At 37.1% G+C, this 65,268-nt stretch overlaps 1 protein-coding gene across 4 annotated transcripts; it reads left to right on the top strand.

The window, feature by feature from the left end:
- Positions 1-13,113: 13,113 nt before the first annotated feature.
- Positions 13,114-54,995, top strand: rorc (RAR-related orphan receptor C). Of its 4 annotated transcripts, none has more exons than XM_051866427.1 (12): positions 13,114-13,642; positions 26,742-26,771; positions 47,090-47,175; positions 47,313-47,454; positions 47,605-47,940; positions 49,105-49,224; positions 49,368-49,489; positions 50,892-51,024; positions 51,252-51,359; positions 53,257-53,367; positions 53,448-53,560; positions 53,661-54,995. In XM_051866427.1, exons 1-12 carry the CDS (start codon positions 13,582-13,584, stop codon positions 53,823-53,825), a joined length of 1,527 nt encoding a protein of 508 aa, XP_051722387.1. In that variant the 5' UTR covers positions 13,114-13,581; the 3' UTR covers positions 53,826-54,995. The 4 variants fall into 4 exon arrangements, with proteins under 4 accessions (XP_051722387.1, XP_051722389.1, XP_051722388.1 ...); XM_051866428.1 differs by having other exon boundaries at positions 13,115-13,642; positions 53,451-53,560; XM_051866429.1 differs by lacking the exon at positions 26,742-26,771.
- Positions 54,996-65,268: the final 10,273 nt, after the last annotated feature.

Below are 65,268 nucleotides of genomic sequence, written 5' to 3'. Positions count from 1 at the left end.
AAAAATGAAGGGTTTTTTTACGGCCGGGAGATGACTGGTCAAAACAACCGAATGAGTCTCATTTCATGTTCACATAAAATATTTCTATCACAAGAGAAAATCATTTTGTACACATACTGGGATATTTAAAATATATCTTGCTGCACTCATGTAAACATGCTTACATCTTTGCAGAGATAAAATCTATTTATGCTGAATTTATCATTTCTTAATTACAACATTACCTTTTTAAACCATACGGCAAATGTGCATTTTTACATGTATACAAAATATTGCATAAGAGATACAATGTGTTTTCTTTCTTTTTTCTTTTTCTTTTTTTACTGAATTAGTCAGATTTTGGTAAATCTGTTACAGGAAACACTGCAGTACACATGCAGGTGAAGGTTAAAGCATTGCCATTTGTGATACAAAATAAGATAAAAAAAAAATCATGTATAAATATATTCAAACATATTGTAGTTACATACTACAATATGTAAAATGTAGCTCACCTGGATATGTTGGTGGTGTTTTATTGTACCAGTATTCAGCAGGCTCCATGTTCAAATTCTGAACATACAACAAATGTTCCATGATAAAGCAATAAGAGTACTGTAGCTGTTAGGTGTTTTATTCAAAGCCAGTTGTTCACATTCCAGTAGTGGCTGTGTTATGTGTGTTGTGTAATGTCGCCAGAATTCATTGTGAGGATGTTTGCATGTGACTTGGCAACTTAACCAGATTCCAGTTCATTGCTATTAACCACAATGTTTCTTTTCTTCTGTAGCTGCTTTATAAGATGAGTGTCACTGCTTGGTTAACAAGTATTACTGTTTTAAGTCATTGATGCATAAATTAAAATGGCAGGTGTAAACAATGAAATCAAGATGAATCATGTCACAGTTTCACTGTTTGTGATAAAGCAACCAGAAACAAAGAAACAAATTCTTGACTAATACTTAGTAGATGTGCTTTAAATGAGCACCCAGTTTTGAGTGAGCATCTATCAACTTCACATCTTGATTTGTCAATTTTATTTTACTCTTCTTTGCAAGAAAGGCTTATCTTTTACATCTCACAAACCTGCAATTTTAACAGGGGCTTGAAGACTTTTTATAGCAAATGTATGTATCGATTACATGCATTTTCTTAGGAAAAAAGCAGAAGTTATTTTTTATTGGTTGAGCATTCTTGTTCTACAACTCTGGTATGTGCACCTCTTGTGGTTGGATGCCCACAGTTTGCTAAGAAACACCAAGAAATGACTGTTTCTGATCCACACACCAAAACAACTTGTAAAGGTAAATGTGTGCTAAATGTAGGGTACCATATACAGTACACACAGTTTTAGATTTTTTTTGTTTGCCATTTATATATTTGTAAATAAATGTCTGGTACAGATAAATTCAGAACTTAAATCCGATTAAACTCAGCAGAACTGGCATAATTTCTCTTTCAAAAGAAAAACAGGATGTGGCACTTGTGATCTTATACAATTTGCTCAAAGAATCAACAGTGAGCCCCCAGCAGTGCAGCATTCATTCACAATCCCAGCCATCAGATATCCAATGATATATATGTGGAATTTCTGTTGTTGCCAAATATGATTATAATGTGAGATTTCAACTTTTGCAATACTGTTCAGGAAATCTTCTATTTGAGTCATATTCATCCATTCCACTTTTTAACATAAGTGACCTGATTTGGCTTTTACTCAGGGGTGGTGTAGGAACCAATATAATTGGGTGAACATGCACCCCTTGCTTTTAGAAATGGCTTAATTTGCCCTAATCTTCCTAAAAATGTATTTAACACTGCATGGTATTGTGATGAGAGGCTGATGAGATTTGAAATGTGCAGTCTTTGTACTTACCTGGCTGCTTGTGTTATGTGTTTCTGGTGTTTGCCCACAGTGAAGTATAAACACTGCTAGTTTGCATAGAACTTTTATTTGCACATTGGGACACGCATGTAAACTCAACAAAGCAACTGTTCATTCATCCATTCATTTTCCAAACCGCTTATCCTATATAGGGTTTCAGAGATGCTTGAGTGTAGCAACTATTTATATATATCATTTGTTTGTGTTTTTTTTTTTTTTCTTTAATTTCAATTACTTTTGCTAATCAAATACTTCAATGGCATGATTGTTTTAACGACATCATACAAAGCATCATACAACATTCCAATCAACCAATCAGATTTGAGGGACAAGTTTACAGTTTATGTCAAATTTAGGCTTACAACCAGGGTTAGGTGCTTCAACATCAGTGTTATTCATCTATCATTTCTCTCTGATTTTAGGGATAACTTATGGGTTGGGTTAGGTTTAGGGGTAGGGATATGGTTAGGATTCAATTTTTGGACAGGAATGTTGTTCCAGGACCAACCAAATATGTTAACACAGGAACACATCTAACTCTGCAAACTCAGGACGTGCAAACCTTCAGATAATCTGTTACTGCTTCTACATGTGTGCCCTCTAGAGGAATTTAAGTGTAGTGTCAGTGAAGTATTTAAAGGATTAGTTTACTTCAGAATGAAAATTTCCTGATAATTTACTCATCCCCATGTCATCCAAGATGTTCATGTCTTTCTTTCTTCAGTAGAAAAGAAATTGAGGTTTTTAAGGAAATCATTCCAGGATTTTTCTCCATATAGTGGACTTCAGTGGGGTACAACGGTTTGAAAGTCCAAATTGCAGTTTCAGTGCAGCTTCAAAGGGCTCTACATGATCCCAGATGAGGAATAAGGGTCTTGTCTAGCGAAACGAAAAAAAAAAAAGAAAAAAAAGTATACTTTTTAACCACAAATGCCCGCCACACATCTGAAGTTTCTGAAGTTGTTTTACCTTTTTTTTTTTTTTTTTTTTGTAAAGGCTGTTTAGCTTAATCTTTGCACGGTCACTTTCTAGACACTGCATCTGTACTTTCACCCACTTCACACGTGACCTTTCTAACGTGATTACATCGTGCGCGGTGGATCGCAGAGCAGTGCAAGATGAGCATTTGTGGTTAAAAAGTATATACATTTTTCACTGATTTTTTTTTTCCCGAAATTTTTTTTTTTTTTTTTTTAAGAAAATGACAGCTCTTTCGCTAGATAAGACCTTTATTCCTCGTCTGGGATCATGTAGAGCCCTTTGAAGCTGCACTGAAACTGCAATTTGGACCTTCCACCCAGTGAACCCCACTGAAGTCCACTATATGGAGAAAAATCCTGGAATGTTTTCCTTAAAAACCTTTATTTCTTTTCGACTGAAGAAAGAAAGACATGAACATCTTGGATGACATAGGGGTGAGTAAATTATCAGGAAATTTTAATTCAGAAGTGAAAAAATCCTTTAAGTCTCCAATGCCCCCAAACATATTGCCCCAAAACATCACACCACCATAGATGAGCCAGTCAGTGGTTATGCTTACATGCACTTACATGCACAAAACAAGGTTTTTGCAGGGTTTTATCTTCTCTGTTTATATTATCTTAATTACCTGTTTCTTCATCTTACCTGCTTCTGGGTGGGCTGCACTTTTCTCATGGGAGCGTGTGGATTCAAACAGATGGACGATAAAACATGCTTTCAGCAGATTATTAACAATACTATTTTTCAGTCAGTTCATGCATATTATTTGTGGTTATTGACCAGGGCAGGCCCAGGGAAACAAGGAGATATAGAACTAGGATGACCTCAGGCACCTGCTCGAAGATTGAGCTCCTTTAGCCACAGTGAAAGGAACATCTGTGGTAGGAGTAACAGCAGTCTTCTTTGCACCAGCTCTGGCTTGGTCCATGACACTAACCTTTTTTGGAACATTTGACATTCCAATCACAGTTGCCCAATGAATGTCTTGGAATCGGATGGACCACGAAGGGATCTCTGGGACCAGAGTGGCCTTGGCACTAGCTCTGGATTGAGGCAGCTTCGGGTGCCGGATTTGGTGAGAGCTTTGAAAGTTAACTTTGAGGTGGCAGTGATAAGACCACTGGGGTCCAAGCCATCTGTGACAGTGGCAGCCCTGTGTCATGACAGAAACATTTGAGGTAGCTGTAAACAGGAATGCCTTAGGGGAACATGTTATTCCAAAGTCATAATGAATCATAATGACACCGTGTTTGTTGGCCAGAGGAGAACTGGCCCCCCGACTGAGCCTGCTTTATCCCAAGTTTTTTTTTCTCCATTCTCTCACCTGATGGAGTTTGGCTTCCTTGTCACTGTCACCTCTGGCTTGCTTAGTTGGGGGCACTTAATATTTAACAATTTTATTGATCTGACTGTACTGATGCTATTGAATAAGAACTGAACTGAGCTGAGCTGGACGATAACATAATTTATTGCAGAACTGCTTTATAAATTAAATGAACTCATTTAATAATTGATGATCTTTACAACGAAACTGAATCAACACTGAACTGACTTCAGCTGAACAACAGCCGATTGATCATGTGTAGGTCATCTGTGTTGGGATAGTCTCTGCACACCACTGCAAACTAGTACTGGGACAATAAATCAATTAGTGATACAATGATTCTGGATCGATTCTTATATTTTCTGAATGTATCGCGATTTTTCTCTCGATTCTGAGCTTAGAGGGATGGTGGGGGCTCTGGAGGCGGATGAGGGGCTGGCGAAGGACAGGAAACAGGAGTAGATGACGGCGGGAGAGACCAGGGCAGTGATGATGGTGGGAAGGGCAGGGAGAAGATGAGAACAAAAGGAGCCAGGTTGAATGACCACGGCAGAGTCGAGGGAAGGAGAAGCCATGGTGGAGACTTGGCAGGCTGATCCATGTGGACAAAAGTCTAAGAAGCTGATGGAGGCCTGGAAGTCTGTGGCGCAGGCAGAACGATGTCTGACCAAGGCAGAGTTGGAGGGATGAGGTGGAGCAGCAAGGAAGATGGCCCCAGGTGGAGCCGAGGGAGGGAGGAGCCAGGGGATCCCTTTGCCAAGGTGGAACTGGAGACCGGAAGACCCAAGGCAGATCCACGTAGCAGAGTGGAGACAATAGAGGGCGAGCCAGGGGATTAAAGGGAACCAGCCGAGGCAGGTCCAGAGGACTGGCTTGCTTTGGTAGAGGAGGTGGGAGAGGGAGGCTGGGTGGGATCTTTGGCGACACAGGAGACTTGGAGCTAGGCAAGACCAGAGGAGATACACGAGACATGGAACTGGGCGGGACCAGCGGGACGGGAGACTACAGGGATTATCCTCTTCCAAATCCTCATACTATTTAACAGAGGCCAGCTGCAGCTCACCCTTAGCGGCAGGAGTGTGGGTGGGACTTCATTATATTCCCTTGTATTCCACGAGCGTACCCACTGGGACGGATTTTGCTGGCTCACACACCTGGTCAGACTTTCTTGGGCTCAGGCTCCTTTATGTCATTGAATTCATTCAATAGATTCGTTCAAAAATGCTGATTCATCCAGTAATGAAACAATTAAAGTCTTTTATGAGTGAATCACTGAATCATTCATTCAGACCTATTTTTTTAAATAATTAATTCAAATTAAGTTTTTTTTTTTTTTTAAATAGACTGCAGCAATCAACTTTTTGTCATAATCTATAGTAAATTACATTATTTTGTTTAGGTGTCTATTCAGAATCGTGGGAGAATAATGATCTCTATTTTAAACAAAAATATGCAGAATTGTGCAGCTGTAATATATATACATACTAAGATGGCTTCCAAGTGATGGGAAATGATGACGATAATCTGCTTAAATCTGCTAGCTAGACATTGTAAGTAAAAAAAAAAATGAAACGACTTCCCTCATAAACGCCTCCAAAGGCCCCTTCACCCAGCATGTCACCGATCACATAACGGCAGGAACTGATGTCTTTTAAAAGAAAAATAACGACATATACATGAATTTATATATATACTGTGGCAAGCAGGATGAGGGCGAGAGCCGTGAGAATGGGGCGAGGCCGGTGGCACAAGTGTTAATGAGCGTCACCTGCGCGCCACACCAGTCTTGAGCTTCGGGAGCATAAACGGAGGAGCGACTACAGTGAAGGATGAGAGAGGACCAGACCTGGACTATTTATGTTATGTTTATGTGTGTGTATGTACTTTCGTTTTGTTGTTTGTTTATTTTGGAATTAAAATTACGTTTATTGTTTGCCGGTTCCCGCCTCCTTCTTCCCTGAACACTAACATCACTACATTGGTGCCAAAAACTGGGAGGAAGGAGGAACACGCTGTCAAAGAGCCCTGGTCACTGTGGGGAATTCGTGGTGCCATCGAGCATGGCTGAGCAGAGTCTGCCGCCATGGACGCTCGAGGAGGTGGGCTGGAGTGAGTTGCTGGGGCGATGGACTAACTTGCTGCCGGCCGCCTATGTTTGTGGAGGGGCAGCTGCCATCCATGAGGGAGCAGAGGAGTAGCTGCCATTTGCCTGAGGTCGGAGCCTGCTGCCATCCGCCATGATGGGGAGGAGCAGGGAACGGGGACTCCTGCCGGCTCCCCGAACCCAGAGGAGCCGTCGCCGTCCACCAGACAGTGGAGGAGTGTCACGGGGGAGTTCACCCAGCTGGTTCTTTTGGAGCTTCAGGAACATAAAAGGAGGAACGACAACAGTGAAGGAACGAGAGAGGACCAGGCCTGGATTTACATTATGTTTTGTTTATGTGTGTGCTGCAGTCATCCATGAGGGGCTGCTGTTTTACTTTCGTTTTGTGTTTGTTTATTTTATCATGAAGATTGTTGAACGTTCACCGGTTCCCTGCCTCCTTCTTCCCTGAACTACTAACCTTGCCATATACATTGACAGTAGTGTCTTGCAGGATGGCATGCTTTACATAATCTACAATTATTTTTTAAACAACATGTTTTTCGTATGTTATTTTGTATATTATTAAGCTCATGTTAATTGATGTACATTAAATGTTTTTTGGATTATGGCAGTAAACTCACCCTCAGTTTTCATCTCTTTCCCATTATTCTCCAGCTACCTCTTCAGTGGTGACACAGAGTTCTCTTTGGGACTAACTGGAGTTTGGTAGACATTAGTGCTCCTGTCAGACACAAACCTGAAGTTTGGATGACATTGATGCTCCAATCCAACATGGTACGGACTGGAGAATGGCTGGCATTGATGTTTCAGTCGGAAGAGGTGCGATGGACTGGAGTCTGGGTGACATTGACACTCCGGTTGGATGCAGTGCAATGTATTGGAGTCAGGGTGACAGAAATCTGGGTGATGTCAGCACACCAGACAGATGTGGCATGGACTGGATTCTGGACATCAACATTGCTCCAGTTCGATGCAGTGTTGACTAAAGGCAGGCCAGCAATGACATTCTAGATGGTTCTAATAATGGCACCTCTGTGCAACATTAAACAGTCTTTAAATGCAGACTTTAAACAAAAAAAGTTACCATGGAGCCCTAGATGGTTGTACAACTCCAATAAAGAGGTACATAATCTCATATCACGGTCCTCTAATTTATCATTAGGTACTTTGGCTGCAGCAGTGCCCTGAGCCTCTTCCTCATCCTGAGGGGGTTTTCCTGCTGTATTTTGTACCAGCTCTCCAACAAGAGGTCCAATTCCATAACCTGAAACTCTTTTTCTTTTCCTCTACAACACCAACTGGATGTGGAATGGCTTCCACCAAATTGGTGTAAGATAAATAATGACCAGTGGCTCTCTAATGGCCAGTTCTCATGTGGGGTACAAAGCACCCATTGGTCCATTTCACTCTGTGGGTGGGGCTACTGCCTGAGCATTTATCTCAAAGTGCCTGTACTGCACTTTCAGAAAGAGCAGAGAAAGTGATTCCTGAAGTTTTATAAGAAAAAGACAAGGATGTATTCCCTCTGTGTTTGATGAATAAATACTTTTGTCATTTATCTGTTCCGTTTCAAGATCATTAAGAGACAATAACAGACGAACAATCTAATATTTACACCTTGCAAAGTGTAGTGTAAATGTAAGTGATGTAACCCACACAATTAACATGTATGCTGATTAAAAACACTAGACCTTCATTCAGTCTTTCAAGGGATCATGAAGAATCAAATAACATAAAAGCTCATTGTAGAAAATGCATTACGTTTCAGACCTCAAACAAATCCTTTCTGCAAAACTGCAAAAAGTGCATTTGATGAAACCAAGCTGACGACTGTATGTCACACTGTTGTAAATATTTGCATCTGACCGCCTCCATAAACTTGCAGCGTTTCTGATTTCTGAAAGAGGGTTCTTCAAATGCTTTTAAATGTTTTATTAACATTAACGTCGCTCTTTATCCAGAAGGTGTCGCTGTTTACGTTCTCAATTAAGCCTCGGGACTTTTCGTGGAGTTCAGCTATGCTACAGAATACAGTGCTGTAGGCATTTTTGTAGGCCAAAACCTGGAAGCGAGTTAGCATTTTAGTACTGCGTATTTGGTTAAATGCTTGCTGGTCTATGGTTAACACAAGCTCAAGATATTTTCATCTTTTATTATATGACATTAAATACATCAGTAATTCTCCACTGTGATTTTTTTTAAAGGTTTTACTTGTCTTAAAAAGGCGGTTGCTAACAACTGGCAAAAGGGTCTACAAAGGTTCTTGGGGACATCGTCACGCTGAACAGGTAAACTCATCTAAGCTCACTAGTCTGCTTTTTCAGCCTCGTTGTGTTTATAATTGCCCTCTTGCAAACTACTATAACTCGAACTTTCAGGGAAAATCTTTTTAAATAAAGACTGCAAAGCTGTCCTAAACTTTAAGGGTGGCTAAGTCATGCAACTGTAGTGTAGTTTGTTTATAGTCTACGTTTAGCTTTTTGCTTCTGGTGATTGTATTCTAGGCTTCAAAATTCATTCTTGTTTTTGTTTTTGTTAAGATTACCATGATGAACAAAACGTGTAGGCCTAATAATCATACACTTCTTGTTGGTCACAGAGCTTATTTTAGCTTTCTTCATTAATCCAAAAGTCAATAGAAAAATCCTATTGGATTTTGTTGAGGGAACCAGGGTGATAATGCTAATTTCCGGGGTGGCCTACAAAAATACATCATAACTGCAGCCCTCTGTATGACCACTATATGTACTGTCTGAGAGTGACACCGGAAAACAAGCGGGGCCACCTGTATATTTCAGGCAGGCAGCAAAAAAGCTTTAAACGCTTAATATTGGAATTAAAATAAAAGAAAAAATTATTGATTGTGTCAATCAAAATGTTTGAAATATTGGAGTCCAATCTTTTAAAGTCTTTCCCTCAAAGCTAGTGCTATGAATGCCACAGTTTAAAGGCACAGTGAACTCTATCAAATTTGTGAAGAAAGGGGGAGTCCCATGTAATGTCTTAGAACAGGAAGTGATGTCAGACTATTTTCCTGTGTGGCAACTATTTACATAGGCAGGCATTCTGCACTTAGGATTAAATAGAGGACAGAAAAACTTTAATTAACTGTAAAGTGACCAGCACTAATGAGTCCAAACTCTACAGTGAGGTAGCAGGTAAACATACTCAAATGTCTGTGAATATTATGTAAGAGAGAAAGAAAACAAGCTGATGTCATTGAAACAATCATTGTGAAAATATGCATAAATACGCAACCAAATCTGACTGAAACCACTTTATACACACACCCATGTAGATTCACCACACACCTGCTTGATGTATTATTCCTATGATAGGTTCCTGCCAAACACACACTAATCTATTTGTTCAGTGCTCATCAGTCTGAACACGTTTACACCATACACCCCATTAGCGGATGCATTACAAGTTTTACCTAGTAAACTGAACTTCTGTTTTATCTACATATCTCTCTTTTTTTTTCTCACACTCTTTACCCCTGTTTCGCTCCTGGCAGTTCTATTTGTGTCAATAAAACTGGGTTATTTATTTGGAGCACGAAGCTGAAAGCAGCCCAAAATCCACCACAGGGCCATGTGCATGTGTGCTCATCTCTATACACGTGAGTGAGATTGCAGGTGTGTGTCTGAGGTGGTGTCTCTCTCTCCGTGTGTGTGTGTGTGTGTGTGTGTGTGTGCGCGCACACATGCAGTGACCAACTGATCTTGCTGATATTTAAACTATGCACATGTAAGCACTACACACACACACACACACACACATTTTGTCATTTACAACCAAAACTCCGCCCTCCAAAATAAATAAATAAATATATATATATATATATATATATATATATAATGTATATGTGTCTGTGTGTAGTAGTAGAAGTGTAGAAGTGGATCAAAACCTTTCATCAAAGTTGTCCTAAAACCTTCTTCTTAGGACAACTTTGAATTTTTGATCCACTTCAAATGTTGACTACTATATATATATATATATATATATATATATAAAAAACACTAATTCATTTTAATTATGAGGTTTCTGAGATTAAAATTGGAAAATGGTTTCTGTGCTATTAACAGTATTTATTTTCACTCAGTTTTTTTCAATCTATCAATCAATATTAGCTTTAATATTTTAAAAGCATTTTCGATGAAAACAAGTGTTAACATTGACATTTAAAAATGAAGCAAATTAATCCTATGTTAAGGTTTGAATGGCACCAGTAATCTCAATATGCTGTGATGAATCTTGTATTTCCTGTAGCAGGAAAGGAGAGAGGACCTATCCACCATATCCATATTGCACTTGCATGAAATCCATTTGATCTGAGTTCCACATTGCTGCATATATTCCAGTAAAGAGAAGTGACTGACACCGCAGTGTTACGGTAATGAATGACACATTGTCCACATCAGAGGAGTGTACATTCATATGTAGAGACTTTAAACTCATCATCCCTGTGTATATACTGTCATGCGGTGCTGTGTGACATATGCCGTACCAACACTCGTAGGCATGTAAAGCTGGAGCTTTACACAAACAACTTCCTAGCCTTGTTAGCCTCATATGAATCTCATTTAAAGAGATAGAAAGAAACATCTAAACCTGCATCTCTGTGGTGGCCCCTGTAGTCTCCCACAGGCGCCTCGCATATGATGTATGTAGGACGCAGTCTGAGGTGGGTTTCTATCTATGGAGAGGTGTTGAGTGTCTGGTCAAGTGGGGTTTGCGTGATGGCTTCTGTGGGAACACTGCAGTGAAACTCTCGGGGAGATATTTTCCATGTGTGGTGTTAACGCTCAAACCTGGGTCTGACCAAAATGCCATTTCCATCATTTCACCATAGCCTTTGCTGAGATCCATTTTACAGGCAGTTCATAAATTTTAGTCAATACCTAACCTTTATATTGATTTTGTTGAGACATGTTGGCTTTTTATATTGTTAATAATTCTAAAAGCAATTAATAAATATAGCAGCAATTAATTAATTAAAGTGATTAATTAAATAAAAGTACAACTTATTTGGAGTTTCACATGAATAAGTGTGGAAGATTTCCCCATGCAGATTACGCATTGGGCTTAAGCTGGACACATAAATTCACTGTGTTGACCAACAGAAAGCTTTTAAAGGATTAGTTCACTTTAGAATTTAATTTTCCTGATAATTTACTCACCCCCATGTCATCCAAGATGTTTGTCTTTCTTTCTACAGTCGAAAGAAAAATTAAGGTTTTTGAGGAAAACATTCCATGATTTTCAGTGGGAACCAACAGTTTGAAGGTCCAAATTGCAGTTTCAGTGCAGCTTCAAAGGGCTCTACACGATCCCAGCTAAGGAATAAGGGTCTTATCTAGCGAAGCGATTGGTCATTTTCTAAAAAAAAACAAAAAAAAACACTAACCACTCATTTTAACCACTAATGCTCATTTTGCACTAGCTATGCGATGTGTGACGCATTACGTAATCACGTTGGAAAGGTTACTCGTGATGTAGGCGGAAGTACCGATCCAGTGTTTATGAAGCGAACGTGCAAAGACTAAGTCAAACGGCCTTTACAAAAAAAAAAGGTAAAACGGCGATGTCTGACAATTTTGAAGTTGGAGGAGAAAATGAGATGCTTTTCGCCCTACCGCAGTACTTCCGCCTCACACATGACCTTTCCAACGTGATTACGTAATGCGTAGCACATCGCAGAGCAGTGCTAGACAAGCATTTGTGGTTTAAAAAGTATATAATTTTTATATATATATATATATATATATATATTAGACAATGACTGATCGTTTCGCTAGATAAGACCCTTATTCCTCAGCTGGGATCGTGTAGAGCCCTTTGAAGCTGCACTGAAACTCCAATTTGGACCTTTATCCCGTTGGTCCCCATTGAAGTCCACTATATGGAGAAAAATCCTGGAATGTTTTCCTAAAAAAACTTAATTTCTTTTCAACTGAAAAAAGAAAGATATTAACATCTTAGATGACATGGGGGTGAGTAAATTATCAGATAATTTTGATTCTGAAGTGAACTCCATCCTTTTAAGTGATTGACAACAGAGCTTTTTTATTATTATTATTTCAAGGGGGCCCAATGCAATAGTTTGGACCCAGAAAACGTAGCGATGCCACTGACTGGGGGCCCTAGTGGTCAGCTGGCACTGTTTGTGCTGAGGATTCTTATGGTAATCTCAGTTTTGGAGAAGTCTGAGGTCCTGTACTCTGGCCCCACTTATAACATAGAATTTAGAGTAGACTTATGTTAATACCAGGAATGTGGGCTCTGGATTTCTCTAAGACCTAAGATAATAAGGATCGGGATGTATATGAAAGTCACCAATATTTATTTCCTGATTAACAGTTGAATAAATTACAGTGCATTAACACACTGACATAGTCGCCTCATGTTATCCAGTGACAGTTCAGTGCTGAATTCACATTACATAACACAGCACTGAAGGATTATTGGCCATGTGTCCAGAACAAATGAAACGCCTCTCTTTATAAAAGTACAAATATATTTGAAACATCTGAGATGTTTTGAAGAGTTATTAAAATATTTAAAGATTATTGTTTGATCCAGTTTATGTAGGCTAGTTTGGTACCTAGAATATAAACTAACCAGAACAGAATTTCTGTTAGCAAAAAAGTGTCTTGTCGTGTGGTGTGATTTTATTGTAGCTTTAAACGATGAACACAAAATTAAAGTGGACCGGACAAAAATGCTCATAAACTACTCTTCAGTCTCCCATTAAAAGCATTCCCCTCGCTCTTCCCGCGCCTATTACATAATGATTGATGACATAACACCGTACTGGCTCGGGACAGCTCGAGCGCTGCGCGAGCCTGGACAGACAGAGGGATCGCGCGCGCCAGCGGCCACTCGGTCGATTATTTATCCAACAAGTGCCCGTCAGTTTCTCTCTTTCTCTCTCTCAGCGGGACCGGTCAACTTTATTTTTGAAATGTCATTTATGCTTGTTAGTTATATTAACACAACAGCGAAGCGAAAGAGGAACGTTTTGACTTAAACCTCGTTTATTGACCAGACGCGCCAACTTTTAGGGAATTATTAAAAATGGCGATGTGCTTGTTAAAACGTTTGCGGCGTCCCGGTCGTTAAAGTGTCAGCAGTTTTTTTCTTTTCCTCTAGTTTTTATTACTTCAGGTGGATTTTTAGGTTTTTTTTTTTTTTTTTTTTTTAATGTAATTTAATAATAATAGGCCTAATAATAAACACTAATCACAACTAAACTATAAGGTAAAGAGGTGTGTTGGCACGGAGAGTTTTGACAGGAAGGTAATGGAAAATGATGAGCCCGAATCGCCGGACCCGAACCACGACAACACTCAGGGTAAAAGAGGTAAGCGTGTATTTCATTAACCCATAACATACCTCAATGCAGCATTGGTGGAGAATGATATCAGTTTGTACGCGCGCGCGCGTGTGTGTATGAGTGTCAAACACTTGTGAAACGTGGAACAAACGCGCGCACACATGCAGTGATAGATATGAGAGCAGTGGCATTCTAAAAATACACCCCTTATGTGACAGAAGTGGCTGTCTGTGTGCCAGCAGTCCTACACTAACCCACAGCGCTTGTGCCAAGCCTGTGCCACGCGAGCCAGCGAAACCACAACTTTCTGACTTCTGTCACTTCTCCCTCTGATCCAATGTGCGTTCAAAAGAGTGTTGTGCTGCCTTATCTATTCGTGTTAAACGTGCAGTGTCATTTTGACTGACTTTCAGTCACTCTCAGTAAGGGTGCAGTTTTCACTTTTGTTGTCATATTTCTTTTAACACTGGGTGTTAAACCATGGGTACGACAAATTAACTTTTGAAAGTATACAAAAATTCTATACATTCTTAAAAATAAAGGTTATTTATTATCATCAATGGTTCCATAAAGAACCTTTAACATCCATGGAAATTTTCCATTGCTCAAAAGGAAACCCAAAGTAGTTATTTCACTGCAAAACCCCCATTTGGAACCTTTAGTTTTAGCCTTTTTGATTGTGTAAACGAATAATAACATTAAAAATATTTTTAGATGGAATATAGCTGCTGTCTGTCACTATACTTGACATGTCACTCAGGTACAAATAACAGTGAAAGTGAGAAAATTTCACAATTGCAGAGAAAGCAATAGCCAATTGGTTGTAGATTTAATTTGTGGAGAACCTGAAATTCAAAGACATATAAACTGTAAAAAGGGTTTGAATAGTAAATAAAAGTGAGCAAATGTATGTAATCATGTTAGATGACAGATATTATCAGAGCAGGAATGTAGAGATTCACTTGTTTTCCCAGAGAGCTGAGTTAGAAACTAAAAGTCAGGGTAATAAAAGAGGAATAAAGGAAAGGAAAGCGATACCCATTGACCAAGTAGCACAGAGATAAGACTATACTTTAGTTACTGAAATGAAATTCCCTCAAGGGTGTCTTATTAGGAACTTGCAACCCAATAGGTCTCTTTAGGGCCGTATTCAACTGAAAGAGTATTGCTTTAATTGGTAACTGGTGTATTGGGTTATCTGAAGTTGAACTTCTGGCTATTTCACTCTTACGACATTATTTTGCTGAGATCAGTTTGTTCGGTGACCTCATTCTCTGTAAACTGGAAGTTAACGCATCAGTGTGGTGTGTTAACCATTAAACCCTTTCATGCAATATGAGTTCAGGCAAAACATTACGTGGGGAGTGGGTTATTTAATTTAAATTATTGAAATTATTATCAAATTTGGGACAGTTTCATTTGTTTGTTGGTATTATTCAGTCTAAACGGTTTGAAAGGTTTTCTGTTTAATATATTAGGCAAGACAGATTTGCTTAGCATTTTGTTATTTAATATTTTGTTTTATTTTTGAAATTTTAAATTGTTTGACAGTATTTCTAAAAATTTTTCATCACTGCCGATGACTTCTCGGACATTGCTTATACATAAATATAGGACTTGTTATAGGCTAACAAACACAAATATGTATATTCCATATTTTGAGAATAATTAAACTCTGTGTCTGTGTGCCTCTATTCTCGTCCTTTCAGTGTCCCTAAAACATATTGATCCACATGTTCTCACACTTCCCTTATCTGACACTCCTTTTCTGCTCCTCTCACTGTATCATCTGAGCACACTTTCCCTCAGTTTTGAACTCCTCCACATTCACTTTCTGTTCTGTTCTGTCTGCTTCACTTCTTTGATGCGCTCCCACTTGCACCGGTGTACTTGCACCTCATATCTCTTGCGTACATCATATAAGCCTAGCTTTCCTATTCTGAGTCAACATCTCATCCCTATGTTCACCTGTGCACATGCTAGTGCTTATCAGCATCTTTAAATTTTCAGTCACAAACCTTTTCACTCTTAGTGCCTCTTTATGCTTTTTTGAATATTACCTTTCATGCCGTTTGTAATTGCAGAACTTTTACATTCACAAACAGCTAAGTTTAAAAGATCAAAGTGCACAACAAATAAAGTTATTGTCTCTTAAAAGAAAGAATCGATTCTGAACTGCTGAAATTAGTTGTCAGTAATTCCAGGCTTCCGTAACATATGTTACATAGGTTTGTAACAAATTTGCATAATGCCAGCCTATGGTCTTCATTGGCTGCTCCCAAAAAACATTTACTTTGACCCGCCTTAACACTGTAGTTGTAGTTGAGAAACAGCATTGCTAAAGCCCCAGGTATACTTCACTTTCCGCGCCCGGACGCGTCTCGCATGCAGTCGCTTCCGCACATCTTTCAAAGTATACTAACCACGGATGCGCGCGGATGACCGAGTTCGAGACATGCACAGTATTGTATACTCTTTACCAGACGTCGTGTCATCAACGCGACATTCGCTGGGCAGGATCGGAGAAGAAAAATAGTGCATCCACCATTGCAACATAGTTCAGAAGATACACCAAGAGAACAGGAATCAAAAACGATAGAGAAGGCATGCTTCTGAGTTTACTCGTCTTGTTTTTGAATCGCTCTTTACACACACTTCTTCGACGACTGCACATTGTGCTCAGTACTGTGCGTATTACCACCTAGTGGACTCTTCTGTCCTGCTTGCGCATGCGCTGTTGCACGCGCACCATCCGCGCTGGCTCAAAATTTCGGCTGCTTGCGGACGGGGTGTGTAAAAATTGACGAAAATTACGTCATGCGGACGGTGCACGAACGCAGATGGCCGAAGTATACCCGGGGCTTAAGTCTGCCGTTTTCCTGTAGAACTGGGCTACTTTAACAACTGCCGCGGGTTGTTGACATGTTGAGAAGATGCTGTTTTCTGCGCTGCACTTCCAAAGGATGAAGACTTGCGCTGGAATTGATATGGTAAAACCGACGGCATCGTTACTGCTTGTATCACTGTGTATACAAGCACTGGGGATGCCTCCGGAGCTGAAATTGAGATATGGTAATAAGCGTTTCTTTTTACAACACGCGCTGTAAGCGATAGACCAATCACAACAGACTGGGCAATTTGACCAATCAGAGAAGAGGAAGCTCCTGGGAAGGAGGGGTTTAGAGAGACTGAATCCTTTATCGAGCTGTTTTAGACACTGTGAGAAAAGATCTGATGATTTTTGACCTTGGATGCATGTAAACTTATTGTAGGAGGCCTCCAAAACATAATTAGGTACATTAGGTACATAATTAGGTAGCATAATAGGGCACTTTAAAATCAAAGACTTCTTCCGACCAACAGATTGTATCGTGCATTAACGGAGAATAAGTTAAGATCTATTAATTGTGTCTGGTTAAGGCAATATTTTCAATTCTTTCCTCAGTTAGAATAACCCATGTAATGCCCTTACAATGGAATTATACGGGGGAAGTTTTTTGGATTAACATTAATATACACTGTTTCAAAAGTATGGTTACATTATGTTTTAACATTAGACTATTGTGATAGAATCACTTATCCACCTTTTCTGTGCTGAGTTATATCCAATTAAATCCAACTCCCGCAATTTAAGGCAGGTAAGCACAATAACTTTCCCACAATGTACTCTAAAATACATGAAGAATAATCAGGAACTCACCTTCAAACTAGTCCATATGCGTAGACAAACAAACTGACCGAAACATTTGCCCTTTTTTGAGTAAAGTATTGGTTTATCTCACACTTGATGACTTCTTCTTTAGAAGAGTGTGCAGACTCTCTTGAGGTGTTTCTCTAAAAGAAAAAATCCAACCACAGGAATTATATCTGTAATCCATAACCAAGAATTCATCTGTCTAGAACAGCTAGCCTCACTGCTAAATTCTAGATGATGTTACAGCCCAAATAACATTTTTGTTTAAAAAAATTATTGTTGAAATTATTGTATGTGGTAACAACATGTCACAGACATTCCTGTTAATGGATGATACATCATTCAATCATATAATCAATACAGTGGTCTGAAGAAGCTACAAAGTCAAGAACGTAACATAAGTGGCTTAAAAAGGGATAGTTCACACAAAAAGGAAAACTCTGTCATCTTTTACTCACTGTTATGTCATTTCAAACCTGTATGACTTTCTTTCTTCTGTAGAACATAAAAGAAGAAACTTTTGTTTTGGGATGACATGAGGTTGAGTAAATGAGGCAGAATTTTCTTTTTCTTTTTTCTTCTTCTTTTTTTGGGGGGTGAATTATTCCTTTAAGCACATTTCTGTTCCATAGACGTCCATTATAAATGCATTGCTGAATGGCTGATTTTTGATCAATTTAAAACCATCGGCATATGGTCAGGTTGAAATAACAAATTGGTGGTTTATTAGTTAACTGCGCAAAGGCACTGAGTTGTATAATGTCTGTTGCATTATCCAATGTTTTTCTCTGGGTAAAATAATTAAAGGCAGGGTAAGTGATTTGCTTCAAAAACAATTTTTGTTATGCTGTTTGTTAAGTCTCTTCACATCCTGATAGCAATCACTAAGCTAAATGTATATGTATTTTTATCATCTGTGGAAGGTGTAGGACCATAAAATGTTCGTCCAGTCATATCCCTCGATCCAAGGGATACGATAGGATGTCCTACCTGCCTGTCAACGTATGTTTTTACATGCCCTCATGCACCCCGACGCAGACATCACAGGTCATCAGTGCGCTTCATGCTATGCAGAGTTAAGACAGACGCCAGTCACGAGCACCGCAACCAAAACAACAGCCACGTTTTACAGTTCCTCCTGAACCAAAACAATGAGCTTATTCTGCGTTCACACCATAACTACTGTAATTTGGAAGAGATCCTTGACGTTATACTCAGAGCAGTTCGTGACTCGAATTAATGTGTTTCAATGGCAACACTATAAATGCTAATAAATGTGCTAAAACAATATGTAATCTGTACAAAATACAGCAGGGCTCAACCGCTCTGTGCCAGCGTGAACAACGCTTGGGACAATTGGCGGAACTGTCACTGTCCTGATCAGGCCAGTTCTGCATCTTCATGAAAGTTTATCCTTTGCATGTGCTTTTAGGCCTTGTGAATTTAAATATTCATGCGCAAGAAGACGTGAAAGAGAACTCAATTTTACTGATTGTGTGAGAAGTTTTGTGTGCCCACACCATCCAAAGTGTGCGCCCGGAAAGCCACGTTTTAGACAGCGCGCAAATACTCAGTTCTCTTTCACTTCTTCTAATTCACACAAAATTAAATTTTTCTAAAATTATTACAAAATTATATCAAAATGCCTATCTTGGCAAGTATCCTTGTAAAGTCGATTATGCCTTAAAACGCAAACAGTTAAGAAATAAAACTCTTGTATTGTCTAACACTATTTTGGATCCATGCAGCTCTTAAAGTGACAGCAGCCTAATGTTCCTGCTGTGCTACTGTCTGTGTAAATCAAACAACAAAAGATAAAAAAAATCGCTCACTATACTTTTGTAACTTTAATCAGGATTAACGTATATGAAGTGTATAGATGATGAAGATGAAAAATATATTTTACATTTGATTACTTTATTTATGCACCTGAAAACTAAACTGAAAACCTGTTAGACCTACCTGAAAAGCATTATTTATATGCATCTTTGTTCTGTTGTATTTATGTATTTATATTGGCCTGTTGAATGTTAAATAGATCCAATCCATGTTCAATAGAAATTATTTTATGATACAGCAATAAACTAGCTAGTATACCTTAATGCATGTGTTTTTAAACTTTGCTCATTTAAAACATGATCAAAATACTAATCTATTTTATTAACAGAAGTTCAAATAAGAGAGATAGGGCTAGATTTACTAACAGCTTGCGCCAGCGCAAACACTCTTCACTGTCTACTGTCAGGATTTACTAAAGACACGCAGTGCAAAATTAACGCTGAAAAGGTGTGGACTGAGTTGTTTTTGCTGCTGACCTTATTGCATTTGTAGGAGTTTCCCTTTCAGACGCAAAATTTATGGGAGGAGAGTATTAAAATGAATCACGCAACGCAATTTACTAATGTTTGTGCTCGTCACTTTACTGGTATTTGTGCCATTATTTAACGCCAAAAAAAAGCATGTCCCAACCCATTTTGCAACATGGCTGCAATTGTTGCTGCTAGGAGGAGACACCACAGAGAACAGAGAGTGTGTGGTAGAAGGGAGAAAATATTTTCTACTCGTATTCATTTCTTAAAATGCCAGAGGAAGACGTTATCCGTATAATATATCTGTATATTATTATCCGTATGTAACAAGTTGCGCCTGTGTCGACCTGCACCTGATGAGCTTCAGCTTTGCTTATATGCGACCCAATGCTAATTTGCACTGCTCTTGGTAGATTGTGTTGGTCATTATGTAAATGATTTGGCTGCGTCTGTGTTCTTTAATTTGCGTGTCAGCAGTAGATCACGTGCAAAACTTGCCACTCCCATTAGCACATTTGTGGAATTGCGCTCTCACGCTAATTCGCCCCGTTTAGTAAATCTGGCCCCAAGAGACAAATCGGTATTGGAATCGGCCAATAGTTGTTTGTTAAAATCATATCAATCAGTGCATCCCTACTCAAAACATTCCTTTACCACTCGACCTGTAAATGATTTTCTAAAGGACTAGTCAATAAATAGATCTTAATGGCTTTTAAATGTTCTACAGCATCAGATTGTAAATGCCTTGGTTTTAGGTTCTAATATAAATCTTTATATATTTAAGATTGTGGACCATACTGACAAATCTCTTTGACTTCGTGATTTTTGAATCTGTCCTCTATACACAGTAGAGTCATCAAACAATAATTTTATTGATCCTCTGACATTTTCTTTGTTATTTGGGTCAATGACGTGACGGGTCATTTTTTTTTTTTTGTCCAAAGGCCTTAATAATAATAAAAAACAAAGATATGACGTCCAAAGTATGTAAGGTAGTACAACTAGATCACTTTTATTGAATCCAAAAGGTTTTAATTATATTTTGCTATATATATATTTATATATATTTAAGGTATTTTAAAGATTTTGAAGTGTCAAAAGGTCATTCGGTTTAACCGTCCAAAGGCCAATACAGCCATTTAATTACTGATTAAAATATCTTAAATGTATATATTTTTTTATTCTGGCATGATTATGCCAGAATTAAAAAATAATAACAAAACAGAATATTATTTTTATTCTGGCTTTGTTATGAGAAAGACTGTCCGGAAAAAAGAATTTCATTGATGTCATTTGGAGTAACCAATATAAAGGGACTATTTTGGATCAAGTCATGCGTTCAATATCATGTGACAGGATGTGACATCATTCAGGCACCTGCAAAGGAAAACATGGTTGTGAAGCAAAGTTACTAACTCTCTCGTAACTATTTGAAAAGTTCATGTTTTCACTTTCTCATTCATACGCATGTCCCGAAACATCAGGTCATTTGGTACAACCGCTATAAAACATGGAAAATGTTGTAATATTTTAACAAACTTGTAGTAAATATAAAATGTTTGATTGTCCTTTTGCTAGCTAGCTAGCTAGCAATCTAACTAGCTAGCTAGCTAGATATCAGCCTGTTAGCATTGTTTGAAAATATTGTCATTCAGTAAAACCGAAATTTTGGTTAAACTGAATGACTTTTTTGGTGACAAATTTTGTCCATCTTGTAAAAAATGACAAAAACAGTGTTAATTGATTATAAAAACCACATAATCTCATTGTTAACACTTAATAAAACTTCAAAATTAATTGTATCTCCATTAGGTTTTTTTTTTTTTTTTTTTTTTTTTTACACTTTAAAAAACCTTATTCGCCAATGACCCGAATGTTTTAATAACTGCCAAGTCTGATGAGAAAGCAAAGCACTCTGCTTTCATCAGAATTAGGCCATGTGTGTAAACGTTATTACTGAAGGTTTAACCACCCAGAGTCCTCTTAATGTGAATGTGAATGAAAAAAAAAAAAAACATCATATTCACAATTTTCCGCTCCTGATTGCAGAAAGACTCTTCTGATGTCTACCGCTTAGATGGCTCTGTAATACTAACACTAAGACTCATTTCTCATTCAATGTTTTCTCAGTTTTTCTCTCTCTCAGACTTTCTCTTTCTCACTATCTGTCTCTTTTTCTCTATCTTACCTTAACATAACCTTGCCAGAAATACTGTAAATACCTCTGTGTGTGGTAAGAATGGACATAATCTGGATTAAAGGAAAGATTAGTGTTTAGTGAGTGTCTTTGGATTCCTGATCTATTTCCAGAAGCCGATTGGCTAATTTGAGATCCAGAAGCTTACGTCCACTACCCTACTACACAGATTACTTGCTTTCACATACATTGCAACACTCTTTTACAGTTTCTTCCCAAGCAAATATTTAAATACATTGATTACGTAGGCAGAGTGTGACATTTGACTAAACATGAGGGAGATTTTATACAGGTGGGAGTGAGAAAGAACTTTAAAGACTGAACAGAGGAAGAGATGGGTGCGACACAAAAGGAAACCACAAAGTAATGACAGTCATCGTCAATATGGCATGTGTTACCTTATAGCGGTTTATGAATCTACAGATGAGGCAAATCTTGAGACTCATGATAATGTCAATAGTTGTCAACTGAAAACTGAAAAAACTTTGATGTCCTGTGTTGTTTCTTTACAGTTATTCATGTACATTCATTTTAATTCAGACAGTTGTGTTCAAAGTACTTTTTAAAAGCTTGTTGAGTTTCTCAGGATGGGTCAGTTTTTCCTTTTTATAGGATGTTGTTGACTGGTTTGTTGATTTCTCTTGTATAGCAGCAGGGGTCCTCAGTGACTTCTTGTTTTGGAACAATAGAGGACAACTGCCACCTCACGGTTCATGTTTCCAGAAGCTTATCACCCTGCAGCTCTTGACTGGTTACCCATTGAAGCTAAGCAGGGTTAAGTCTGGTTAGTACCTGGATAGTACCCGTTTCACTGCACAGGGAGTTCTAAATTTTAGTGCTCTAAAATGTCGCCAGTCATTTTTCAGAAACTTTTTAATGTCTTTTTCAGTCTATATTATAAAGTCATCAGAAATGTAGAACAAGTGCATATTGATGAACTTTTTGTAACCGCTTCAAGGAAAATGCACAATAAACAAAACGAATGATGATCAGCTGTGGTGACATAAAGCGATGATCAAGGCCCTTGCTAATGGCTAAATTTGTTTCATAGTATACTGATTCATGTCATAGGAAACTTGGAAGTGAAATGAGATGCAGCCTAGATACAGATTGCAGGGTGTTAGAGAAGTCATCAGGTGCCCTGCGGTCTGCATGGGTCCTATTGTCCCAGTATAGCAATGGGGACACTATGGCTGTTCCTGGGCATTATGGGTGCCATTGCATCATCCTGGTGGTTGAAGTGATTCCCACAACTTGTGCTTTGAGTGGAAGTAGAAGAAAAGCTCTATATAGATACAAGGACATACATCACATGCTCAATGTAGCCAAGAATGACTGACCATTTATTTCTTTGTTTTCAGCCATTTACTCTTTAGGCAATAGAGGCTCACACTGTATGTTGACACAGAAATTTCTTAATCCATATTAATGTTGGATGGGGAGCTTTTGCCAGAGCTAGTGTTGTTAAAAGTACTGATTCTTCAGTACCAGCCTTTTTGAAGTACCAAAAGTACAGAAAACCAGTTTGTTACCCACTGATAGGTGCTGCTTTCAAATGCTCCTGTGCGTATGGCTGTGCCCGCGTTCACACATAAACACTGAAGCTCTGCAGCGAAAATAGCGTAGCAGTATGACAGGACAGTTTTGTTTTTGCGCACAAAAAGTATTCTCGTCGCTTCATAATATTAAGGTTGAACCACTGCAGTCACGTCGACTGTTTTAATGATGTCTTTAGTACCTTTCTGGACCTCAAAAGGTGCAATGTCGTTGCTGCATGTGTGGATCAGCTATCCTCGGATTTCATCAAAAATATCTTAATTTGTGTTCCGAAGATCAACGAAGGTCTTACGGGTTTGGGATGACATGAGGGTGAGTAATTAATGATAGAATTTTCATTTTTGGGTGAACTAACCCTTTAAAAATAAGAACAAAGAAGCAAATTACAAACAGTAGGACAAAAACAATAGCACAAAGATACAAATTAAATAAACTTTACGTTTTTTCAGCTACAGTAGGTTTATTTAACATGTACTTCAAATACTTCAGAAACTGAATAATCAAGTGTATAACTAAAACACTATGAATCACATGTGAACTGGTTCTTATTAAAGATACGAAAGTGATTCATTCAAGAGCAGTGAGTGATTTTCTCTTTGTCTTTTGTTGTTTGATTAACATTAATGAGACAGACAGCAGTTTATCATGCTGCTGTCCCTTTAAGACAAAATACACATATCCGGTTTTCTTTTACGTTAATTTAAGACATGACCAACTATGTTTACATGAATATTCCACAAGGCGGGCATTTTGACATTATTGTTCATCTATCTGACCATTCAAGCGCGTTAAGACGCGAAAGAGAACTGAATTTGTGATCGCATGCTGTCTGAGAGAGGCGGATTTCTGTGTGCGCGCTTCGGGTTTATATCAGTCAGTGCGAGAACCAACATCAAGCACGTCCCACTCTTTTTATTTTCTTATTCAAGCATGTTTCTTTATCACTCTTACATGTATAACTTTAAGTAATACTGTGCTACGCGGATATATTTACGTACTGCGAAATAAACAATAAAGTAAAATCTCTAACGGTAGACCGTTTACCATGGTCACGATATATACTGTCATGTCGGTTGACAGCATGAACACAATGGCACAATGGCTTAGTTCAGGGAATATTGACTCTTGTACCTTTTTAATGCCTTCAATGTCTTCATAGCTTGGTGAAATCATATGAAAAACACTGGACTGCAATGATAAAATGTGACTTGAGGATAGTTAAAAATAATGTTTTTAAAAATAAAATACTGTTGACAAGTGAACAAACATCTTGGTTAAATTCATTTTTGTTCCATTTTGTTCCATTTCAGCCTCATTAAATGTGTAGGAGAGGAGTTATACTATAGCTGTCACCTGACAAGTGCTGTTCAGTGCAAGCAAGACTGATGATAAGTTTATGTCAGCACTGATAACAGAGGCCTAAATGTTGGTTTGCTCTATCTGTATGTTTTTCAGTGTGTCCAGACTTTGTTGTTTTAATGACTTCATTTGATAATCTGAAGATAGGTGTATACATATTAAAATTCATTTGAACAATCATGCAAAATAGGTTATACATAGTGACAATTGTTGTTGTTGTTGTTTTCTTCCCCTCAAGCAGTCAAAATCTCTCTCTTTCTTTCTCTCTCTGGTCCTGGATCAGCGGTGTGGTCAAGTAACTGTTCAAGTTGGCCAAAATGGAGTGATAAGCAGTGTAATCGGGGCTTGGCTGTGTTATCCAACTGCATTTAGATCTGTTACTAAGGTGCCTTATATCACCCTGATGATTCAGGTACTACAGAGAATCCTTTAATCTGTGATCAAACAACGAACCTCGCTGTTGTTTTGCGCGTATAAACCTACACACACTCGAAAACACGTACATTCTTGTTGAATTTGAGAAAATCAGCAGAATTGTGCATCGTATTGACCAAAAACTCCAAAAACAGCACTGGTCATTTTTTTTGCTATTAGGCAAACCGTGAGACGGAGTTGTGAAATACCTGCTTTGAGAGTCTTTGTTTCCGAGTGCGTCTGCAAGTCGCCACGCACCTATTTGTGTGTGTTCCGCTACATAAGCAAAAGTGACTTTTTCAAAAAGCCACAAAGCCCTTCAAAGAGGGAGAGAGAGTGAGAGAGACAACCGGAGTGAGAGACAGACAGAGAAAGTAAGAGAGAGGGAGGCCAAGTGTTCTTCCCTGCGATGCTTATCGTACCTCCACTGTGTCTTCAGACAGACACACTGCTAAAAATACCCATCGGAAACGGCCAACACAGCATCAAATCTGAACTTTCTCAAAGTGTGGTCAAACGTCAGACAACGGAGATTGCTGTTTGTGCTCATGTGTGGGCAGGGATGGGGGTTGAGGGGCCTTTTCATGTGAAAGATTATGTTTGTTTGTGCTTTTTACTCCAATAAAAGCATACTTTTGTGTTTGTGTGCATGTGTTGGTGTATACATGCATGTGTTTTAGAGTTTTAGTTGTTTAGTGTGTGTAGGTGTGTGAATAACACTGTACTTTCCATGAATAGGGGCCTAGGACTTAATACTCCTTAAAAATGTTGTTTGTTTTTCAACAAATATTTAGTGAAAAGATGTTGATTCACTTCTTTAACTTAAAACTAAAAATTAAATAAACTAAATACATCTGTTTCATTTTCTATACATTTTCATCCAAGAATTCAATTTTTGCAATCCTGTTAATACATATAATAAAGTTTAAAACTCTGCTTTGTATGATTTGTTATTTTCTAGCAATAAACATTACATAAACACAAAAAATAAAGAAAATTTATACTAAAAAATTACTTAAATTAAATTAAGGAAAATACACCAGAATGGGTATTTTTACTTGTTTGTGATTAAATGTAGGTTTGTAGTTATTGATAATTTTTATTTTGTTTAAATTAAGGAAAAATATTTGATCATTTTTCTTTCAAAAACTTAATTTAAAGGCTGAGCTTGACAAATGCAACGACTTAAGGACACATTGACAATAAAATGAACAATGACAATAAAAATTCTATTAAAAAATAAGGACAGCTCAATAGTACATTGTTGGTAATTAAAATGAAATTAAAATTTAATAGAATTTACTTCAAATCAATTCAACAGGTGGTGTCAAAATAATTACATTGCGGTATGATTACAATTATCCTGAGGCTGAAATCAATATTTCAAGGGGGAGCACAGGCTGTGTTTACAACTAGTTGCTTTTCATGGTACTTTACTGTTATGTTGGATTTTATATTTAACATATTTAATATATATATATATATATATATTAAAAATATTTATTGCCTCTAATGTTTAAAAGTAATGCAACACCCAAGTGTGCCCTGTTTGTGGAAAGCGCCCACTAACTAATTATTATTTGTGTCCCTCTTTAGGAAATTCAGTGCACAAGAAATCCCATCTGAGTAAGTACAACTGAGAATCTCAAACATTTATCAGACATACACTGTCTATTCAGTTAGTATAGCTGTGCAAGTATGTTGTATAGTACAACACAGTAGTAGTTTCTTTGCGTGTATTTGTGTGCGTTTGTGTGTGTGTGTGTGTGTGTGTGTGTGTGTGTGTGTGTGTGTGTGCGTGCATGCTTTGAGAAATGGCATGTTTCACCCCCTATGCATGTTGTTTTTTGCATATCAGAGAACCCCTCCATTGTGGTTATAGGGAGGGGGCCATGTATCAGTGTAGCAAAGCGGTGCATAATTACACCTGTGAAACACACACACACACAAAGCACCTGTATCCACATATATTTTTACTTCAGCCACAAAAGCTGTATGTTTAAACATGAGCAAAGCTACCGTAGACACACACGCACAGGTGCGCGTAGCTATGGGCGTGTGCACCATCTGAATCAAGATAAGATCTGAGAGTATTTTGGTGAAAAGATGCTGTTTAAAACTCTTCCCGCCTTTGTGTTTGATTACAGGCATTGTGTAAGTATCTCTCATCTTTGTCTTTCGCTCTTTTTTTCTTTCTCTCGGTCCTTTAAAGTTTTGTTTTTGCATTCAAATAATGCATCCACTAAACTTCCAGAACATATTATCAAAGTCTTTTTTGATTGTTTGTTAGTCAGTTTGACTGTTTAAAAAGTTTGAAAACCCTAAAAGGAAAAACTGAGTGTGTTTCTTATCATATTAGTGTACTGGGTTTATTAGAGTATAACTGTAGGAGGATTAGAAAACACTCATAGCGTGGTTGGACCATGATTCATAATGACAAGCAATAACAACACTCTGCCGTACGCTGTGGCGACAATATCACATGACATTCTTAACCAGGTTGTTTACACCAATACTTTCTACCGCCTATCAGACCAGCCTCACATCCTCTCTGAACAGTTCCTCACTAAAGGCACAATATGTACGATTTTTGGATTAAAATATCCAGAAACCACTAACACGGTGTTATATATTTTGGTGACTAGTGTGCTTTATCCTAGATGTTTCCAAGAATGTTTAATTCCAGAGAAATAATCAATTTTAACCAGAACACGGACTGTGCATCACCTATCAGTGACGTCATACCTGTGTTACCCTCGATTTCTGGTTTTATTTGATAAAAAAACTATGGAAAAACCAAACACGTTTTAATATAATACATGTTTTATTAGACAAGGGAACAACTGTTTGGATACAATTATAGACAGAAAACTAATCATTGTTATATAGCTCAACACATTTAGTCTTATTGTTTGAATCTAGTTTTCTAGATTTTTTTGTGAGTACCATGATTTACCATGCCTCAGAGAAAAACACTATTTTGTCAAGTGGCTAACATAGCATAATCAGATGCAGCTTTATTTGTAGTAACAGTAATACAGCAATTTGTTTACAATTTATTAACTCTTTCCCTGCCAAACACATTTTCCGGGTTTCCATGTTTTCACTGTTATACACTCGGGGGCGCTATTACACATCTTCTGAACGAGTAGAGAATCTCCCGAACGAAAACACAGACGAGGGAGATGCAGAAATAAGCGATCTAATATGTAAGCAGATGCATATGAAAAATAATGCGATAATCAACAATAAACAGCATATAAATGAAAACTGCCTAATGTTACAGAGGGAAATGCTAATCCAGGAAGTGGATAGGACTGTGAAGCTTTGGGGGTGTTGATGGAAGCGATCTACTGCATCTACGCTCTGATAATCGTACTGAATATGATCCATATGTAGTGTTTGATAAAAACGCGATTTTCTGAGCTTTTTGCTCAAAATGTTGTTTTTTTTATGAAACTTACCTACATTCATGTATTAATAAAAACAGGATGCTTGAAGCTAGAATAAAACTGATTTTTTTTTTTTTTTTTTTTTTTAAAGTAGAGGCTCTGTTCTTTATTTTGATGTATTGCATGTTCAGATATTCGTACAACAAAATATTCTGGGGGCCCTGAACGTTTTGTGAAAGTTATCAAAGACGCTGGCGGTGGCTGGCAAAGTATTTCAAAAATGTTGGCGAGGAAAGAGTTAATATGACATTGATCGAGCTCTTATATGATAATCGATCTAGCTTACTGCAGTGTGCAACAAGTGTGTCATAGCAGCCGCCGAGTGAACACACAGAGTAACGTTATAACATCATTTTTAACACACACAAATGTATCTAATATGATAAACAGCGCTGCTTTACCCCACATACGCTTGACTGGAAGAAGAGGAAGCGACGACTGCGGCATAATAAAAGCTCCGCTGCTCTCAAGCCGTGTATCGTGCTCGTCTCTCATTAGCAATCGCTCCAGCGGCCTTGTTTCTGAACACACAGCCCTCGGCCCTGCTCTCCTTCATACTACAGTAACGTTAATAATCTCATCCATGCCCTCATTCTGCCCAAGTCCCATCCCGATTCTTTTCCACCGGCTGTGAGGTGAAGACGACAACACCCATGATTCCGCATTCAATCGACAAGCTACATCTTTGTTTTGAATAGGCGACCTCTAGTGGCGAAAATGTACATATTTTGCCTTTAAATATAATAGCCAAAAGGTAATTTGATTAAAGATTATGAGGGCACATTAATTTTTATAAAATATGATGTGCACTGATAAATAATTTATAATAAATACTGCAATATTCCATAAAAAAAAAAAAAAAAAACAAGAATTGTCTATTTTTGATTTCATGGTGACTTTAAAAAGTTATCTCAACTTTTGGTAAATAAGTAAAACAAAACAAAAAAATAAACAAAATATAATGAGTTTTTTTCTTTACAGTGTGCAATGATAGGTGAGAGGGATAGAGTGAGGAATTCAGGATTTCAGGAAGAATGATGCACCGCAGAAAAGCTGCTCAACGCTGAATGGAAAGAGAAAGAGAAAGTAGAGTCCAACTATAGACGGACAGAGAAACAGCACATGAAGTCCTTTGGTAGACACATCATGCGCAAGAGAGAGAGAGAGAGAGAGAGAGAGGTGTACCTATCTACAGATTGAAAGGGACAGGCCCTCTCCCTCTTTGTCACTCTCAGATAGAAACACACACAAATGCTCACACTCTCTGTCACCTACCGAAAGAAAACCACCTAATCTCTCTGTCATCTCCCACACCGTGACAGCATCACCTGTTCAGAAGTTTGATTAACAGTGTAAGACAGAGCTCTCAACCATATTGAGTGATTTAGACGTATCTTCACGAGAAAAAGACAGCAGTTCACACATGCTGTGAAGATGATGCGAGGTAAGCATTTGTGTTTTGCGTCTGGCCTAGTAAGTATGTATTTTTTGCCGATGTTTGTGTAGGTGTGGGACAAATGCTTGTTTACATCACATTGGATTCATCCTCATGACTTTGTGCGCTTTGGTTTTCATTTTTGTTAGTGCGGCTTATATTGCAAAGTTTCGAAACACTTTGCATCCATATTGCGCTTTCGTTTCACTCATCAGAACCTAGTTTTGATTATAGTGATTATATATCCTTTCAGTGTTTCAGATGAGATTGACCTTTTTAGGAGTTTCACTCTGTTGTTTGTAGTTGTACGAGACTCGGTCCGCCATATTAGCAGGTAGATGAAAGGTCCGAGACTTTAGTTTGCTCTTGAACCATTTGAGTCAGAGATGGATGATTCTCATCATGGACCTTTTGAAGGATGGAGTGGGATGATGTACAGGATTTTGCAGGAAAGCAGTGTAGGTCTAATGTGCTCTGATTTTGAGATCAGGATTTTGATTTGTAATTCAAAATGCCTTTGGTGTTGGACTTGATAAAAATTATATATATAATAATCAGTTTTTTTTAAGAGTGTTTGTGCCTTTATGGTTTAAAATGTGCTTAACGTAATCTGATTGACTTGATATAATGTGTGTGCAGGAAAGCTTGTCAGAAAGTTTAATTAACTTTTTACTAATAGAAATTTGCCATGCGGCCTCTTTCGTTCTTAATTTTATTTTTCATACTTGCTTTTTGTTTGGTTTATCTTATGTAATTATTAATGGCTTTAACAGTAGCTTGTAGACGGTTGGGTGTGTGTGTGTGAAGTAGTCCAGCGTGGGTGTGTGACTACACTTTGCTCACTGAGTTTAGTAATAGGGATTTTCACACATTCAACATCAAATATGCCACCATTTCCACAATTTACTTTTGAGCCTAAAGCACAACATTTTAGTTTAAATTCAGTTTAGTTTTAATTCTGGTTTGACACGAAAACTGAATTATCGTATTAGAAATTGATGTGGAAAGTAACCTTTTTAAAGCAGATTTAACTCTGTACTGTAATCTGAACAAAGTCCTAAATGATAAGTAATATTTGAAATAACAGAACCTTTTCTGTTTACAGATAAATGAAACAAATTCAGTCATACGAAAACAGCTAATGTTGCAGTTCGCTCAATTAAGCGAAATTGTCCTGAATTTATCATAAATGTATGTAGGGCAATGCTTTTCAACAAAGATAAGATTTTTTTTTTTTTTTTTTTTTATTTAGGACAAATATGAACTTTAAATTTATGCAGATCCAAGAAATCAAAGGTAGAGGCAGTGATAGTTATTCCTGATAGGTAATCAGTTAGTCAAGAACCTAGCAGAAGAAGCCACAATATTATTTAATGGCCAGATGAATTGATTATTAGCTTATCTTGTGCTTTGTGGCTGTTATGATTAGAACCACAGTTGTAGATATGATGAAGAGCCAAGCCTACAGATAAAAGGTTTAATGTGCAGGTTATCTCCTTAATGAAACGAACACTGCAAGATAAGATCTCCCTTTCAGTCTGAATACAACATCCTCTCTGCCATTTTTGTTGCAAGGCCTTCAAAATAAACGAGAAGTAACTGCTAAAGCGATAAAGGCGATCGTTAATTCTGCCTCTATTTTTGTTTACTTTATCCTGAAACCCACACAGACAAAATGGAGGACCCCAACAGTGTCAGATGATGTTCGTTTGTGAGGCTTGTGGTTGTGGACATCGTTCAGAAATGACTCTCAAGCAAGCATTTTTGTACAGTCCCCTAAAACTGAATTTTCCGTAGCAGCCCACACCACGTATGTGGTTAAATATCTGCTCATCAAAATTGCTACAATTCAAGCAGGACCTGCTGAAGTCAGCTGCTCTGTTTCTTTATCACCTTGCATTATCTGACGCAGATTTGCACCGAAGCTCTCCCTGTTGTCCAGAACCCTGCTGAAAGCAGTTTTTTGCATGATTGACAATGTCGTTAAGATACTGTAAAAGAATTCAGGACTCCAACCACAACTGAGAGTGGTTTATAACTCACCTCTTGCATTGATTTGCATTCAAAAATTGATTTCCTATTGTGTACCTGCGTACTCTACCAGTTTTTAGGCACACATAAATGAATTTGTTTCTCGTGATCTTTTTTCTGAGAGTGTATAGGCAGATTTAAAATATTTCTCAATTTCTTTACAATAGGAATTTCACATTTTAATAGCAGAACAAATACTGTTGTGAAAACATCCCAGGATGAACCTTATCAAGTTAGTTGGAGAGAATGAAAAGTGTGCGAAGCTGTAATCTATAGGCAAGAAACTAAAATAAAAGATCATTTTGTCACTGCATACTTCCCATGTATTACTTAATTTACTATTATTTTAAAATGTGCAAAATAGTAACTCTAAGGAATAAGTATGCATGTCCAAACCGCTAGGGCATGTTTTTGTGTACCAAAAATGTCCTTCCGATATGGTTGAACATCTTAAAGGTCAGTACAAACCGCACAGACCGATAGAAACAGACACTTTGTCGGGTTTTGTCGGATCAGTGTGTTACCCCTGTCGGTGTCTGTTGGAGCTTGTTTTCGCCGATTGCACACTTTAAATCACCATATGTTGGGTCATGGAATGTCTGAGAAGTGACGTACAATAAACGTCTGTTGGTGCAGTGTGAATTGATCTTAAAGTGATAGTTCACCCAAAAATGAAAGTTCTGAAACCATTTACTCACTCTCAAGTTGTTCAGAAGATATTTTGAAGAATATGGGTAACCAAACAGTTGATGGGCCCCATTGACTTCCATTGTATGGAAAAAAAAATATATAAAAAATACTACGGAAATCAATGGGGCCCATCAACTTTTTGTTTACAGACATTCTTTAAAATATCTTCCTTTGTGTTCAGCAGATGAAAGAAACTCATACAGGTTTGGAGCAACTTGAGGGTGAGTAAATGATGACAGAATTTTCATTTTTGGGTGAACTATCCCTTTAAGACTTTTGAAGACAGTCCTTAATATTAATGTTTTATTCATTTATTTTAATTTATTTTTATTTTATTAAAAACTAATGTTAAAAAAGATTTCAATGTTATTAAAATTCACATTATTTAAGAGCAGAATCAGAGTTTATCTGTACTTTATGTGGACCGTTTACTGTTGTTCTGCTGCATAAAAAGGCCTAAACGTTCCTGGTTTTTATTCCGTATTAGGCAGAGAAGCAAAGCTTCGGTCACGTTGAGTCAGAGATGAAGGTATGAGCAGAAAGACCTTCCAGGATAGCTGTTCTTCTCTACAGCCGATGAACGGAACCGGAAAAAAAAATGTGTGGATTTTATCGAATGCACTTTTTGGTTTTATACACACATTAAGAAAACATGCACCGTGAGGCATTTTGCAACATTGCACTAGATTCTCACTGCATACACACACACTTTTTGAATATACTGCCAATGAACGCTTCACCAGCTGCGAGACTGTTCTGCGCTGTGGTCACCCGTTCAGTCCCTGTGTGTGTCTGCGTGTGTATCTACACACACGTGTATGTGTGTGTGTGTGCACACAGGTGTGCGTGCAGAGCTTTTGTTTGAATGCTATTTTCCATCACCTACATTTTGGCTGTAGTTTTCCTCCATTGTTAAACGCCGCATCAGGCAAGAAGAACAAATCAATTCAAAAGTTTAAGAGTTGACTTCTATTTCTGTTCAGAAATCATAAATAAAAAAAAAATATAAAAATCAGATCCTATCTGTTTTCATAGGTAGACCGAACGCTTATGAAACTGAATGTTATGAAAGGAGAGTTGATATATGAGCACACCAGCACATTGATATATGTATAAATTTACCATTTTTTTATGCGTGTGTGTGGGGGGGGGAGTTTCACACCTTTTTTCACTTTTGTTCTTAAACGTCTTTAAATCTTCAAAGACACTGAAATCATGACTTGTACATTCAAGGACCAAAACCTTGAAAATCAAAGAGGTATTCTCTCCCCCTGAATTCACAAAGCTTTTCCATTCAGACTGATTAAAAAAGAATCCAGTGCCTTCTCATCCTAAGAACATCTGTAGACTTGTTATTAATTTAGACAATGAAAAGCATATATAAATGTGTGTGTGTGTGTGTGTGTGTGTGGGTGTGTGTGCGTGTGACTAAATCATCATGATAAGAACAAGTGTCTTATCTAACTCTACTTATTTCATCTTATCTTTTGGCACTTTCCTGTGACAGAAGATGTTTTTGTGGCTGTGCTGCTTTGTGAATGTGAACTAATCCTTTAATTACTAATTCATGATTTATTTTAGAAACAGAAATATTTATTTTATTGTACCTTAATTGTGGACATCTTTTGTATAAATAATACATATATTCTAATTACTTTTTCGCTTTTTTCTCTTTTAAATGTATAAAACTAATTCACTAAAAGCATAATATTGTTATATTTTAAAACTTTAGCTGTTAACTACTAAAAACTACTGAAAACTGCTAATCCAAATAAAAAAACGTTAGTGATAATCACTCTGTTGGCAAGTACTAGCATTAGATATTATTCAATTAGCTATGCAAAACGCCTCAGTTTGTCTCTCATGTATTGTGTTTCTTTGAAAGCTATAGGCTCTTGATGTTTCCAGGTTCTCTCTTGTTCTCTCTTTCATTCTTTCTCTTGGTGACTCTTTTTTTTTTTGTCCTGTCACAGCACTCTTGTGTTCAACTCGAGGATTTCCGTTAGTGGAACCTTGAGGTTTTTCACTAGTTTACAGTGCAGAATGCTGCGATGGGGGTTTCAAGAGAAGCACAGACAGAACCGCTACATGTACTAGTGGGACACTTAAATCGACCGACTGTCTTTAAGATGAGTTTTTTGGAGATCCTGTGTACATTTTCGGCTCTCTTTCTCCTCATTAAACATTTCGTTAGACCTTTGTTGTCCTGAGAACTTTAGTTTGCATGCAGCTATTGCAGGATTAAAACAGTAAAATAACATGTACCATCATAATTTGTTGACTATAAAATGGAGCATCATGACTCCAGCCTTCATACCTGTTCAAAAAGGTGTTATCATACATTATAAACAGAGCTTTTATTTTCTTTCTACATTTACCCATTGCTTTTTTTCCCCGCTTGATCTCACTGTCTTTATTTTGTGTGTGAATAGTTGGAGATTATCTGTCATTCTGTGGGAAAAAAGTAGCTCTTTCTCTCTTGTCTTGCTCTTTCTCTAATTTATTTCTCACCGCCATAGCTAAGACTACGTTCACACTGCCGGAAAATGTGGCCCAAATTTGATTTTTTTTTTTTTTTTTTTTGCTCACATGCGACTCAGATCTGTTTTTCTCATGACAGTGTGAACAGCACAAACACAACGTGATTTCATGAGAATACGTGTGTATTTTTATGTAAAGTGTGGTTCTACCACATGTACATTTACTTACGTTTTCATACACACAAATACGTACAATATTGACGTATTTATAGAACTAAAACGTAAAATACTTGCGTATTAACAGCAATAAAACGTAAATCATTTACGTATCCAAGTGTGAATATATATGAATTCCCATGTATTAATATTAAAATCGTGGCATTAATATTTTAAATCTATTGTATTCAACTGTCATATCAATACATGTTTTTAGTCGCATTTATTGAATGCCGTTTACTCATCTATTTAATATGAAATAACATTTCTGTTTGTGATGTGTGCTGCAAACTCGTTTCAGAGTATTACATAATGTTAAACAAGACTACACTCTGAAACCTTAAAATGAATAATATTTCTGTAATTGTTTAAACATTTTGTAATATTTAGTTTGTTTGCTGTGGGACACAAGGCGTTTTCTCCTATGCAGCGAATGACAATACAACCATAAGATACACCAAAGCACAACATAAATTCACAAATCACATCAATTTTATTTGTTTGCTGTACTCCAAATCTTTAGAATCCATATATTTGTAAGGAACAGATCCAAATTCAGCCCTTTATCTATCGATCTTCATCTTAATTCTCAGCAACAGCGACCGTCACAGTCAAATCTCGCGCTCGTTTTGATTCAAATTTGAAAGTAGCGCCACCCTCGAGAAGCATTACGACATGGTTTACTGAGATCGAACGCTCATTGGTTCATATTTTCGGATTCATATTTTCATGGATTAATAACTTAAATTCTGCTCTGTAACCCATAAAAAAAAACTATTACCACCAGAGAGAACTCATCCTCATTTGAACTACTTTTGGTACCACTTTTGAGATTTTCGCAATAAATAAATTATTATGATTACGCTTGTTTGTCTGTTATTCTTTTCTTTATAACAGTACTGAGTTTTAAGAAATGGTTATGGGTAGGTTTAGGGGTAGATGTAGGATTAGCGGCTCAAAATAGCTTCTATATTTATTCCGTATTAGACAAAAAAGCAAAGCTTCGGTCACGTTGAGTCAGAGATGAAGGTAAAATAGCTAATATTTTTTACTAAAAATATATTTTTACTAAAATTGTCATTTTCCTAAACATTTCTGTCCATTATGTTTTATTCTTTTAACATTCTGTATAAAATGGGTATGTTTAGGTTCGGGATGGGGTTTAGGGATCTTACATTTATCTACAAAATGATAAAAGGGAAATTATACAAATATCTTTATGGCATGAAAGATTCGTAAATATTTTATGTTTTTTCGCTGTAAAAATGTAAGTATTTTTACGTTTTAGTGCTATAAATACGTCAATATTGTACTTTTCAGCACCTTTCTAAACATACAAAAATGTGCATTTTGTGTCTTTGAAAGTTGCGTATTAATAACTACGTATTAACAATGAGACCAGGCTGCACATACCACATGAACTCTGATCTTTTCAATTCTGATTTGTGCCACTTCCATATGTGATACTAAATCCAATACCGGTCAGATGTGTTGCAAAGTGACCTCAGTCTGAACAGTCAAATCGGAGTTCATGCGACTTTTACATCTCTCTAGATCAACATCGTCACAATTCTGTGTTCATGGGAGTCACTTCAAAGATTTTACATCCCCGATGTTATCAAGACAGTTGCGAAAGGTAGTCAGTGGAAGGACAGTGATGTGTCAGAACTCATAAGTATTACAATGACAGCTCTATATACAAGCAAAACACAAGGGCTTGTATCATATTTGAAAACTCTGCTCTTTTTCTTTGTTATATTGCCAGCACTTAAATTCGCTGGCTTCGGTGGCAAATCACACTATAAATAAACATTTAATCTCTTACTTTAATGTCCTCCATGTTTACTTCCATATGAAAGCGTGCTGCATGAGGTCTTTTTATCGTTCTTTTGCGCATGCGGGTCAGTTCAGGACCGTGATCTGTTCACACTGGAATCTGATATTGGCCACATTTAAAACAACAATGTGATCAGCTGAATTCAGATCTGAGCGGTAAACCAGAATTGAGCTTTATGGCTCGCAGTGTGAATGTAGTCTTGGAGGGTTTTTTTTATTTTTTTGTAGTCGAGTATCTCAAAGAGATTCCAAAACTTGCATGTTAAAAATGGAGAAGTCCCCAGTAATGAAGAGAAATTTATTACATTTTTAAACAAAAATGATCAACAAAGAGTAAACTTAAGAAATTATTATGTGTTTATCAAGTCATTTTTATAAATTGCAGTTTTATTTACATGTAACTTTTTAATACCTTTTAATATTTTTTTAAACTATTTTGGAGTACATTTTACATGCTACATGTTTTTTCAAAAACTTTTTTAAAAGTTAAAAAAAAAAAAATCATAATTGCAGTAGGAGGACCTGCACCATTTCCAGTGGTGTTTTCAGACCTAAATACTGAAGTTGCGGTATAGTTTTATGTAAATTTCCTCTATCAGTGGTACATCAGAGATAATCATTTACGACATATCACAGCTTACATCGTACTTACAGTCATATATATATATGTATATATATATATATATATATACATATATACATAGGTGAGATAGTATCTTCATTTCTGGAAAGCTGATCTGAGAGATGCAATCACAAATACAGAAGTCTCACAGGCATTGTGTAAATGTAGGTACATTTCAACAGGTAAATTTACTTTGTTCAGGTTTAGTTCTGCTGTTTTGTAGTTTGTTGAAATGTGTTGAATATGTATGGATAAATCAATGCTTTACGTTGATCTTCAGCTGTGGTAAGTACCAATGGGGTTTTATAACTGCTAATAGTTTGCAAAGTGTGGTAATTCTAATTTTAATTCACCCTAAGAAATATGATTTCTATCTAAAAATGTGTCAGTGTTTTTAGAGTCTTAGTATTGTTTAACTCATTAGATTGGGAGATTTTTTTCTGCAGACCTCTCTAATAATTCTCATGCAGAATGTAGGACTGTTCTTGTTGTTGTATTGTTCTTCTTTGGTATATTTTTCATCAGCAGAGATGAGAAACATGAATGCTTTTTGTCTGTATCAGCATGTGGTTTAGGTGAACAGATAGCACTGAAGAGAAAAAGAGATATTTTCTCTTTATCAGCATGTGGTTTCAGAGAGGTATAATGAGAATGAGAAGCTTTTTGTCTGTATGGAGATATTTCTCTTTATTTGGATTTTGTGTGTGAAAGTGAACCTGTAAGTATTAGAGTAATTTTAAACACAATAGGACAGAAAACACATGCAAAGAACCCAGGAAGAGATTATTTTTTAGATTACAGGCCTTGAGTTTGAGAGAGGCCACTGTGGTGAAGAAACGGAAAAGGTACTAGTACTTTTCTGCCAGGACATTATCTGTTAAGTTTACAGACATTCAGTTTAATCATAAAACACAACACAATGCAATGTGTAATTCAAAATACAGATAAAACACCTGTGAAAAATCAGTAGGGAAAATTCCTTCATATTATCAGTCCATTGTTCCCTCACTCAAAAAAAATTACAAGTTGGATTTACTTAAAATTTTATGTCAACAGGCTCCATGTAATTGTGTTATGTTGCATTTAATTAACATTGTTTATTTCAGTAAATGTAAGTTTATTACATAAGGTTAATTCAATGCCATTTAGTTGAATCAGGTTAACATTGTTAATTTGTCCAAAACTATAAAGTTTAATTATCCTAAAAATAATATCAAACAAAAATTAAAACGAGTAATCCAGTTTAATTGATTAGTTTATTTAGTGAACGCATTCAAGAACAATGTTTACAAATGTTATCTAACAAGAAAACCTTTACTCTGTAAATACTCTTATTGTTAGGCGTTAGCCACACTGTAAACCCGAATAAGTTGGGCTAACTCAAAAAATTTGGGGTAATCATTTACATAACATTTTTTGAGTTATGATGTTCCCAATTTTAAGTAAGCAGAAGTTTTGAGTTTGTAGTACCCATGCATGATAATTGCTCCTAACTTGAAGTACTGAGTTAGCTAACTCATACATTTTGATAGCAATTAATATAAAATATTTAGTTATCTTTTTTCATTTTGAGTTCTTGCAAATCAAATGAGTTATTTACTTCTCTGTAAACCATAATGAGAAAATTCAGAAAATGCCAACTTACTAATTTGCTAACATGTTAACAATGGCATATAACACTTACTGAATAAGTACAGCAACTTAAAACATGTAACTTACCTGCTCTCAAACCAAGCAGCATGCGCCACTTGTCACCATGATGGTGAAAACTCTTCTAAATTAGCAAAACAAAACATTAATCACTACTAAATCTCCCTTACCATTAATCTTGCACAAAAAACATTATATAACACTTAATTTTAGCATGTACTCTCCCTTTCGGGTGCCACAGGCAAAACATGCTGGGAAATAGAAATCCCAGCCAAGTTTCAGTTAAACTTAAGTTCATCTAAATTAAAAGAAATTAGTTCATACAACTCAAAACAAAATGAAACAATTCAGCTTACTTGAAATATGTCAGTGCTGTGAACTCAAAAGAAAAAGAAAGTTGTAAATACTCATAACAGTTAATTTAACTGAACTAATTTGTTCAATTTAAGTTTGTCCAACTCAAACCAATTAAGTATTTTGAGCGTTAGGGTTTACAGTGAAGATGGTTTTGTTATATCCATGGCATGGCCAAAGTAGTTGTTTTTTATTATTAAAACAACTTTAATTGTTGTTAGCAGGTCCTCAGCACAAGCACATGCTCTACACTTCACCACAATGGTAACCCCCAAAACACTAACATACCAGAAACTCTTTTAAATATAAACATAAAAGAACACTAAACAAGTTTCCCAATTTTTTTATCTTGATAAAAAACAAAAACAAAAAAAAAACGCATAAAATAACATTTTATTTCAACATTTACACTCTCTATCCAGCCCTGTGCAAAGCATGATGGGAAGGGGAAATCCTGTTCCTAGTTTCTCTAATGCTATTTTAACACAACTAAAATCATTTATGTACTCTCAACTCAAATGGGTTAAATAAAGTTGTTGAAAAGAATCATGTTGGATTAACTTAATTTACTTAAGTAAACTGAACAAGCATCAAATGTACTACTTAATTGAAACATGTTCTTTCATATTGAAAATATTGAGTTGAGTCAAAACACAACTGTTTCAAGTCAGTTTAACAACACAATTTTTTGAATGAGAAACCTAATACAGTGGTGTTAAATTAAAATGATTTTTAAATAAACTGAACAGTATCGTATTTATTTATTAAAACCTGTAAAAATAGGGCACAATGCACTGTGATAATTTTTTTTTTTTTTTTTTTTACAAATGTTTTACCTGTATTTTGAATTTTGCACTTCATGTTTTTTAGGGTTAATGGAAATTTCCATAAAATTACTAGATAATGTCCGAGTAATGAGCTGCCAGTTCTTTTTCTGTTATTTCACGGATTTGTTTTTTACAGTGTAGACTGTAGAAGAAAGAAAGACGAAAAAAGCAGAAAGTGGGGCAGGAGATGTAAGTCTATTTTTATTGGCTCTATTTCAATACGTAGTAACAGGAAATTCACTTAGTCCGATAATACCAAATTAGCACGGCCCGTTATCATCTTTTAACTTTTTCCCATCAGCGGCCATTCAAAAGTCCCATTATATTCTAATGAAATAACGTTTTGTTTTTTTTTGCCAGAAAACTGTAAGGAATTATAGTTGGCTAAAACTAAAACCATAAAAAACCTTCGTCACTTGAAATAAAACTAATTTTAACTGAAATAAAATGTTAAAAACAAAACAAAACAAACATATATATATATATATATATATATATATATATATATATATAAACTTATTATATTTTAGCTAGTTGCCAACATTTCTCATTTTCATTTAAAGTTGATTAAAATAACTCTCTAAAACTGAAATAAAAATGTATAAAAACTATATAGACATTAAAAAAAAAAATTACAAAACACAAACAAAACAAATTTAATAAAACCTGAACTAAAATTAAAATGAAAACAGAAAATATATAAAAAAAAAAAATCTAAATATTAATAAAAACTCTAATAGTATCTAAATGATATTAAAATATTAAAACACTGATCATAAGTCTTTATATTTTATTTTAGACATTTTACCAGTATCTGTTTTTAGGGCTCATAAAAGCCTGAAATGGACAATTGGAAATCAAATATTGTTCGCTGCCTTTCACGTCACAGCTCAGGTTAGTCGATAGTAAAAAGACCTGTGCACGCGTGTTTCTGTGGTGCTATCAGCCTGTCGGCGTTGCGATTATGTTATATACCTGGCTCCAGATTTGTTAGTCACATGGCATTTAGGTTAAAGTGAATGACTTTACCTGGCAATTTTCAAACTGCATTCACAAGCGTCACATGCAATGCATAAGACGTCGACCCACATTCATACCTTCCCTCATAGACTCTGACACGAGACCCATACTCTTGCAAAAACAGTTGCAAGGAGTTTCCTTTTGTGCCCCAAATCATGACATAGCCTACCTTGACACAGTGACATAAACACACACTGACACAGAAACATGCACACGCTAATTACTGCATACACACACATACTTGATTATCCATACATCATTAAAAATCATATTAAAATCAAATATGATACATCAGGCTTTTGAGGAAGGTTTATTTGTCCATCTCTCAATCATCATTGAATTATATGTTTAGCTCCCCACAATAAAAACTACAGAATTTTGATCATAAAGCATTTAAGTATCATCTTACCAAGGCATATTAGTAACTGATTTTTATGTGTTCAAGCTATTTTATTTTATTTATAAAGCACTTAAAACAGCCACAAAACTGACCAAAGGGCTGTACAAAAAGACCACATTAAAAATCCAAAAATAAACTCTTAACATATGTGTTACTCTGCTATATACTGTTATAAAGATCTCAATGATTTACATTGCAACCTATCAGAAATTCATCTTGCATTTTGGCCATATAAATATCAGCAACTGCAACAAATTGCATATTCTTGCTCAGTTTGGGCCTCTGTATAAAACTGAGTGTTTTTTCCTCTCAGTATAGCACCATATTTTCATGTTATAATACTATTTGAGTCTTAAAAACCTAATGTATCAAATATGATACCCAAAAAAATATTCACTGAATTTGCATTTCAAAATATTTGTTTCATATGTCAGGCTTTATAGGATTAATTAAATCTATGATAAGTTGCATGACATTGCATGACAAATGTTGCATACAGTTTCACTCTTACAATGCACCACTGAGACAAGAAATATGATATTTTTTAAATTTCTTTTGATATAGTTTTTGAAGAGTGCTGTATCAGATTAATATTTCCACAAAGGTTCCTTTGGGAGATGGTGGGATTGGGAGAAGAGAGGATGAGAATGAGAGGGTGGGGGGAGGATGGGGGATGGACAATTCCTGGCAGTAAAAACACAGATGAAAGAGCGTATTACTGGCAGTCGCATCCTTTGTGAGCGAGACAGAGAGAGGGAAATAAAGAGTAAGATAATGCATGAAAGAGGGAAAGTCAGAGTGAAAGAGAAGCCAGTAAACCACTTAAAAGGACTCTGAGGTTGACACCTTCACGTCCACCTCCTCACACTCAATATTCCCCCAGTCTCAGTCAGTCTAGGTGAATCTCCCTGTTTTTTGTGATGTGTTATTTGATTTTGCTGTTTTTGTGAAAAAATGGCTTTCTTTGATTCACCCACTGTAAAAAAGCTTTGATGGACCAGGTGGGAAAACTCATCAAAAGAAGCTTAAATTTCTGACATGAAAAGGTCAGGCTGACATGACACATTCAGATTCCACTTTACCTCAAATCACCTTTTTTATGAATTTAAATATGATCATTGTAGCATAATAATAACATGGCCCAGAAGAGAACCCAATGGTGTTATAGACTCTTCACACTATACTTAACCAATTAACATCATCTTTAACACCAGGTTAAGGACACTTTTAACTGGGTTTAGCAACGTAGATATATATATATATATAATTTTTTTTTTTTTTTTTTTTTTTTTTACAGTGATTACATATCTTGATTTTTAGTTGTTTTAGCTTATGTTAAAGCTTGTTTTTGTCTTATTTTAAATAATTTTAAGCCATCTTGAGGCCCTATTGGAAGTTTGCTGAGGTCCCCTAGTGGGCCCCTTGGTTGAGAACCCCTGATTTGCACGGTTCGTGGCCCTGAAAGTGAACTTTGGTCTCCTTTAGGTCAACTTCCATTATGGTTTCAGTTAGCTTTCCATTCACGTTCCATTCTGTTGTACCGACGGTGTTTTTTTTTTTTTTGGAGCTGCACCAAATGTTGATGACTGTACCAACAATTCACTTGACACGACACTCATAACCACAACATTGTTGCTGCATTGACAACTATTTAAAATTGCGCAATATCAAAGTTAGTCTAGAAGACTTTGTGTTCATAATTACATTATAAGCAAACCGCACAATGCAAAAAATGTCTCAATTCACATGTAAGACAGAATTGTTGCTGTTTTAAGACACCGCTGACTCAGAGAATGTGCACATGAACAGCAGAGCACGGTCTGACCTGCACTGGCATGTTCCTTTTGTCAGGATGTTAATGTAATGAAGTGTGTTGTCGCAGCATTACATTAAGCTAGGATTAAAAATGACCCTTGGTTAACAATTTCAAGTGTAAGCCCATTAGTTCAGCTCTCAATAAAAAACCTCTTCATAACATTTTATTATGTTTTTTTATATATATATTTTAATAAGCCTCAGTGGATGTGTATCCTTTATGAACTTCAATCTTGTATCATTCTCCCACTCATTTCCTCCTGTACATTTCCTCCCACCTGTATGTGTGCTGTCTGTGTGTGTGTGTGCATGCTTTTTGAAAGAGAGGACTCATGTTCCTTGGTACTGGACGATGTGACCACATTACTTAGCCACACACACACACTGCTGGATTCCAAGAAATAAGCAGGTTAGATTTACTGTCATTTTGACTGAAAACACACACACACACACACACACACACACACACACAGATGTACACACATAGTCTTTGACTTTCAGCTTAAGGACCTGCAAACATGCCACAAAGTCTTCTAAGACAAATCTCCAGATCAGAACATTAAAGTTGGCATGAAATAAAAATAAAAAAAATCACCCTATGCCCATCAATTTTCTAAATGATCTAATTGTGAACGATTTATCAATGCATATGTTGCTCATCAAAATGCCGATTCATCATTGCATATGTTGTTCAACAAAATGGAAACCTGAAGATTCATAACTGGATCTTCAGGTTAAATGACAGAAGTTTCTCTGGTGACGTATGCTGGACTTCTCCAATCATTTAGTCTGCATAAACCCACCTCGTTCTTACAATCGGCTGCAAGCTCGCATTCAGAACTAAGTCCCTGTCCTATATTTTTTTTTGTTTTTGATAATCCGTTTCAATCAAATGTGTCACAATATGAAAAGATCAAGTCAAGTCAAGTCACCTTTATTTATATAGCGCTTTTTACAATGCAGATTGTGTCAAAGCAGCTTTACAGTGATAAATGGTATATAATTTTGGCTGCACAGCAGCTCTTAAACAAAATGCTGTCAATGTATGCAGATGCAAAGCACTGTTGAATATCAAATGTCAAGTGTCCCCAACTAAGCAAGCCAAAGGCGACAGTGGCAAGGAACCCAAACTCCAACAGGTGACATCAGGTGGCAAACAGGTGGCAAATATGTGTTAAAATGGAGAAAAAAACCTTGGGAGAAATCAGGCTTAGTCGGGGGGCCAGTTCTCCTCTGGCAAACAGTGCTTTGTTACGATTCAGGTAGCTATCATAAGCCCGATAGGATCGCAACATTCAAAGTATTTATTCCAGTTCAATCCAGTTCAATCCATCGTATTCATCACGCCGCTATGGACGGTTTGTTGAGGATCTGTGCCACTGGCTGTCGTGTCGATGAGGCTTTCACAGTGGATGATCTAGTTGACTCAATCTCTGCTGACTCAGTCTGTCGCTACTTCTGTTACAACGCAACTTAAAGCACTAATGGATTTTAAGACGTGTGCCTTTGCATTTTGTGTTTCTGATATTATTGTTCAATACACAACAATCTCACTTTCTTTGTGCTAATGTAGGTGTGTATCTGTGCATGCATGCCTGTGTGTCTGTGTGTCAGGTTTTTCCTACGTTTTCGGGGTCCCACTAGGATAGTAAAACCTGAAATCACCTATAACAGGGACCAGCCAACATTCATTTTGAGGAAAACAACATAATAAACATACTAAATAGTGTTTTCAATAAATGTCGGGGAAATATCATTAGCTTAGTATACAAACTATAGACACCAATAGACACCATTTACCAACATCCCAAACAAAAATGTGTATATGTGCAAATTTTTCCCACTAAGAAGAAAATGGTTCTTTTAAGAACTATTCACTTAAAGTTCTAAACCTAGAATCGTTCTTCTTCTGCAAAATCCCCCTTTTGGAAGCTTTATTTTGAATAGTGAACATTGTACCACTGTAGAGCTGCAATTCATTCACACTTCTCCCTTTCCTTTCGTTCATCCTCCCTCCCCTTTTCTCTCTCTCTCTCTCTCTCTCTCTCTCTCTCTCTCTCTCTCTCTCTCTCTCTCTCTCTCTCTGTTCATTAGATTAGGATTTCTTAATGTGGCTTTCAGGGATTATCTTTAATCTGTTACAAAACCAGTGTGTGTTTCTGTTTCAGGAGGTTTGTGTATTTATACCCCTGTGTATTTATGCCCTTGTATACTGTGAATGTGTGTAATAAATACATTTAACTGCAAATACACTTAAGGGCCTCTACTACAAAAGAACCAGTCATCCACTGTTTCATTAGTTCATTTTAATCAACCTATCCATTCATTACAGAATACCAATTCAGTCTCTTTCTGACCATTTTAACATCTGAAAGCATTAACGCACCTCTTCAACCACTCAAAATCTTGTTTTTTTGTGGCTTTATTAAATGTTAATTGATAAATGGATCAGTCTGCTGTGGATTTGGTAGAAATGTGTAATTTCTACACTCTATATATATATATATATATATATATATATATATATATATATATATATATATATATATATATATATATATATATATATATATATATATATATATATATATATATATATACATATATATAGGTATTCCTGTGAGCTGAATTTTCAGCATCATTACTACAGTCTTCAGTGTCACATGATCCTTCAGAAATCATTCTAATATGCAGATTTAGTGCTCAAGAAACATCTATTATTGTTATCAATGTTGCAAACCGATGATACATTTGTAAGAACCATAATAAATTTTTTTTCAGGATTCTTTATTTAATAGAAAACTCAAAAGAACAGCATGTATTTGAAATATAAATATTTTGCAACATTATTAATGTCTTTACTGTCCCTTTTGATCAATTTATTGCATCCTTGCTGAATAAAAGTATTAATTCTTAATAAAAATAAAAATCTTATTCCAAAATTGAACTTTTGAACTGATTTTTTTAGAAGGCTATACTGCCCTCTGCTGGCTAGAATTATAAATCTGATTAATAGCATCAGGAATTATTTAAATCAACTGTGACAGATCGACACATTGGGGTAAAGCACATGATCACAGCTTTAATCTGTGTTATTGTTTTGTTTGTGTCTTTAGCTCAGATTGAGGTGATTCCATGTAAGATCTGTGGAGATAAGTCTTCAGGGGTTCATTATGGAGTTATCACTTGTGAGGGCTGCAAGGTAAGAAAAAGAAAAGTTCTTTACTAATGTCAAATATTCTTCATTTAGGCTGGATTCACAAACAGGATGTCCTGCGTTTTTAGCACATTCCCCCTAATTGTTCCACACCTCACCCACCTCTCTCTCTGCTTCTACAGGGCTTTTTCCGCAGAAGTCAGTCCTCCAGCGTGCAGTACTCGTGCTCCAGACAGAGCAACTGCCCCATCGACCGCGCCAGCCGTAACCGCTGCCAGAGCTGCCGCCTCAAAAAATGTGTCGCCCAGGGGATGAGCCGCGATGGTAAGAAAGGATGGATGGATGGAAGAATGTTTGAATGGATGGATGGAGGATTTATTGGAATGACATAGAAATACAAATTTGATACTCAGTTTGTGCATAAAAGCAATATTTAACTAAAAATTTTATGTAATTGTGTAACTGCTCCCTCAGCTGTGAAGTTTGGCCGCATGTCCAAGCGTCAGAGAGACTCGCTGTTTGCAGAAGTTGAGAGACATCGACAACAGCAGCGTCTTCAGGCCAACTCAGTCCAAGAGCCTCAGTCTCTCCCAGCCTACCAATCCAGCAAAGAGCCCAGAGAACAGTCATCACATCTCATCCCGCCTCTACCTCCAGCCTACCCTTATTCTGTAGAGCCTGAACTGCCAGGCTGCCCACCGGAGGTGCATCCATACCTGGAGTGCCGCATAGGCGAGGCCCAGGCTCAGAGTCTGGCCTACAGGAGCTCCCACAGGAGAGGTGAGAGCAACAGCTTGTCAGCTGGTAGAGGTAAGAAATTCTCCCAAATAATTGTACTTAACACTGAAAGAATTACTTTTCGGTCACACACATATTAGGTGGCCTTAAAAATTTGATACACTATACACTACAATACTCACGCTCAAGTAGTTCCAAACCTAAATAAATGTCTTTGTTTTGCTGAATACAAAGAAATGTCAGTAACCAAACAGATTTCGCCCCCCATTTACTGCCATAGTTGGGAAAATAAATACTATGGTAGTCAATGGGGGGCGAGATGTGTTTGGTTATTGATATTCTTCCAAATATCTTCCTTTGTGTTCAGCAGAACAAAGAAACTCATACAGGTTTGGAACAACTTGAGGGTAAGTAAATGATGACAGAATTTTCATTTTTGGGTGAACTATCACTTTAAATATGTACATGTCGGTGCATTGTAATTGCATTTAAAGTACTTGCATTTAAGTAACATTTGTTGTTACACTGTCAACTTTACCCCTAACTGTATTGTAACCCAAAACCTTACCTCAAAATTGAACTCTAAAGGCCAATTCACACTGCACCGACAGATGGCAACCAATGCCAACAATCACCAGATTACAGCATGTCACTTCTCAGATATTCCTTGAACTGACAAACGCCAACAGACACCAACAGGGGTAACACTGGTTTTGATCTGACAAAACCAGACAAAGTGTCTGTTCCCATTGGTCAGAGTTTTTCGGTGTAGAGTGAATTGGCCTTATCTACTAATCCTAACCCTAAAGCCCACAGTATACTTTGGCCGTTCACTGTCCGCGTGATGTAAATTTTGTCATCAGGATGTTCATGTGCAGCCCAATTTTTGTGTCCGCGTGGACGGTGCGCGTACATCAACGCCACACTCACAGCCAAAGGTGTATACTTTGAATGGCTTGTGCTTTCAACTGTACGTGAGATGGAAAATGAAGTATACACAGGCCTTAACCCTACCCTTACTTCTAAAATCAACCATACCTCAAACTCACTAGCAATAAAAGTGGGAATTTTCCAGAGTAAGATGTAGATACACAGTACATAGTCTTTTCATTATTTAATGTTAGTACATAGTAGGCCTAGTTAAGGCCACCTAATATAAATTGTGACCTACTTTTCATCTGGTAGATAAATCTCATAAGATAATGTGGTTTATCATTTTGTCTTTCCGTCTTTCAGGATTTGATTCTACACGGTCTACACCAGAGGCTATTCTGAATATGAACGGCAGTGAAATGGGGTTTCGTCCTTTTGACCCTGAGAGCTCGTTCTTTTCCTATCCGACCTCTTTGCACATAGGTGAGAACCGCAAGCAGTTTAGCACATTTTTAAAATGTCATGTTTGCTATGTGGTGGTATAAAGTGGTTTAATAGGGTAAGGAGTTGAAGTATGTAGTGTCGTGCATTCAGATTAACGTCTCTCTTTATGCGATTTTTGACAGAGGAGATCTCGGCAAGTATCGTTCGTTCTCACAGAGAGACAACTCAGTATCGACCGGAGGAACTGCAGGCTCTCAGATGGAAGGTTTTCAGCAGGGAGGAGATCCACATTTACCAGAGCAAAGTACATGTCCTCTACTCTTCTATAACTTGCACAACTTTAAATCCCAAAGTATACATCTGTACTAAATTCCAATTCACACTGCACCGACAGATGCCAACCAACAGACACTTCGACGGGTTTTGTCGGATCAGTAAGTTACCCCGGTCGGTGTCTGTTGGCATTAGTCAGCGATTATTTTAGCCCATTGAACATGTTGAATCTGCGTTTGTTTGGCTCTGGAAATGTCTGAGAAGTGACATACTGTGATCTGGTGATTGTCCGCATTAGTTGGCGTCTGTCAGTGCAGTGCGAATTGGCCTCAAGCATCCAGTGTCTGCCTTATTTCCCTCCAGAAGTTATGACTGATAAAATATCTTTATACTCATTTAAAATTGAGTTGTATCTCTTAACCTCCTCACACAAGCACTAAATGTGGACATCTATTGTTGTTGCTGTCTCCAGTAGTTGGTTGTTGTTCCGTCAATTTTCATCAGTTTCTTTTTCGGCTGTGGAACAATGGGCTGCGTACATGTGACAACTAACGAACACATAAAACAGAATTATACTTTGGGCTTTACTTTGATGACCATGTGAAACACTGTAGAATTAGTTGCACTTTCCTCTTTCTCAATCTAAGATTGAAAAATTAATTATTTCTCGCAATTACGAGAAACAAAATGCCAGTTGTAAAATATAAAGTCAGAATAACAAGAAATAAAGTCACAATTACAAGAAAAAAGTTAAAATTAAGAAAAATAATTTCACAATTGTAAAAAATAAAGTTAAATAAATAAAGCGCGTCTTTTTAATCATTAAGGCCCTGATATACTTCAAGGTAAATCGAAGAATGAATGATTGTGATGCCATTTCAAACAAAATCTGGTCAAACTAAGTGTTTTGAGTTCGTTTCGAAACTCGCAAACATTCTGTTAAAGTTTTTCTATTTCAAGCCAACTGTTAAACGCTTATGAACTGCCATTGGTCTGTGACGATTATGTAATATGTGGGTATGCTCTGGGGCTTTGAAATGATTTTTGTTTAATTTCTTCTCCCAGTCTGTCCAGATCAGACAAGAATAAAAACATGAATACACTGAAGTGCTGAAATTGCAGAGCTGGGGCAAACATATCCACATCTCTATGATCGCTCAAGTACAGCATTTAAAGATTCGGAGATGGCCTGGAATTCCTGGGAATTTCTGCCATTTTGTTGTGTGTTTGTTGTTTTATTAAGAGGATAGCATACATCATGTATTTAAATACTAATTCCAACAGTGTTGGCAGTGTCAGAATGTTTGCAAACAGTATACCATACAAACTTTTGACTTGAATGAAAATTCAGAATATACAGTATACACAAACATCTATCTGTCTCAGGTTCCTTCCCTTCTCACCTTCTCTCTCTCTGTCCTCTGTCTCTGTAGTCGGTGGATGAGATGTGGCAGCACTGTGCGGTGCGGTTGACCGATGCCGTTCAGTATGTGGTGGAATTTGCTAAACGTATCCCAGGATTCCGTCAGCTTTGTCAGAATGATCAAATTGCTCTCCTCAAGAGTGGTGAGATATATCTGTCTGTAAAACATACTAGTTATGATTAAGGCTGGCAAGGTATACAACAGCTCAATTCTCATCTCTCTCGGTCCTGTTTTCATCTCTCAAAAACCTGTCACATTTCTGGCTTTGTCTCCTTCTCTTCCATTCTCATTCCTCGTTCTATAATTCTGTGCATTTTGCTCTCTCCTTTCTGCCTTCTTCTGTGTGTGCCTTTCTCTCTTTCTTATTAGGGTCCATGGAAGTTGTTCTGGTCCGGATGAGTCGGATGTTTAACACAGAAAACAACACAGTATTTTTTGACGGCAAATTTGCAGGAACAGAACTTTTCAAATCTCTCGGTGAGTTAAAGCAATATTTTGGTTTACAGTGATCACTCTTAGACTTCCTGTGTAAGAGCATGTTTTGTCAGCATGTTTTTACAAACCTGTATTTAATCATATTTGTCTAATCCCTTGTGAAAAAGAAGTACACTTAAGCATACATTTAAAAAGAGCATTTATTAGGAAATAATGTACAAGAATATACTTCTGAATGTAATGTTTTTGGACATTTGATTGCATGTTAATTGCAATTAAATGAAAATGTAGTTAAATGTATATAGAGTATATAGTTTACATTTATATTAAATGCAACTAGCTTAACTTTAGAGTGCCATTTTTGACCCACTTAAGTAGGACTTAAGTTAATCTTTATATGTAATTTCATAATTCTGTTGTCTTTGAAATATGGTTATGTATATGATACCACCAAATGTACTGACAAACATTTTGTATACTAAACTGAAATATACTTCTATGACCTTACAGAGGATAAAGCAGTTTGAAGAATGGATGGATGGATAAAATATACTTTAATATAATTTCTATTGAAACTTGTATGTCATTATTTAAATATATTTGTAATTACACATTTCTAACAATGAAGTTACAATTTAGTACATTTAAAATCTTAACTTTAAATGTAATTATCATGGTACAGACAAGGAGTAGAGGATCACAATTGCAGCAGATTTACTCTTATTTAGAAAATAAAAACAAAGAAGGTTATTCAGCAGGTGAGAATCAACATAACAGCTTCACTAAAGTAAAGACAATACTGGAAAGTGAGGAGAACTAAACTGAGGGCTTAAATACACTGGCGAAAACAAACTGAACAAGAAACAGGTGCACAAAGCAATCAGTAACCATAGCAACAAACCATAATAAAAACCTAGGCCGAAATGCCCCTCCCCCCACCTTTAAATAGGGCAATAATTGAGGGGTGTCCGAAACCATACTGGATGTTATGCACTCATTTAATCCCATAATGCACCGCAATAACGAGTGTACAAGGCGTGATTTTTTTTTTTTTTTTTTTCCCCAAACCAGTTCAGTGGAAATCCCGCCCTGGAGCCGATTCTGAAGATTTCATTGGCCATGTCAATCACAGTAATGATTGCCTACACCAAACACTGATCCCTAAACCTACCCGTCACTGTAACTTCAGCCAGTGAAACTGGTTGCAGGGCGGGATTTCCACTGAATTGGTTTGGGGAAAAAATCACGTGTGTACAACTGATGTACAACTGATGTACACTCAATGACTATAGAATACCTATAATGCACTGAGAGGGTCATGCCGAATGAATTCCGCATCTTGCCAGAAGATGGCGGCTGCAGGTGAATCATCCATCCATCCTTTTTTCAAACCGCTGATCCAATGTGGGTACACCGTAATATCATACAGGACTAAATTCCTTTTTAAGCAATTATTAAATTGTTTAATTAAGGTTTATACATGCTAGTTTCCATTGCAGAGTTCAAGATAAATCTTTTAATTTGTACTGGAGCTGCCAGTTTAAGTAATCAGGTAATTCTTTAGTATGTAAATCACATAAAAATAAGTGTACTTCTTTAAAGCATGACATTTCTCAGTAAAACTTTTAACTTGACAATATTACAAAGTACACTTTTATAAATTTAGTATAGTGTAGTATAGTATAGTATAGTGTGTCATGAATGTGTGCTCTGTTTAAGTACACTTATTTGGCCTTTTATTTTATTAATATTATATTATACGCAAGTATAGCTTTTTTAAAAATATAGGCCTACTTTAAGGATTTTCAGTACACTACAAGTGCACATTCAAATGCAATTGAGTGCATTTCTTTTACACAAGGGATATTCATTTTCTTAATCTATTATCACTCATTTTACAATTTTGTTCAATCTGTTTTTGCATCCGTTTGTTCTTCAGCATGTAGCGATCTAATAGCGGCTGTATTTGACTTTGCTCACAATCTGTGTGCGCTGAGACTGACTGAACAGCAGATGGCGGTGTTCACTGCACTGGTCCTCATCAATGCAGGTGAGCGCAGTAAAACTGCAGAAATTCTGACTTTAAAGAAAGACGGACTTAGTCTCTCATTCCTTCTCTACATTTTTGAGTAGATCGACCATGTCTGGAAGACAGAGAAAGAGTGCAGAAAGTAAGGAGAGATGTGGAGCTTGCTCTTAGTCACATCCTGCACAGAGACAATCAGGAGAGTCTACTGCATAAGGTAAAAGAGATGAAGAAAAAGAAAGCATTTCAATGCAGAAAGTGAAGAATTATATTGGCTGGAATGGCTTTTAACTCTTAATGTTTTTGTATGATTCCAGCTGTATCAAAGAGTGCCGGTGCTGAAGTCTCTGTGTGCACTGCATATTGAGAAACTGCGATGGTTTCGGCAGCTTTACCCTCTCACGGTGCATTCCCTCTTCCCTCCACTATACAAAGAGCTGTTCGGCTCTGACACGGATATACAGACATTGACTACTCACTAAACACACACAGACACACATTTCATTTGCAGATGCAGAAATGAAACGACATCGCACACATTACGCACACACAAAGTTACATATAAAAGTGTATGCAATCAAGATCTAAATATATTATTTACCTGCTCAAGAAGTTAAATATATTTTTGTAACTCTCAGAACAGAAAATAATTTTAAGAGAAGTATGCAGTATTTTGTGCGAATTCTACTCTGTAGGCCGAAGCAAAATATTACTATGAATGCTATTCAGTTTGTCTGAGGATATATTTTAATGTTTTTGAAGTTTTTGATGACCTCGATGGTCTTGAATTCTAGCTGGTACAAAGGTGCATTAGATCTGATCATTAGAATGTTATTTTTTTATAGAGATTTTACCAGCAAATACCAGATTACAAATGATAATATTTGCAGATCTCAAAGCAACATGTTGCAACATGTTCTTTGTCAACATACTTTCCATGAGCTGACTGATGTTTGAACTGGCGGCATCAGACATTGGATGATTTTCAAGCTTCATTTACAACATTAGAATCCCTTTTTATTTCTCAGGCAGTACAGAGACATGGATGCTTAATGATTTCTGCCTCTTATAATATAGCCTATTACATTATTGCATTAATTTAAACACGATGATCTATTATGCGTCACCTTTTTTTTTGTACTTCCCTTCTGTTAAAGCTTGTATTAGTGCTTGTAATGCTCATCTTTCATTCATTTCACATGGATTTGAGTAGAAATTGTTGATTTTGTTCTTGAACTCACCATTCCATTCAAATAGACCATCTTAAGTTTATTCAGTCTTTGGTCATAGATGATTTTCTCTGTTTTTCAGTCAGCTGAATAATTATTGTACTTGTAGATTTGACAGTATTTATGCTCAAGGGTCTAAAATTGTATAGAGTACTTCTATGAAATAAATCAAATATTATGTGCTTATTCATTATGCTTGTGTAGACACTTAGATTGAACACAATTCAATTGTGTCTCGATTGCACAATTTCTGTTCATGTTGTATTTTATGTCAGATTTAATTTATCACTCACACACAATTGATGAAACCCTGTTATTGTTTCGTTTTTGTTCTGTTTTGAAGCATAAATCCTTGCTTACTATCTATTGTGTTGTGTTGCTTTGCAGAAAATGCCTCAAATAAAACTCTGAAAAGTGTAAACAGTGGGAGTGTATTCAGGAAAAATATACACTGGTTTTCCATTCCTGGCTTTTAATTTCATATTTGTGAGCAAAGTTCCTTTTAAATCTTTTTATGTGCTCGTCTGACTCACACAGATGTCATACAGACATTTGCTGTTTTGTTTTTTTCATATGTTTATAGTTCCCTTGAAAATGATGTTCGTTAGAATTGCTCCAATCCGCCAATACAAATGCTTCAACATTTTTCATAAAAAGAAATTCAGTTCATCTGGTTTTCATCATGTTTAAATTCAGGATCATCTGAATCACAGCAGATCAGAAAGGCTTTGTCACACTCAAATGAATTCTGCTTACAACGACCTCAGAAAAGACTATAGGGGATCAGAATTTAGTTAAATGTTTGTAGTTATCTTTGCTGCCTCTGTTCAGTCAGTCAGTGATGTGTATTTGTATGAAAGCAATGCCTAAGGACTCTGGTGCCATAACATTAAGTCTATCGACCTTAAAGGGATAGTTCACCCAAAAATGAAAATTCTGTCATCATTTACTCACCCTCAGGTTGTTCCAAACCTGAATAAATTTCTTTGTTCTGCTGAACACAAAGGAAGATATTTTGATGAAAGTTTGAAACCAGGCCACTTTTGGGCACCATTGACTTCCATAGTAGGAAAATAAATACTATGGCAGTCAATGGTGCCCCAGAACTGTTCTGTTACCCACATTCTTCAGAATATCTTCCTTTGTGTTCAACAGAACAAAGAAATATATACAGGTTTGGAACAACCTGAGGGTGAGTAAATGATGACAGAATTTTCATTTTTGGGTGAACTATCCCTTTAAAGCAGGGGTGTCAAACATACGGCCCGCGGGGGCCCAGGGGTGTCAAACAAAAGGTGTCCAATCCAGCCCAGGGGATGATTTGAACTATAATAAAGAAATAGAGATGCACTAGTCCAAAGTTTTTTTTAGTTTTATTTTGGTCAGTCTTTATTCCGGGCTTGCAAACAAAGTGCTTTGTAATAAATTCCCAAAATTTCATTTGTGTGTAAATATTTACGATGTCTGTAAACAGGACGTTAACACAGGCAAACACTGAATACGGACACAAAGAAAAGAACAGACGCGCCAGCAGAGAAAATACTGTACCATGCACAAGCTCACTGTTGGCAAAAAAATAGGAAGAATATATAAATTGGGGTTGATATGAATGTATCTCTGAAGGGAACTGTCTTCAGAAAAGTTTTGATGGCTTTTCCTCTGATCTCAATATAAAGTAATAGCCTCTTTATCGACGCAGCTGCTTTGTGTATAGCGGTAACCATGGAAACGCTTTTTCACTGCTGTTCCTTAAGCGCCACCTACTGTCAGAGAGTGAATTTGCATTTTCATTCAGCCCGTCTGCTGATTTTGTTTTGTGCAAGCGTTTTCACAAAGCTAAAGTCAGACCATGCTGTTTTTGCTTTTAATTTTGAAATTATACAATAGGCTAATTTAAATTAAAAACAAATGCTCATGCTCATGTGCATAACATCTTTGTTGGGATTGTGATAAAAATGCAGTGTTTGCCTCTAATATCAAAGAGCTACACACATTTTTTGAACAAATAAACAACAAATAAATTTGCTTTAAAAAAAATCTACAACCAGTATCAGAATTGGACGATTTGCAAATTTGAAAAATCTAAATAGGTGCATCACTAATAAAAAAATATTAAATAAAGCGTTATTTTAAAAAACATGCAGTTTTAAAGAGCAGTGTACTAGCAGTGTAGGCGCACTAAGGTCTATTTTTATTATTATTATTATTATTATTATTAATTCGGCCCGCACATGGTTATTTTTTTCCAATCTGGCCCTCAACCTAAAATGAGTTTAACAATGTCTTTAGTAGCTTTCTGGACCTTGAAAGTGGTAATGCAATTGCTTTCTATGGAGGAGTCAGAGAGCTCTTGGATTTCATCAAAAATATCTTAATTTGTGTTCCGAAGATGAATGAAGGTCTTTTGAGTAATTAATGACAGAAATTTCATTTTTAGGTGAACTAACCCTTCAATAAAAATTTAAGGGAGCTTTATTCATAACCAAGCAAATATTTAATGACTACAATGCAAAGTCTCTTCATGTATGGAGCGAACAGGAAGCTTGGAAGAATGAGGTTTATTTAATGGCCATGTTAATTTTTTGCAATTTAGTTCACTGTTTTCATCCTCAGTGTTTTTTTTTGTTGTTTGTTTGTTTGTTTGTTTTTCTTTCTCGTTGTATATTTTTGTTAGTTTCTGGAAAAGTTATATTTTTTTATTGGCACAAATCTGCTTCCATGTTAATGGTTTATCTGAGTTTATCTGTGAATAGCTGAGATTAAAGCCAATAACAGATTGCAAATATTTGCAAATCTCAAAGCATTTTTCTCTTTCAAAAACATATTTTCCTACAAGTGTGTGTTCGGGGAAGAAGGGAAAAAAATCAGCCGTCTTTGATGATTTTCCAACTCCCTTTAAAACATTATAGCATCCTTCTGTTTTCCTTGAATTTATGGAAAATTCCCTACAATGTTAGAATGAGGAAGAAAACTTGAGAAGAACAATGACTCAGCCGGGGGAGTCAAGCTCTTCTGAGATGCAGCACAAATATAAACTATCGTAAAGGTCAGTAACTAGTAATATGGGTTTCTACTTTATTTTTCCTGCAATCCCATTAAAGCTTGTCTAGGCACATGTAATCCTCCTTGACCATTAACATCACATGGAATTGACTAGAACGTGTTGCTCCTTGTGACTGTGTAATGTATCCCGGAACTCACATGACATGTAGACAGATTAAGGTCAGGATAAAATATTTGTTTTTTTAATCACCATCTTATTCAGTCTTGAGTCACAGGTGAATTGCACTGTGAATTTAATCAGTTGGGTAATTATGGTAGTGTTTCAAAATTCTGTATTAGTTTCTAATATTTGTAAATCTAACCCTCAACATTTTTTTTATTTGCCATTTTCATTTGTAAATTAATTTACTATACATTAATAATTGTATTTACCAAAAGTACTGTGCTTTTCCCATCAGACACTGACACTTTTACTTTTGCGTTTTCATTGACTCATGCTGACACAGTTTCGATACAGCATTTTATTTTAATTTGGGTCATATCTATCTATCCATCTATGTAAAATACATCAAATATGGAGCAGACTGCAACAGTGGATTTCTTTCCCAGGCCCTCGGTGATGCATATAATGCTCATGGCTGTGTTTATATTGATACTTTGTGTCCAAGGGAAACAAAGCAGTGGCTGACTCACAGAAAGACACAACAACATAAGAAATACCAGCACCATCTGGCAGTCACTGCTGTAACAAGGTTGTTACCATCAGCAATATCGTGTCAGATAATGTAATACTGAATCTGGAACAGCTCTGTAGTTTCTGAGAATTCAATGTTTCTATTATTCTATGTTCAATGTTTCTTAAACTCTGCCAAACTCATCACACTGAAAACAAATTCAGCTGCTAATAATTTTTTTATTATTATTATTATTTCAGTACCCTTACTCAGAGCTGGTTATGGTGTATCCTTAACTGTACTGGTACTCAAAACACAACTACTCAAGAAAAAGTTAAATAACAAATATGCACATTCAGTATGCAGTGCAGACATACAGCATATACTCTGCATTTATTCAAGTGAGTATGAATGAACCAGCAATGATCAGTGTAAATGGCACGTACGTGTGAATAATACCGCAATAGTGCAGTTATAACGTATATATATATACATACAAATATACTGTATAAATACATATCACGATAGAAAAATGAAACAAAATGCAAATAGTGTATACTTAGCCATCCGGTAGCTCAAACAGTAGCATGGCACTAGTAACGCCAAGGTCATGGGTTCGATTCCCAGACAAAGCAAGAACTGATAAAATGTCAATGTGTACCTTGAATGCAATGTAAGTCACGTTGGATAAAAGCATCTGCCAAATAAATGTTAATATTATTCAAATACATGCTAGAGTATACATATTGGATGTTGTACAGTTTAACATGAACATGTGAATAATATGAACATGATTATCAGATGATGCCATAAATAGGTTAGACATACTTATTATGATATACAATGCGCATTATATCCAATCTGAGTTTACTATAAGGCTAAAAAGTGCAGTGCTTAGTAAGAACGAATGGTAATTCTGAATTTCTCTACTTGACGTTGGTTTAAAGCAAATGATTGCAAAACATTTAGATGTGCAGTTAAAAGGAGAATGACGAACTTGTTAGACAGGAATTCAAGGAATTAGAGACTGAAACCCATCACATCATCACACCACCCAGAATGCATTCAAGATCTGATAACCCAACCCTGGTATATGGGAAAAGGGTTGTGTCTTTGAGCTAAATGGATTTTTCACCTGCTGATGCTGGTACAATAACTAGTGTGAGGTGGATGATGACCAATAGGAAGAGCTATGTTACACAGTGTATTATCTATGTTGGTTTAGGGGTTAAAAAAGTAACTAATTGCATTACTTAGTTACTTTTATGGAAAGTAATGTGTTACGCTACTTTTGCATTACTTTTTCTCACTGGGCTGGGCTTGCTTGTTTGTTTTTTAAATGTAATCAAATGTAAATGTAAAGGCCCTTTCACAAAAGTGAAATGAATAAACCTCAGGCTGAAGGAAACACAAATTCACTCCTGTACAGTAGAGGGCGCAGCTCAAACAAACCTTTCAGCTGTGCACTCTTACTTCAGCAATGAAAACAAAAATATCTAAAGTCCAAAGTCTATCTAAAGTCATTTTTACTTATTAGTATGGTTGAATTGGGTCATCGAATGCCAGCAGCAAAGATATTGGTTAATAAAATGAAATTAGAGTAAATTTGCATTATTTAACATTTAATTATGGAAGGTTTGCGTAATATTCTCAGTTTGTATTTCAATTTTTAATACTGAATCTGTTTTTGTGCAAGTGAGATGAGTAAATGCCTGCTCACATTTAGTGTAGAACTACATTAAGTATCATGTTTAAACAGCGCACACTACGCCTCTACGCTTTTACTTAATTTCTCTCAACATGTGGACAGGAGAGGTGTCAGTCAATAAATGGGAAAAAAAGTAACTTGTGTTACTTATTAGTAACTCAGATATTTTGTTGTACATTTAAAAGTAATGTGCTACTTTACTAGTTACTAGTTAAAAAAAGTAATCTGATTACATAACTCGCATTACTCCCAACATTGGATGTGCCTTGTTGTCTCCTTACCTCTTGTCACAGAGTCAGCCACACCCTCAGCACCAGATTCCTACACACGCTCCCAATCACCCGACTATTGACCAGCACCACCTGCACTCAGTCATCATCACAGTCACTATTTAAACCCACGCACCTAAGCTCAACCCTGTCTGGTCTCGCCGTTCTACGCTGAACACTTACCCGACTACCTTCCTGTGGATACTTACCTGTTACGATCCAGTCCAGTCTTCAGTCCTTTTTCCGTCTTCAGTATCAGAGCGTATTGACACTGCCAGTACTCACCTTGTTCTTCCCTGGTGTTTAATTAAACTCTGTTTCGTTATTACCTGTGTTTGCATTCTTCTGTTCCGTGACAGAAGACCAGACCAACATGCAACATGAAGCAGATCCCCGCGATACTGGCAGTCCACCTCCGGATCCGTTTGCTGACTTAGTACAAGCCATTCGACGCGCACTTCAACTACCAGTCACCTCTTCTTCGATATCTGCCTCTGCCTCTGCCAGTCCTATGGCTTAACCAGCGACATACTCAGGTGAAGTTGAAGAATGCAGCAGGTTTCCGGAAATGTTGGGACATTTTTTAAATTTGAATAAAATGAAAACTAAAAGACTTTCAAATAACGTGAGCCAATATTTTATTTACAATAGAACATAGATAACATAACAAATGTTTAAACTGAGAAATTTTACACTTTTATCCACTAAATGAGCTCATTTCAAATTTGATGCCTGCTACAGGTCTCAAAAAAGTTGGCACGGGGGCAACAAATGGCTGAAAAAGCAAGAAATTTTAAAAAGATTCAGCTGGGAGAACATCTAGCAACTAATTAAGTTAATTGATATCAGGTCTGTAACATGATTAGCTATAAAAGGGATTTCTTAGAGAGGCAGAGTCTCTCAGAAGTAAAAATGAACAGAGGCTCTCCAATCTGTGAAAGAGTGCGTAAAAAGATTTTGGAATACTTTAAAAACAATGTTCCTCAACGTCAAATTGCAAAGGTTTTGCAAATCTCATCATCTACAGTGCATAACATCACCAAAAGTTTCAGAGAAACTGGAGAAATCTCTGTGCGTAAGGGACAAGGCAGAAGACCTTTATTGGATGCCCGTGATCTTCGGGCCCTCAGACGACACTGCATCACTCATCGGCATGATTGTGTCAATGACATTACTAAATGGGCCCAGGAATACTTCCAGAAACCACTATCGGTAAACACAATCCGCTGTGCCATCTGCAGATGCCAACTAAATCTCTATCATGCAAAAAGGAAGCCATATGTGAACATGGTCCAGAAGCGCTGTCGTGTCCTGTGGGCAAAGGCTCATTTAAAATGGACTGTTTCAAAGTGGAAAAGTGTTCTATGGTCAGACGAGTCCAAATTTGACATTCTTGTTGGAAATCACAGATGCTGTGTCTTCCGGGCTGAAGAGGAGGGAGACCTTCCAGCGTGTTATCAGTATTCAGTTCAAAAGCCAGCATCTCTGATGGTATGGGGGTGCATGAGTGCATACGGTATGGGCAACTTGCATGTTTTGGAAGGCACCATGAATGCTGAAAGGTATATAAAGGTTTTATAGCAACATATGCTCCCCTCAAGACGATGTCTATTTCAGGGAAGGCCTTGTGTATTTCAGCAGGACAATGCAAAACCACATACTGCAGCTATTACAACAGCATGGCTTTGTCGTAGAAGAGTCCGGGTGTTGAATTGGCCTGCCTGCAGTCCAGATCTTTCACCTATAGAGAACATTTGGCGCATCATTAAATGAAAAATACATCAAAGACAGCAGCTGGAAACCTATATCAGGCAAGAATGGGACCAAACACCAAAACTCCAGAAACTCATAACCTCGATGCTCAGACAACTTCAAACTGTTTTGAAAAGAATAGGAGATGCTACTCCATGGTAAACATGCCCCCGTCCCAACTATTTTGAAACCTGTAGCAGGCATCAAATTTGAAATGAGCTCATTTTGTGCATAAAATTGTAAAATTTCTTAGTTGAAACATTTGTTATGTTATCTATGTTCTATTGTAAATAAAAAATAGGCTCATGTGATTTGAAAGTCTTTTAGTTTTCATTTCAATTTTTCATATTAAATTTTTAAAAACGTCCCAACATCTCCGGAATTCGGGTTGTACAATGTTCATTGTTCTTCAAAATGCAACCACATCTGTTCCCTAATGACAGTCCGAAGATCACACACATTATCTTGCTGTTAACAGGCCGAGCGTTGAAATGGGCACAATCCATCTGGGAGTCAAACACTACAATCATCAACTCGCTGACAGCATTCACCCTTCACTTCAAGGAAGTCTTCAGTCAAACTGCCAAAGCCCTTTCCGTGCACGATCAACTTTACCGACTTTGTTAAGGTTCGTCCTCTGTCAACGACTATGCAGTACAGTTTCGCACTTTGGCTGCTGTCAGCTGGTGGAATGAGACCGTGCTATTTGTGCCTTATTGCCAAGGCTTGAATACCAATATCCACCAGCAGATTGCAATATATGATGACATAAACAGCCTGGAAAGCTTCATACAAAGATCTATTAGAATCTCCCAACGTCTCACTGCCTGTGTACCTGAACAACCCGTGCTGCTTTCTCTGTCTACCTCAACATCAGTCACCCCTCCAGCACCTGAACCCATGCAGATCGAATCAGCCCATCTTTCACAAGTGGAGCGTCAAAGAAGAATTAACAAGGGCTTTTGCCTGTATTGAGGTGCAGTGTGCCATCTCCTTCCTGTCTGTCTCGTCCGACCACCATGTCCAGTGGTGAGTACTATTCAAACACCTTCTTCCATTGCCTCTCTGGTGCATACTGATGTCACTTTAATAACCTCCCGACGTTCTGTTTCAGGGAAAGCCCTAATAGGCTCTGGATCTGCTGGCAACTTCATGTCTCTCAACCTACTTTGCAAGCTTCATCTTCAACGCTAATCCTGTTCACAAACTCTAAACGCCCACACCATCCTGCAAAAACCTCTGGGCCGTGGCTACATCAAACACTGCACCCCTACAGTGACGCTCTGCATCGTATGTCTGCATCACGAAAAGATCTCGTGCTGGAGGGTTCCACAGCGGATATCATCCTACACACCCATGGATGCTACAACACTTTCCTTCCCTTTTGCTGGAAAACTGGTGAGGTGAAACAGTGGAGCTCCCATTGTTTTGAGAATTGTCTACGATCCATTCCTAAACCTCCCAGCAAACACCCTGCTCAGAAACCATCTTCTTCATCATCGAGAGCTGCACTTGTTTGCTTCATGACCATTGAGAGTCCCATGACTAACATAAAGCAGGAGATTCTTCATGATTACCATGCATTCCAGGATGTATTCAGCAAACAGCTGGCTACAAAACTACCACACTGGCCATAGGACTGCGCGACTGAACTGCTGCCTGGGGCAAATCCCTCTAAGGGTAACCTTGTTCCTATCCGCAAGGATGATGAATGGAAGACAGCGTTCATTACTTCATCTGGGCACTGTGAATACCTTATTATGCCACATAAGCTGTCCAACTCACCATCTGTCTTCCAGGGCTTCATGAATGAGGTGTTCTGGGAAATCCTTTATCGTTTCATCATCATCTATATTGACGACATCCTCATCTTCTCCAGTCCGAACATCGCCACCATGTGATGCAGGTCCTGCAAAAGCTTCGCCAGTACCACCAATATCTGAATTTGGAGAAATGTGAGTTCCACCACCACACTATCCATTTCCTCGGGTATGTCATCAATCATCACGGCATCCCGATGGACCAGAGGAAGGTACAAGCTGTCAAAAACTGGCCACAACCATCCAAAAAACTCCAACACTTCCTGGGATTTGTAAGTTTCTACAGGAGATTCATCCATAACTTCAGTACCATCAGTTCACCACTCACCTCCCTTCTACGTAATGGGGCCAAATCTCTGTCCTGGAACCCCAAAGCCACTTCAACATTCAACCACCTGAAGATAGCCTTCTGTACAGCTCCTATTATGACCCATCCAGATCCAAAACTCCCCTTCATAGTCGAGGTCAATGCCTCATCACTGGGGTAGGAGCTGCACTCTCCCAGCGGCAAGGTGAGCCTCCTAAACTCCATCCATGCGCCTTCTTCACTAAGAAACTGTCCCCGGTGGAGTGTAACTATGACATCGGGAATCGAGAACTGCTGGCTCAAACTGGCCTTTAGAAGAGTAGCGTCAATGGCTGGAGGGAGCCAAACAGCCCTTTAAGGCCATAACTGATCACAGAAAAGACTCAACACCTGTCAAGCATGCTGGGCCCTATTCTTCACTAGATTCAATTTCACCGTTACATTCCGACCTGGTGAGAACCAGAAAGCTGATGCCCTTTCATGTCTTCATCATCCTGAAATCATCTCCACACCTCCAGAACCCATACTCCCTCCAGCCTACCTGTGGATATTTACCTGTTATGATCCAGTTTCGAACTGTCCAGCCTTCAGTCCTTCTTCCGTCTTCAGTACCAGAGCGTATCCCTGCCATCCAGTTAATCAGGATTCACTACACACCCTCTGCAACAGATAAGAACTGTCACTTCACTGGCAGTATCACCTTATTGATTTGCCACCCAGTTACTCACCTTGTTCTTCCCTGGTGTTTAAATAATAATACCTGTGTTTGCATTCTTCTGTTCCGCGACACCTCTATATGTATTTTTCAGCTTTCAGACACAGCTGGACTGTGGGAGGTGTGGTATAAGAAGAGGGTCAATTGTTAGTGTTGTTTATTTTTCAAAGAATCAATTTTTGTTAATAAAAACCACTGTTAACTGGTTCACTGTCCTTAACTCCTTTTTGCCTGCCTGAACACTGAGTCAGAAGTCCAATTACACAGATGTGTTTTCTCTAGGTTTGGATTTTGGTTTCAAACAGCTACTTAAAAAAATTATATTTGGTCAATTCTGTTATCCAAAATATAGCTACAATTACATTATTTTTTACTATTTCTTTCTAAAGCTGCTGCATAAGCAAGTTAACACAATAAAATTAAATGTATAATGAAGGTACATTTTAAT

The sequence above is a fragment of the Ctenopharyngodon idella genome, chromosome 16 (assembly GCF_019924925.1).
Source record: "Ctenopharyngodon idella isolate HZGC_01 chromosome 16, HZGC01, whole genome shotgun sequence".
NCBI classification, from domain to species: Eukaryota; Metazoa; Chordata; class Actinopteri; order Cypriniformes; family Xenocyprididae; genus Ctenopharyngodon; species Ctenopharyngodon idella.
Note: the sequence above shows the minus strand (reverse complement) of the source record. Positions and strands in the feature narration are given on the sequence as shown.

Excerpts from the sequence above, each read along its gene's own strand:
- rorc (XM_051866427.1), top strand. The coding sequence starts at position 13,582 with ATGGAAAATGATGAGCCCGAATCGCCGGACCCGAACCACGACAACACT. Across the intron at positions 13,643-26,741 it reads CAACACTCAGGGTAAAAGAG|GAAATTCAGTGCACAAGAAA; the intron begins GTAAGCGTGTAT and ends GTCCCTCTTTAG. Across the intron at positions 49,490-50,891 it reads TCCACATTTACCAGAGCAAA|TCGGTGGATGAGATGTGGCA; the intron begins GTACATGTCCTC and ends CTGTCTCTGTAG.